Here is a 72,089-nt window from a genome sequence, read left to right on the forward strand (position 1 = left end):
CCCACTTCCTCACCTGAATGTCCTTTATGTTGTTGTTTTAGGTGTGCAGGTGTATGTAGGAGCTTACGTCACCTACACGCTCCCTTCACATTTTGGAAACACTGTCAGATAGGATGTCCCAGATATGCCTGGACTTCCTATACCATTCAGAACAGTCAACAGTGGTGAGGGGTCATGGTAGAAGGAGATAAAGCAGCGAGCGTGACTGGAAGTCTAGTGATGACTCAAATATTTTCAGGCAATGTGAATTTCCTTAGGGAGGGATTATGTCTTTGGTCATCTTTGTTACTCAGCCTCCCTGAGCCTCAGTTTACTCATCTGAAAATAGGGACAATACTAACTACCTACACAATGGGACCCCTGTGAGGATTACTGAAATACTATCTAGGAAGAAACATCCCCTTTTTTTTTTATATATTTTTTTAAATTTATTTATTTGACAGAGAGATAGCACAAGTAGGCAGGCGGCAGGCAGAGAGAAAGGGAGAAGCAGGCTCTCTGCTGAGCAGGGAGCCCGATGCGGGGCTCGATCCCAGGACCCTGGGATCATGACCTGAGCCGAAGGCAGCCGCTTAACCGACTGAGCCACCCAGGCGCCCCGAAACATCCTCTTAATGGTGATCAAAATAACAAGATGTGACTATGGAAATTCATCGGGGTATCATTCAGTAGATTTTTGTGCCAGGGAACTAGTCAGTAATTTAATAACCTTAAAAAGAAAGTAATTTTTCCTATGGGAGTAATTTAGTGCCTAGGAGAATCCAGATGAGCATAATTAACACATCATTGTTTAAAGTACCTGAGGGTAAATTTACCCGCGTTAAGATCCCATCCTGATAATAATGTGGTTTTGCGTTCAAAGAGTACAGACTGGGAGAAGAAACTCTGATTTGAACATTCCACTGTTTAGACCCAGGGTACAAACTTAATGCAACTTCCAAAATATTGTTATTAAAATCCTTGAGCCAATTGCATTTTCACCTCACTCAGAAACATGGAATTTAGAGGAAAAGAAATCTTGAACTTTCTATTGTTTGGAATAGGACCCAGACTCTGGAGTCACTCTGCTTCCATGAAAATAACAGCAAATGTAATTACTGGCTGTGTGATCTTAGGCAGGTTACTCAGGCAGGTTAACCTTCCTGAACCTCAGATTTCTCCGATGTAAAAAAAGGAAAGTAATAGTACCTATCAATTAGAGTAACTATGAGGAAATCTTTTTTCATGAATGGAAAACCCTTATCACTGAGCTTGGCACATAGTAAGCACTCAATAAAAGCTTGTTGCTATTATTATTTTTTAAAAGATTTATTTATTTATTTTAGAGAGAGAAAGAGAGCGCACAAGCAGGGGGAGCGGCAGAAGTAGGCTCCCTGTTGAGCAGGGAACCGGATGCAGGGCTTTATCCCAAGATCCTGGGATCATGACCTGAGCCGAAGGCAGTTGCTTAACCGACTGAGCCACGTAGGCACCCCTTTTGTTATTATTTTAGAAAGCTGAGATCCAAAGAAAATTTCATTTACCCAAAGTCTCACAAATATACTCTGCAAAGAATGAAATTTTTGTCTCTGACATTGAGTTAATGTCAATTCTTTGGGCTTTTTCCACCACACCAATAAGCCCTCCATACTTTTAATTTGTCTTTTTTTTTTTTTTAATAAGCAAATTCTACACCCAATATGGGGCTTGAACTCACAAACCTGAGATCAAGAGTTGCATGCTCTACCGACTGAGCAAGTCAGGCGTCCCCATATTTTCCATTTGTCCTCACCTTCTTCTGTTACCATTCTGTCACATTTGGTAATCTTTTATCATTATGTAAATTATTCATAGAAAATCCTTATTACTTTAGGCAGAAACTTTAGTCATGGGTAAAATGTATACAATTTAGACATATATATATATATATATATAGTTGACGGTCATGTGTTTTCTTACCTGTTAGTCAGCATTGTTCTCTTACCTTTCAGAGGGTAAGCTCACTGAAGTGCAGTACATGTCTTACTTAAAATATGTATAAACCCCTGAGCCTTGCCAACTTCTAATTGTTACCTGTGTCTTCAAAATATGCTAGAAAGAAAGAAACTTGGTAGTATTAGTTAATCATATATTCCAATTTTTACTAAAAACTTTTATTATATGTATTTCTCACTACAGCCTATTTTACAATAGATGACGCCAAGGCTCAAAAGAGGTAAACAGGTTGCCCAAGATCACACTACTCATAACGGCTTAGTAGGAAACAGAAACCCAGGATGACTGACACCAGATCTTCATTATCATAAGAAAAGGTGGGAGTGGGGAATTCACAGACTGGCTGCACCTATTCAGACACAAGTTAATCTGATTAAGATCCATCACTAGTAGAAAACACACATTTTACGCGAGAAAAAATTTCACATGGCTCAATTATCTGAAGCATAGGCGAGCCCATTTGTTGACACAAAATGGACTATTTCCTTACCAATACCATCGATGTTGTGCATTTCTTTTTTCAAAGTAGTGGATTCTGACTATTGCAGCACACAAGATCAGTTAAGCTTCAGCCTAGAGTTGGGCTATAAGGTAGTGTGTGTTTAATCCAACCCATACCACCATTTAATTGTAGAAGAATCAAAGTTATCTTTTATGTGACAGGCTTTGTCTCTTCAAACACTGTATCTGTTTTGATCCATCTTGACTTCATGTTGGGGTTAGGTTTAGAAACTGTCAAAAACACTTTTAACAAGCTTGTTATAAAACACTACTCCAAGAGAATCAGCTGAGTAAATTAATGTCTCAACACAAGAAAATATTCAGTGATTATTATAGTATTTGAAAACAAAGACCCACAGAACTATGGGAAAAAGAGACAGGATAGTGAAATCATACTGAATTCGTGGCAAATTTATTTACATCTGAAATGATTAACAATATGTATATTTTGTAAAACAACATTAACTTTTTCACCAGCCATATTTTATGACTTCATACAATTATATAAAGCATTTCTCAGAATCTTGAAATATATTCAGACACTGAGGCTAAGGGTTTATATGTCAGATAAATAATGAGAAGATCAATGGAAAAATGTCAACAAAAGTCCTTATCACTTAACATTGAATACGAAGAAAAAATCAATGGAAAAACTGTTATTTGCAATTTTTTTTTAAATGGTCAATTTTAATCTTAGTTTAGAGCTTCACCTTGATCTGACTAGTCAGCATTTGAGTTGTTTTGTTGAGCAAACTAGATATTAAATATTCTATATTCTTAATTTTTTCTATCAGCACAGAAAAGGCAATTTATAGCATAGTACCTTTATAAACAAGTATTTTTATATAAGTGATTTGCTACAGTTTTCCTTCAATTAAGGCCAATTTTATTCTTAAAGAGAGACATTATATTCCTGATTTAATATTTTTGTTCTCAAAGCAGGAGTTTATATTATCCTATTTTCACTATCTTAATATGACCTTGGGACAATAATGGATTAGGCAAATCCATCAGGATTTTATCTTTCAGGGATTGTGCTGTCTTTGGGGAATTGAACCCAAAGACACTGAAATGAAATACATCTCTGGCAGGGTAAAGGGGGCCCTAGGGCAGAATAATTAATGGAATCCCAGAATAAAGGAGATCTTAGACCTCACAGAAAGACTATAATCAGTCTCCACTAAAATCTAGTACTTCTGCTCTCCTGAGTCCTTAGGCCTCAGCAAAGTGGATGGAATGCAACATGTAGTCCTCAAACTAGATGAGGGAATGAAAGTAAACTCAGAAAAATGAAAGTAAACTGACACCAGAAAAGACAGAAAGGGTAACAAAGGACAGATGGGAAAAAAGGGCAGGGTAAATATGTAACCATATTATGTCACCAAGAAAAAGAATGAAAGAAAAAGTATATCATGCAAAAGAGAAAAAATATATACAGCATTTATGAGAAAGCACAACACAAGTATATGTTCTACAAGTACTTTTTGCCAGAAAAATATCAAATAAAGCTATGAATTTAAGAAAGGAGGAGCTCAAAAGCAATATGATACATAATAAGAAAAGGTAAATGGAGAGAATGCAAAGCAAACAGATTAAGAAACCAAATCATACCACTCTAGACCCAACAAGAGAAATAGTAAAAAATAAATAAATAAATAAATAAATAAATAAATAAATAAATAAAGTGATATTAAAAAGCTTTAGATAATCAACATGAATGTGAAAAAAAAAAGGCAAAGAGTATTAAAGTAACTAGATGATGATGATAGATAAGGAAGATATTGAAAATCCAGGCTAAGAATGATTGGGATCACCATGATAATATCAATCAAATAAAGCATGAAAAATATGGAGGGATATAATGCAAGAAATGTTTTCTGAAATAAAGGAAGAATTAAATTTACAGGTTGAATCCCAAGAAACTGATACAAACAAGTGATACAAAAAATATTTTCTGGTGAAATCATTAAATTCTAAAATTCTCTGGTACCCTAGATTTAAAAAAAAAAAAATCAGGTCTTCTACAAGTGAGGAAAAAATGAGGCTATTATCATTCTCATTTACTGTCAGAAATAATTGAATGCCAGCAGACAATGGAACTATGTCTCTAATGCTCCAAGGGAAAGAAAAATATTATACTTAGCGAAAATGATTCAAAGATAAAGGCAAGTGACAGACATTCTAAAACATGGAAATCTTAAGGGGCTATAGCACACAACAACCTGCCAAAATGAAGGAGCCCTGTGATCATTGCATTCATTTAAATACAGAACTACATTTAAACAGCCAAAAGGATTATGACTCAAAAATAAATAAATTTATAAACTCTGACCAAATCAAAGTAAGTCTAGAGGTGGGAAGGAGAGGTAGGAAGAATGATAAGAAAGCTCATTTCCTCATCTGTTTTAACAAGTAGTCAATCCATTTTGTCTAAAACTGTAACAGGCAGGTTTAAAAAATAAAAGACTCTTACTTCTTAGTGGTTATTTCTTTCTAGCTATCCAACCATTCATCCATCCATTGTTCCATCTGTCCATCCTCTACATATATGCATATAGATATATTTTATTTCTTTTTTTTTTTTAATTTTATTTATTTATTTATTCATGAAAGTCAGAGAGAGAGGCAGAGGCAGAGGGAGAGAAGCAGGCTCCCCGCCTAGCAGGGAACCCGATGCGGGACTCGATCCCAGGACCCTGGGATCATGACCTGAGCCGAAGGCAGATGCTTAACCGTCTGAGCCACCCAGGCGCCCGATATATTTTATTTCTTTTAAGTAAGGGCTATGTCCAATGTGGGGCCCAACATGGGGCTTGAACTCATGACCCTGAGATTAAGAGTTGCATGCTCTATTGACAGCCAGCCAGGTGCCCCCATATAGATATGTTTTAAATAATGGTGTACCAATATTAACATTTCTTACTTATGGATGATAAAATTTGGGTTGATTTATAGCTTTCTTCTTTTACTCCTCTGTATTGCTTGAATTTTCAAGAAGTGACCAATATCACTGTAGTGGATTAAAATTGACCACAAATTCTTTACAGGTATTCTTATCAAGAAATGAACTCTGTCTCCTACCCTTTGAATCTTACCTGGACTTGTGCTGGCATCGACCAATAGGGCTTAACAGAAGATATACATTGAGATTACCATGTTCACCCTCTTGGAACCCTGAGACACCCAGGCTGCACAGAGGTGCTAGTTGAAAGACCACATGAAGAGAGAATCCCGGCAATCCCAGCTGTTCTAACCATCCTAGATGAGACCCTAGACATATGAGTTAGACCAACTTGCCCCAGCTGAATTGCCAGATGACTACAGCTGCATGAGTGAGCCCAGGCAGAAGCAGTAGAACATCCTACTCCAATCACAGACTTATGAGACATGATAAATTGGGGTGGAGGGGGTGAGGGGGTGGTGTTAAGGTACTAAGTTTTAGAGTTATTTCTTACATATCAAGAGATAACTGATTTAATCTCTTTTACAAAAGTGTAAAAAAAGTAATTTCAGTACTCTTTTTTTTTTAAAAAGATTTTATTTATTTATTTATTTGAGAGAAAGAAAGAGCGTGCTTGTGAGAGAACATGAACAGGGGGAGGGGCAGAGGAGAGGGAGAAGCAGTCTCCCCACTGAGCAGGGAGCCTGATGCAGGATCGCAACCTGAGCCAAAGGCAGACACTTAAACAACTGAGCCATCCAGGCGCCCCCTAATTTCAGTACTCTTAAACATCTCAATAAGATGCTGAACTCCCCATCCTATATAATAGGGGAAATTCTCCTGAACTTGACTTTTTCCATGGGGTTCACGATTTCCTTCTCAATATGTGCTACAGCCTTCTTTCCCGCTATTAACTACTCCTGACATTCTCCATTGTTGCCTTTGCCTTTTCTCACCAGCCCACTTCATCCTACACTGTATATGACTCTAATTCCTCAGTTGCCCCAAAGTACCACAAATGCAAAGCTTGTATATGGCTCAGACTTTTACTAAAGGTAAAAAATAAGATAGTATGAAGGCTGTATTATTTATCTATCACTGTGCAATAAATTACTCCCAAACTTGGCAGCTTAAAACAAGCAAAAAACATATATTATTTTACACAGTTTCTGTGGGTCAGGCCTTTAGAAAATGGCTTAACTGGGTGGTTCTGGCTTGGGATCTTTCATGAGGTTGCAGTCAAGATGTCGTCCTGAAATCAGGGCCAAAATTCTTGACTGGGGCTGGAGAATCTGCTTCCAGATAGCTCACTCACATGGCTATTGGTAGGAGCTCTCTGGTGCTGCTTGAGAGGCCTCATGACATGAGAACTCACTTCCCCCAGAGTAAGCAAGTGATCCAGGAGAGCAAGAAAGAAGGGGCAATGGTCTTTTTCTTAGACTTAGAGGTCTGTTATTCCTGGGATAGTCTATTGGTCACAGGATAAGCCCTATTCAATGCAGGACTACACAAGGGCATAAATACCAGGAACTGGGGATCATTGAAGACTGTCTATTACAAGCCTCTTAGGATGAAATTGATTCACATCGTTAGGAATCTGTGTCTGAGCTCTTCATCTTATTAGTGCACCACAAAAAATACCAACAAAATTCCCCAACCAGAGTCACCATAGAGAATTGTACCGTTGTTGGCCACTCTCTGGTGTGGCCAACGGAGAGTTGAGAGATCTGAGCCCTGTGTCCTAATGCATGGCTATGTCTATCCAGAAAAGGGGAAGGGGGTGTTTTTACAGATTCCACACAAATCTGTTTGAAAGCTTGAAATGTACCTTTGGCACTAAAGAAAATAACAGAAGTAGAGCTTAAACATTCATAATATTTTAAACAAAATTATGCCAATTCTGTAACCCCCAAATAGGAAAAGACTTTTGAGACATCACTGGAGAACGATTAATATGGAGTTCATTTCTAGTATTTGCCACAAATCAGCAACTTACCAAACTTGCTTTGCAAAATTCAGTCTCTTCCAAACTTACAAACTCATCACAAGATCTAAATTATCCACCCCTTTTAGTTCTTACTTTCTATCACGCTGTAATTTTCCAGTGCTTTGAGATGTTTGTTTCTAGACTCCCCAGCATAGTTCTATGTTTCTGTGATATTGTGTTTTAGAAATCAATAGGAGACAAACTCACAGAAAAATTTCCTACATTGTTTTGAAATTATATATTCAAGTAGAAAAAACTTGAAATGTGAATTCAGGGTCACCAGTACCTTTCCAGGCTATTTCATCAATATTCTGAGTATTTGTCCTACCAAACACAAGGTATTTGTAGCATACCATGACCTAATCCAACCAAATCAGTTTCTCAAACCTTTGGAGGACTGCCCAATATATATTATGTTCTTGTTGCACCTGAAAGAGCTACTGCTGAGTCATTTAATTGGCTTTATAAAGAAGAACTCTGTGGAGTTGGAGACACCACTTTGCAGACAATTTCTCAGAATGTCAGATGGTTGTAGTCTTTTGAGTCTGTGCTAGATATTAGCGTAAACTTAAGCTCTATTTCTTTTTTTTTTAAGATTTATTGATTTGTTTGAGAGAGAGAGAGAGAAAGGGGAAGGGTAGAGGGAGAGGGAGAGAGAGAATCCTCAAGCAGACTCCCCACTGAGTGCAGACCCTGACACGAGACTTAATTCCAGGACCCTGAGATCATGACCTGAGCTAGAACTAAGAGTTGGATGCTCAACTGACTGAGCCCCGCAGGAGCCCCACTTCTATTTCTTATAACCAATACCTCCTCACATTATGGTCCTAGAGCTAGCCTTATCTGTAAGAACAATAAATATGAATGTCATGGGTCACAAACTTCCTTTATTTTTTATATCACTGTGTAATGTGTTATTCTGAGTCAAGCGATTACTTTCTCAGTCAAATTCAGTGTTCTTTTCTTCTGTTTTATCCCTCTTCTTTCTGCTTTATCTGGTTGCTCTGATGTGGTGAGGGACCTGGCCTGTCGTCATCCTCTATCTTCTGCTGGTGTCTGATGAGGTGGCTCCCCATGAGGGAAGGTGGTGAAGTGGAGACCCCAAGCTCTCTTCCCCCAGCAGTTTTTGGTCCTTGGCCTTTATGTTTCCCTGCATCTGTTAAAATTACCTTTGTCACCCCACAGCTTCCAGCTAGCAGGTCCTGTACTCCTTATCCCAATCTTCAAGGCTCCTTTGAGTCTACTAGCCTCTCTTAGACAAATCCATGCCACTTTGCTAGGCACAGAGCTGACTTCCTGCTCCACATTGTGTACTCAAGATTTTCTTGAACTGCCCTTAACTTCACCCCAGGGTTGCTTCACTCAGCCGCTGCTGCCCCAGTGCTTAGCTTCAGGCTGGAATACAAGTTGGTCTAAAAGGTTTGGTTCTTCCAAACTACATTCTAAGAGGTGAAGATTAGATTCCCTGTTGTTTGAGCTACTCCCAAATTCCTCTGGGGTTTCCACTGGCCCAGCACCGGATAGGAGCACATGATCCCTTCTCTAAGACAGTTTCTGATACCTAGCTCCTCAGTTTATTCTCTACTCCCTCCTCTATGTCTGTTTTAACTTTAAAATAATTATTATTGGGGTGCCTGGGTGGCTCAGTCATTAAGTGTCTGCCTTCGGCTCAGGTCATGATCCCAGCATCCTGGGATGGAGTCTTGTAGTGTGATCCCTGCTCAGCGGAGCCTGGTTCTCCCTCTTCAGCTCCCCCCTGCTTGTGTTCCTCCTCTTGTTGTCTCTCTCTGTCAAGTAAATAAATAAAATCTTTAAACATAAATAAATAAAATAAAATAATAGTTATTATCTTTTAAAATCATTATGCATTCTTTCCAATGCATGTATTTATGGTATTAAATTTCTGTACTAACCTTTATACATTTGCCTCTGGATTTTCAAAACCAAACCATAGGCTTTGAGCATGTGGAAAATCTTTTCTCTTTGGAGAATCCTGAGTCTTAAAACTCAAAAGCTCTTTGAGTTTCAAGACTATTGTCTCTGTTTAGGTTTCAAAATGTATTGTTTTTTCTAAGGCTGCCATAACAAAACTCCATGAACTGGGTGGCTTAAATAACAAAAATTTATTTTCTCACATCTCTGGTGGCCAGAAGTCCACGCTCAAAGTGTTGGTAGGGTTGGCTTCTCCTGAAGCCTCTCTCTGTGGCTTGCAGATGGCTGCTTTCTTGCCAGGTCTTCACATGGTCTCTCCTCACTCTGTGGGTTATCAGTGTCTTAATCTCCTCTCCTTGTAAAGAAACCAGTCATGTTGGTTTGGGCCCATCCATACGACGTCGTTTCACTTCAATTCTTTTTAAAGGTACGTCTCCAAATATGGTTACAGTCTGATTTACTGGGTGTTAGGACTTCAACATACGAATTTGGGGGAGGGGCACACAATTCAGCCCACAATGCAAAACAATATACTCAGAAACTCAATTGACTTCTAAGTTTTCTTTGGGTTCCTTTGTGTCCTCTTTCTCTGGGGCAAATGAATACAATTTGTGGCAACTGATTCCATGGATTGAGGGTCTCAGAAACCCAGAGACTTGTCATGGTTTACAAAGCCCTTCACAGTCTTTCACTAACGTCTCTGATCTCTTCTACCAGTTCTCCCCACATTTCACTTTCTCTCCTCTGCTCAGACAAAATTTCTTTCAGATTCTCAAAATCTACACTGTGTCTCTCACCTCTGGGTCTTCAAAATGTTGTTCCCACAACTGATATGCTATCTTGTCATTCTGCTTCTCTTTCCCTTGTTAACTCCTGCGAATCATTCATGTCTCATGCTAAGTTTTCCTTGGTACCTAAAACCAGTTTAAGCTTCCCTATTTGTTAGGCTTCCCATAGCATACAACCGTACTTAGCATTTTCTAGAAATCAGGCAATACACTTTTTGTTATTTATGTAGTATCTGTATTTTCTACTAAGCTGTAAGCTGCATAGTGGCAGGGATAGTATATAGTATCTGTGCTGGTCACACATCCAGAGGGTCTGACACAATGTATGACATAAAATAGAAGCCTGATAAGTATTTGTTAAATGAATGAACAGTTAACTCTCAGACATTATTGGCTTGGTTCATAAGAACAGTATCTTGTGGAATTATACCCACATGTTTTTTCAAAAGCAAAGACTTTGCTCCAGGTATTGGTCAGGATTGTTAGGTGTAAGCAACAGAAACTTACTTAGGTTAATTTAAGCAGAAAAAGTATATTGAGGCGCTGGCAGTGTCTTCCGGAGAACCAGAGAACCAGGTTTGGAGGCTACAATGCCAGGTACAACGACCAAAATCACAATGCACACCCGCTGCTCCCCCTGTCGGCGTCACTGGACACGGGGCAGTAGCGCTGCGACGAGCGCCACTGTCCCTGTGGTCTCGAGGAAGCTGCATCTCCTGCAAGGCAGCCTCCAGCCCCGTCCCACCACTGCCACCAAAGCCTCCACTGCCCAGTTACCGCCCTTGCACCCTGTCCTCACTGCCACTGCTGCCACCTCAACACAATATAGGCAGACCCCGCTTCTTCCCGTCACCAGCTTCCAATTCAGTCCTTGGCTGGGCAGAACCTAGCTCATCTGACCAATACTACAACGGAGGCTGGAGAAGACAATGTCTGCTATTTTAACATCTCTGAGGAATAAGGGCTGCTCCTCATAATGTGAGAAAGTCCCAAACATAGGAAGGAGGTTCAGACATGAGGAGACCAAAAAAAAAAAAAAATGACAAATGATCTCGCTTTGTTACTGCAGAAGCCAGAAGTTCCATGACCCCACAAGTGCTGCGTCTTAAGAGTATGTGTGTAGGTGTGTGTGTTTAAAGCATCTTTATAATCTTTGACATTAAACTTACAAAGCGTAACTAAAAAAGAAAGTCCATTGAGATGCTAACATCAGTGTTCAACCTTGCAGGCTTACCGCTGACCAATTCCACACTCCACGCACACTCAGTGGTCACGTCCATCCCAATGACACGTTCCCCTAATTCTTCTACCTCCACCTCCCTTTCTATAACCACCCCTTTCTTCAGAACCTTTTATTCAACCTTTCATGTACTTGAATTTTCTCACCCCAAGAGAGCAAGGGCTATGTCAAATGATCGTGGGTATGTAGTGCTTAGTGGGGGTTGTACACATAATAAGCTGTCTTTCAGCAAACAAGTACTCTTATGGAACCATGAGAAAGAAACCTGCCTATCGCATGCCATCTCCTTGCAGCACTGGGTTCTTCTCAGTGCTTAGAGCTTCTTTCATGGCAGCTCTTTGGGGCATTGACTTGACTCTTTCACTAGCTTGAGTTAATCTCTCACCACTTTCTCATGCAGTATCAATATTAGGAAACATCTTTGTCTCATGTCTTTGAACAGCTTGATCACACCTATGTGTTCTTAGCACCACAGCCAACAGAGAGCCTTCTCCCCGCATCCTTTCCCTCCTTCCATCCCTTAGAACTTCTATAGTTTTTCAGTTCTTTTAATTCCTGCTCCTTTCCACAAAAGTCCTGCCTCCTCTGGTGTCCTGCCTCTGAATCATCTTCTCCACTGCCAGGTGCTACTGATGAAGGTGGGGACCTGAGGAATCTGGAAGAAATGATGAGAAAGAATTCCTCATAATGATATGGACTTTATTATTTTCTTTAACTTAAAGACCTCTTATACTGAGGTCTTTTACTCTTGATAGCTTATCTCCCCCCTTTTTTCTCTTTATTTGCCTTCCATGAGTTTGAAGGTTATATTTTCCATATTCTTTCAGTAGTTACCCGAAATACTTTAACATGGATACTTTAAAAAGTCCAATGTTAAAATCTTTCTATTTCCTTTCAAGTACAAAGATACTAGTGCTTCAGATCTAATCAATCTTCTCCCAAATTATATACCGTTGTTATCCAGTATTTGGTTTTATATGTTTTTTTAATTTGACAAAGTAGATATTATTTTATGTGGTCACTATTTGTTTAGATTGACCTACATATTTATAGAAATCTTGGCTGGTCATTTCTTTCTGCATCTGAGGTTTTCTGTTTGGTATTACTTCTACCCGAAACTCATCCTTGAGAATTATCCTTAAGAATCTATTGGTAAATTCTGTTATCTTGTTTTCTTTTAGCCTGGATATCTTAATCTTTCCCTCCCCTTCTTGAAAGATTATTTCACCACATATTCCATTGTAGGTTGACAATTATTTTCACTCAGTGCTTTAAAAATATCATTCATTGTCTTGTGGTTTTCATTATTGTTGCTGAAAAGTCACTCAATCAGGCTACTTGCAATATCTTTGTAGAAAGTCTTGACTCTCTAGTTGCTTTTCAGGTCTTCTCTTTACCTTTGATATTTTGTAGTTTCACTATTATTTATATCTCAATGATAATTTCTTTCTCCTTAACTTTGCCTGAAAATTTTGGACTTCCCAAATCTGAGGATTAGTTGTGTGTGTGTGTGTTTAATTTCTAGGAAATTTTGGTTATTATTTTCTGAACTATTCCTTCTTCTGCATTCTCTTTATTATTCTTCTGAAACTCCACTTAAAAATATGTTAAAACTTGTCTGTCATCAATGTCTCTTAATCTATCTCTTCCCTTATTTTTATGCTAACAGCGTGTATCCTTTATAACTTTTAATAGCATTGAAAAAAATCCACCTCTAGCTAAATATAATTGGAAGTACAAGGCTCCAGAAAGGGAGCTGGAAGTAACCAAACATTGTTCGTCACAGTGCAAAAGCTTAATCTTCAGTTAGACCTAATCCATTTGCTGGCCCTGGCCCATCTCTGGAAAAGACACAACTACCCCCAGTCCAAAAGGCTTTAAAAACTACTGGTTCCATACCCAACTCTGTCACAATAATCACAACTCTGAACTAGTTGTTTGCAAGACAAAGTTGGCCAGACACCAAAAGTATGATCTCTATTTTTTTAAAATAAGCTCTACGCCCAGTGCAGGCCTTGAACTCATGACACCAAGATCAAGAGTCTCAAGAGTCACATACTCTACTAACTGAGCCAGCCAGGTGCCCTGATCTCCATTTTTATGTGCTGAGTTTGATGGATTTGCAGTTAGATATGCTATCTACCTTTGCATAAGCAGCCACCATGTTGCCTCTTTACTCTACATCTAATGACCAGACTTGCAAAATAATGTGCTCATCCTCAAAGTACTCAGTACCTACTGCCTGGTTTATCATGACTGCTACTGTCATTCCTGCTAGGAAATCAAAAGTAGATATAATTAAATGATTGTCCTGGTCATCGCTCACCAGACCAGGTGACAACTCACAGCACACACATACCATTTCAAATCCTTTTTGGAAATAGATATTTAAAATAAATAAATAACAAGGCCTTTCTCTGAATAATAGTGTGTCCACACCTGGTGTTAATTTATTTATACTATGAAAGCAAGTGTTTTCTGTGATCTCCATGTAGTTGGATCAAGGTGGGTTTTGTCTTTATATTGAGTACAAGGTTGAATATAACAAATGTCCTAAAAAGAAAGCTCTAGGAAATTAAGTATTATGTAAAAGTGTTCCACAGTCAAGCAAGTATGAGAAACATTGCATTAAATATGGTTAACAAAGTTAAATAGGCTTCTTCACGGCAGGACTTTTCAGAACCTTTAATATACTAATGCACATTGTAAATCACAAAGAAGAAGATTATGTGTAGCATTTTTTAAATGTATTTGACCACAGAGTAGTTTGAGCATTTTACAAGATGTGTACCATGTTTGTGTTTGAGTTTCTTATAAGATGTGTTCCACAAAAGAGACTTGCAGATCTTGTTGGAGAATAGGCATCGCCTTATCACTCAACTTTCTTGAGGAAATAAAAAACAGCAATCCCATGAGAAGCCTCTCTTTTGGAGCCATCTGGTATTGATTTTTCATCTGTCAGCTGAAATATCTCTGTCGCAGCCATCTGAAAGAGATGTTCATTGTCACACAGTGTTTTGTCTGACTACTCTGAGTAAGCGCAGACCTCCCTGCTTCCCCATTTGGTTTCCCAAGACAGCTCCAACCCTGCCCTGTTCCTGGAATCTTCTCCTCATGTCTTCACCTCACCCACTTTGGCTTCCAACCTTCATGACTTGCTATGTCCACTGAGCTCTGTGCCTTGGCTTTTTGGTTGCTGTTGTTATTTTCAAGAACCCATTCTCTTTCTGGCTGTAAGACTTGGCTCCTGCACTGTGTTTTGTATCTCCACTTCTTGCACTAAATAGTATGTTCCCGTCCACCTAATCTTAGCTACTAGCAACCTCTTGCTTCTATCTTCTTACACTTCGCTGTAGATGCTTATTCTAGCCACGTCCTTGACCTTCACCTGTGGCATGGACCACAGCCATGATGTAACATTGACTACTGATGCTTGCCAGGACCACAAAATATTGGAAGGAATTCTCTTGCCACATAAAAGATAAATGCAGCTATCAGAGTGCACCTTGAGTACTCAGGCTCAATATTAGTACTTGGATCCTTTTGAGTTCCCCATGGTTTGCAGGTTATACTGCATTAGTCAGTGGGTGTCTTAGAGTCATTTTGCACCAATAAACAATCGCATTATGAAAACGTGTTTCTTCTCTATTTTTAATATATTTTATTCTGTTACACAACACTCCATAAATCTTGCTCATTCACATGTTATTAGGAGTCATGGCAGCTCTTTGCTTGTAGCCTAGAGATTATGATTGGCCTGTCATTTTATTTGATCTTCTTTTGTTTTTAGTTATTTTTTCTGTTTAAGTGCCCAAAGCCCTACTGGCAAAAATGCTTTCAACTCAGAATGTATTGTTAATATTCCAGACCACACACTTGGTTCTTCATGTGGCTTTGAGTTTTGCTGCTGAGATGATTGTGCATGATATTCTCATGGTGAGAAAATGTGACCAATTCAGCCTATTTTGCAGAACTCCTTTGTTCCCTCAGGCAAACTTGGCATGATTTTGTTAAAGGTTCAGTTGGGATAATCCATATTCTTTCCCCAAGGTCACTTTTCAAATTCCTTGTCAATCAGCTTAATGAAAGGTAAGTAAGTACCTGACTTTAGAGCAGCCAAATAGCATGAGTTTCTTAGGATGTGTGTGTGTGTGTGAGAGAGAGAGAGACAGAGAGAGAGAGGGACAGAGAGAGAGAGAAAGAAAGAGACCGAGAGAATATGAGTATGTGCAGTAGGGAGAATTGAAGGGAGATAACAAGTCTTTCATTCAGTGACATCATGAAGCATGAAACTTTAAATGTTATGTAAAATTGACAAGGTTATTTATCAATTGAGAGACAGATACTATCACAAAAAGATACTTCAGTGCTTATTTTCATTAACCAGGATGAGTACATTTACAAAGCATTTAGAGGATGCTGTAAATCATATTTTTAAGGAATATGACTTCCCCATGCTGAGGTAAGCCAGGTTTCAGAGCCACCCTCAGAGACAACTGTTGTTTGCCCAAGCCTACCTGTGTCTGTTCCGTAGAATCACTTCATCCTCCACAGCAAAACTGAGCAAGCCTGGGCTGTGCTTGTTTCAGGCTCTTCTGTTACTGCTTGGCTCACCTACATTCTCTCTCTGGACACATCCACACATTCTCACCTCTGAGTCAAGAGTATTTGGCACTTATTTTCCTGCAGGGATTGGTTCTTCTTCTTCCTGTCCACCTAGCCAACACTTACTCATCTCTCATGTCAAACTCATACCGATTCAATTCTAAACTCCAAAAACGTAGAGGCTATGTCTATGTTATTCTCAGTCACTTACCCAGTACCTGGCACATAATAAATTCTCAAAAAATATCTGTTGAGTAAATAGGAAATGAATGAGTGTGTTTTAAACATGGTTAGAAAATCAGGAAACCTTTGGGGATACCAAAAGTTCAGGTGTAACCCTGCTCAAAGTGTCAGTCCTGCAGGGGGCAGCTCAATTATTTACCTGTTCCTTTGCTTGATATGCATTAAGCTCCAACTCTGTACCAGTGCTCCACTAGCTTTTATGGGGGATACAAAGTTAAATCAAATTTGAACCCTATTCTCCAAAAATCTATAGTTTAATAGGGGAAGTTTGATATGCACATCAATAACTAAAACACAAGATTGAAAGTGACAAAAGCCAAGAGAGGAAACCTATGATAGATGAGAAGAGGAAAGAGATTAATTATGTAAGAAGATGTTAAAATGAGACTTTGCTATCTCACTTTGAGAACAACCCAAGAGATACCAAGAACCAGACTGGGTCTCCACTGCACTAGAGCAAGATGCTAAGAGACTCACCTTGAGAGCATAGAGGCAATGATGTCCCACAGGCCAGGTCAGAGGGGATTTCTTGGGAGAGAATAGTCAGTGTACTATGCATTGCCTACTCACTGACTCTGCAGGTACAAGAAAAGGAGTCGATTTCCTTCACCTCATGCCAAGTCAGGGAGCTCTAAGGGCACCTCGGAAGTTTGGGGAACGTGAAGACCTGTGCATTAACCTAATCCAGCCATCTGAAGGTGAGTGACTAGCCCGAGCAGAGTACAGAGAGAGGAATGTATGGGCACCAATCTACAGTTCCACAAAGAGCAGGTTTTTCCAGGAAGGAAAGATATAGATTCCATGAGATGGAGCTGATCTGAAAGCTTCACAAAATGAATCATGCTCAAGAAGCCTCCCCAGCAAGGAGAAAGGACCCTAAGGGAGAGGGTCTGTGTAGGGTATGTTTGGAAGTCCAGGCCTGGGAGCAGCTCATAAAGCAGCTGCTGGAGGACAAGCATTGTGTATGTGGGGCTGGGCAGCCCGGGGCAGGGAGCCTCTGAGGTCTCAGCAGGACACTCTCCAAAAAACCCACAAAGCACTTCATAGGAGCCAGCATCCGGGGGAGCAAAGTACACTGCAGCTGCTCTGGCCATATAAAACAGTGCCATTCCCCTAGTGCCCTGTGCCTTGGCCTGAATCTAAGGGCTTACACAAGCCCCAGCCAGTGAGCATAAGGAGTAGCTGGGAACTGATGAAGAAGCTGACCAGGAACATCACTGCCTCCTCTGTGGGCTTCCCCGCCTAGGGCAGGCCCCCACTGGGATGGGAAGCTGTATATTGGACAAGAGTTTGAGGTTGGGATGGTTACCTTGGACCAGGCTTAAGTTATGTGATTATTAGGCTAGAGTGGATTTTTTTAATGCCCAAAAAAGGGACTAATTATTATCTAAGCGTGACTGGAAAAGCCATGGGATCTGCCAGTATTTTACCTGTGAAGGGAAGGAAAGAGAAGGGAAGGGAAAGATTTTTTTTTTAATTTTTTATTAAAATGCAATACACATACAGAAAGTACATTTATCGTAAGTATACAGCTTGACAAATTTTTGCAAATTGAACACATCCATGTAACCAGCACCCAGATTAAGCTATAACCCCCCAGAAAACCCCTTTGGGCTCCCTCTGAGTCACTACTTCTCCCTCAGATAACTACTATCCTTACTTCTAAGAGCACAGATGAGTTTTGGCTTTTTGTATCTTATATAAATAGAATCATACACTATGAGCACACTATGATTCCTTTGTGTCTTTTTTTGCTCAACATTCTGTTTATAAGATTCATCCATATTGTCATAGATTTTATTTATTTATTTGAGATAGAGAGTGAGAGAGAGAGCATGAGCAGGGGACAGAGGGAGGGAGAGAGAGAAGCAGGCTCCCAACTAAGCAGGGAGCCCGACGTGGGGCTTAGTCTCGGACCTGGAGATCATGACCTGAGTCAAAGGCAGACGCTTAACCGACTGAGCCACCCAGGTGCCCCTTCATAGATCTTTTTTTTTTTCATTGCTGTATAGTATCCCTTTGTATGACTACACCATATTTTATTTATCTATACTTCCACAGATGGGCATTTGAATAGTGCTGTTATATATGTTCTAGTAAATGTCTTTATTTCTGAATATATACCCAGAAGAGGGAATTGCTGGTTTATAGACTATGCACACATTCAGCTTGAGTAGATATTGCAGAAATGGTTGTATCAATTTTCACTCCCACCAGCAGTGTATGTGAGTTCTGTTGCTTCACCACCTCACCTGATACTTTCCTACTTTTTCATTTTATTCATTCAGATGGGAGCAATGGTATCTCACATTGGTTTTAATTTGCTTTCTCTTGAAGACCAATAAAGTCAAACATTTTTTAATGTTTATTAGCCATTTCTCTACCTTTCTTTGTGAGATGACCAAGTTTTTGCCCTTTTTTTGTAAATGGATTATCTCTCTTTTTCTTATTACTTTGTAGGAGTTCATTATATATGTTTGATATGAAATCTTTGTCAGATATAGGTATTGAGAATATCTTCTTTCAATCTAGGTTGCCATCTTACTGTCTGAAAATATTTTGATGAACAGGTGTCATTAATTTTAACATAGTCCAATGTATAATTTTGAGTATGGATTCAAATAAAAAATTTTTCTCATGGATATATCCAATTCACCAACACTATTTATGGAAATAACTATCTTTCCTCTATATTGTGTTGTATTTGTTATAAACTAGATTCCACATATGTATGGGTGTGTTTCTGGACTTTATTCTGTTGTACTGGTCATTTACCCATCTTTGCACCAATATCATACTGTCTTAATTATTTACTATGGTTTTCTAAAACATAGTGATATCTAGTAATGGAATTATCTTTTAAGAGTTCCTTAGGGGGCCCTTGGGTGGCTCAGTTGGTTAAGCGTCTGCCTTCGGCTCAGGTCCCAGGGTCTGGGGTAGAGCCCTATGTCAGGGTCTCTGCTCAGTGGGGAGTCTGCTTCTCCCTCTGCCTGCCACTCCCCCTGCTTGTGCACTCTCTCTCTGTCAAATAAATAAATAAAATCTTAAAAAAAAAAAAAAGAATTCCTTAGAAGTTTTGAATTCTTGGCGCACCTGGGTGGCTCAGTTGGTTAAGCATCTGCCTTTGGCTCAGGTCATGATCCTGGGGTCCTGGGATCAAGCCCTGCATTGGGCTCCCTGCTCAGTGGGGAGACTGCTTCTCCCTCTGCCCTTCACCCCGCTCATGCTCTCTCACCCCGCTCATGCTCTCTGGCTCTCGTTCTCTCAAATAAATAAAACCTTTTAAAAAAAAAGTTCTGAATTCTTTGTATTTCCATATGAAATTTAAATCATTGGGTGTCTGGGTGGCTCAGTCGATTAAGCATCTGCCTTTGGCTCAGGTCATGATCCCAGAATCCCGGGATCAGTCCCTGTGTCAGGCTCCCTGATCAGTGGGCAGTCTGCTTCTCCCTCTGCCCCTCACCCTGCTAATGCTCTCTCGCTCTCTCTCTCTCTCTCAAATATATAAAGAAAATCTTAAAAAAAAAGGAAATTTAAATTACCTTCATAATTTTATGTCAATTACACCTCAATAAAGCTGAAATTAAAACAAACAAACAAGTAAAATCAGTTCATAATTTCTGACCAAAAAACTGGCTGGAATTTTGATTGAAACTGTTTTGGATTTATATATAAGCTTTTGGGGAATTTTATGTCTTTAAAATATTTAGTTTTCTAATTCATAACCATGGTATATTACTTTATTTAGTTCTTATTTACTCTGAGTTATGTTTTCTAGCTTTCAGTATAGGGCTCTTCACAATTTTTGCTATATATATACTCTTATGTAGTTCATGTTTTTATTCTACTGTGATATTGGTTTTATTTTTTTTAAAAAGATTTTATTTATTTATTTGACACAGAGAGAGATAGTGAGAGCAGGAACACAAGCAGGGGGAGTAGGAGAGGGAGAAGCAAGCTCCCCGCTGAGCAGGGAGCCTGATGCGGGGCTTGATCCCAGGACCCTGGGATCATGACATGAGCCGAAGGCAGATCCTCAACGACTGAGCCACCCAGGCACCCCTGTGATATTGTTTTTTAACTTTTCATTTTTCTCTTTTTTGTTGTATATGAAAATATAATTTATTGTATATAGCTTTTGTGAAGAAAAATTTTTTGAAGAACTTTAATGTGCTAGGTACTCAATAGGATATTTTTATTTATATTGTCTCTTTAATCTTCACCACAATCTTGCAGGTATATTTCATCTTCATTTGTTAGAGAACATTGAGGTTCAGAATAAGGTAGAAATTTTCCCAAAGTCACACAAAAAGTATTCGAATTGTTTTTGAAGAATAGATCGATTTTCCTATTTGAAGACATGTCATGGAAAAGGCCACCCAGGCATAGAAACTGTCGTTAACAAAGCAAAAAAGGCAGGAAAGTAAAGGGAAGGGAAGAAGGAATGGGAAAAAGGAAAGGGAAGGAAAGGTGAGATGTTCCTTCTGATTAGCATCTATAGGTTATGGTACATTGAAAAATAAAGTCAGAAAGGTAAATTGAAGACCAGAGTGTAGAGTTTCCTAAGTAAATATGAAGTTTTCACCTTCACTTGTTAGCCTCTAGCCTTGTGGGATCTGGAAAATCTGGAACAGAAAACTTGCAGTAGGATTGAGACTCATCAAGTCTACAATTTTATCTCTCTAACCATGTGAAACCCCCCAAACCTCTTCTGTTTTTCTGACCCTAGCAGTCACTTCTCACTGGGCAAAGTCTGGTTTGTTACCCTCTTGCCTGCCAAAAATTTGGCAAAAACTCCTAAAGAGAAAGCATCTGCAAACCCTCAGCTCAGATCTCATGGTTTTCTGTCTTTGGCATCTTAATCCATCTAGTCTTCATGGTTTCTACAGTTCTCTGAGCCTTGACATAGATGGCTTTTGTAGTTTACTGGTTTTCCTAGTTGTCCTTGACAGGAGATTTGACCTACCCTATATCTCTCCATTCTACCCAGGAGTGGAAGTCAAACTTTGCTCTTTGTGTTTCTATTGAGAGGTTTTTGGGTTTTTGGTGTTTTTTTTTTTAATAATTACTCATAGAGATATAATTTATGTTCAATAAATACAAAGATCTTAAGTGTAGAGTTAGGTAAGTTGTTTTGTTGTTGTGTTTGCTTCCAACTGTGTTAATCTCTTTTTATTCTTTTGGTAATTTCTTCCAGAGTTAACTACTTCCCCTTGTGATTGTCAGTGATGAAATGTGTAAGGAATCCACTTCAAATGTTGGCACAGCTATGAGCATGGCCTTTCCCTTTACTTGAACTCAGAATGAAGATATTTGGATCTTGTATTTTAGGTTCCAGTCCCAGAAATAGTTTTCACCATAGAAGTTATCTGCAGTCTTCTGCTTTCTAGCAGTATTCCACAACCAAGTTCTTGCTTCTCCAGGACTCAACACAGGATGGATTTAAATATGTATTAAACGAAGAGCATTCTCTCAAATGAGTTGAAATGCATTTTATTTTTAGACAACCTATACGACATGATTTTTTTTTCTTAAAAACAATGCCTCCACTCCAAGTAAATCAAGGTCAAAATTAATGAAGAGCTCAAGATGACAGGAGTCGTGTGGTCTTGGTCCTGGTATTGCATGGGTGAAGAGCAGCAGCCGGTTATGGCAACAGGTAATACATCCAAAGTCATAGCCAAGTTCGTTAACAGTTTTCCATTTCTAAACCATCCTTAAAGAAAATCATATATGGGGTCCCACCACCCTCATGGTAGTCCGGCAGAGCAACCATCTGGAATCCAATTCCATCTGGATTCATGTTTTCACCAATAAAGAACACGTAGTTTTTGAAATTAGCAAAGATGTGCTTGATTTGTTCTGCAGTCCCTATCATAAAAGGTATTCTTCTTTCTGGCCTCAGTGCTTCAAGTTTGCCTTTGATTGGTTTCATGTCATCTTTGATGCACTTCTTGTAGGCTTCTTTTGTGAAGCTGGTTTCCTGCAAGTGATGGTTTGTGACAATATCAACATCGGTGATGACTGTGCTTTCAGGCCCTTCACCCTTGGGTCCTTCGGTGGAGGCATTTCCATCACTTAGTGAGTCATCAGCATTACCCTCTGTCCTACTGACCATCTTCTCCATCTCTGGGCATAACCCATTCGCCATCCTGTATCTTGGAGAACATCTCATCATTGTTAATGAGGTTCAGGTCGATATCATGATGGTGGCTGGAGAGAGGCAACGGAGGCTCTAGCTTAGCAGGACCTGGAGCTCTGAGTGAGCGCCCTGCTGCCAGAGCGGCACTCGGGGTGAGGGAGGGAGCAGGTGGAAAAGAGAGTTAGTAAGTTTTGATAAATGTATACATCTGCATAATCAACACCCCAGTCATGATATAGACTATTTCCATTACATCAGAACATTCTTTGTGACCCTTTAGATGTAAACCTGCAGAAGGAAACATTATTCCAATTTCTATCATAACTTAGTTTTGCTTTTTCTGATTTTCAGATAAATGGAATTATACAATATGTTCAATACTGTGTCTGGCCTCTTTTACTCAGCATAATGTTTTTGAGACTCATCCATATTATTGCATTTATGAGTTCATTCATTTTTATTTCTGAGTAGAGTTTAGTATCATGAATATACCATATTGTCTATCCAATCTCCTGTTGATGGACATTCTATTTATGTTGGCTTGTGATTACTATAACTAAAGTTGCTATGGACATTCATATACAAGTTTTCTTGTGGACATACAGTCTCATTTTCCTTGGATATATACTTAAGAGCAGAATTACTGAGTCATATAGTGAGTGTTTGTTTAACTTAATAAGAAATATATGGAATCTATGGAAGTTCCATTTGCTTTATACCTGTATACATTTCCTAGGGTGGCCACAACAAATTATCACAAACTGGGTGGCTTAAAACAACTGAATTCTATTGTCTCACAGTTCTGGGGGCTAGAAGTCCAAAATAAAGATATTAGGAACGCCAAGATCCCTCCAAAGGCTTCAGGAGAGGATCCTTTTTTCTTTTACAGCTACTGATAACCCTGGATGTTCCTTGGCTTCTATCACTCTAATCTCTGCCTCCATCTTTACATGACTTTCTCCTTGTATCTCTGTCTTCAATTGCCATCTTCTTATAAGGACACTGTTGTATTGGATTAGGGGTCCATACTGTGATTCACCACATTACCTAATTATATCTGCAATGATCCTGTTTCCAAATAAGGTCACATTCTGAGGTAGTGAGGGTTGTCTTGAAATTGACTGTTCTTTTTTTCTACAATGTCTAATCTTTTAAAATCTATCCAGTATATTTTTCTTTTTTGATATTGTATGTTTCAGCTCTAGAATCTCAAGTTGATTATTTTAGAGTTCCCGTTTCTCTTCTGGGATTCCCTGTTTACCCATTTTGTTCATCTCTTATTTTTAGTCCTTTAACATATTTATAATAGCTGTTTTAAAGGATGATACATTATAGAGATAACATTTATTTTTATATCCTCTCTCTAAAGAAAGTTGAGTTTGTACTAACAGACAGCTAAGCTATTGGCACATCAATCTTATTGAGAAATAATTGGTATACTATGTAAGTTTAAGATGTATAGCATGATAGTGTTACTTACATAAATTGTAAAATGATTATCACAATAGGTTCAGCTAACCTCCATCATCTCATATAGAAACAATATTCAAAAAAGAAAGAAGAAAAGAAAACATTTCTCCTTGTGATGAGAACTTTTAGGCTTTATTCCCTTGACAACTTTCCTACATATCATATAGCAGTGTTACCTGTAGTCATCATGTTGTACATTACATCCCTAGTACTTATTTACATTATAACTAGAAATTTGTACCTTTTGACCATCCAATTTTCCTCCACTTTTTTTTCTCCTCTCACCCCGTTTCTTTCTTTCTTTTTTTTTTAAAGATTTTATTTATTTATTTGAGAGAGAGAATGAGAGAGAGAGAGGATGAGAGGGGGGAGGGTCAGAGGGAGAAGCAGACTCCCTGCCGAGCAGGGAGCCCGATGCAGGACTCGATCCTGGGACTCCAGGATCATGACCTGAGCCGAAGGCAGTTGCTTAACCAACTGAGCCACCCAGGCGCCTTCACCCCGTTTCTGATAACCACAGTTCGTATGCTATTAATGTTAAATGGCAGCTTGTTTTAGGTTCTGTTATAGTGGATTTATTTCCATTTTGCTTTTAATTCTAGATTGGAGCCCTTAGTCCTAAGCTTACTCATAAGGTGCAGCTTTTCTGAGGTTTTAGTGAAAAGTCTAAGATATTTATCAAACTCTTCTTACTTGGCAGAATTTGAATTTCAAACTCTTTCTCCCCAGGTCCTTGCAGCTACTGAAACCTTTGCCTCCTAGCTGCTGCTTTTTGCTAGGCTTCTTGGATTCTCACTCTACATTTACAGTTTTGGAGACAACTACAAGATTTGAAAGGAATTTCAATGAAGAATTTGAAGGGTAGTAGATAACTATTAATATAAAAGGTATGTTCCGCATCACTCAGGATAGGCTAAGTTGATCTGCAATGAACAACTAAAAAAATCTCAGGTTTCAGTAGCTTTAAAAGGAGTGAGGGTTGTAGCTTGCCTCAAACTAACACTCCAGCTGATAACAATTACGGACAGTAGACTCTGGGCTTTATTTTAATGTTTATTTGAAAAACATACAGCTATCACACCAATCCCTTGATTTTAATCATATTATTGCTTAAGTCAAGTTAATTAAAATAAAATTTGTCAATTTAAAGAAAAATATGAAAAAAATAATAGGACAATTGATGCCTGGAAATGGACAAAATTTCTGAGGGTGATATCCAAATTACTGATGTATGACAAATAGTATAAATTATTCTCATAAGTCCAAAGCACACTTAGGTTAGGCAAAAGAATGTGTTTGAGATGGTTACTTGAATGATAACAGTTAATTAAGAAAATATGATTCTTTTCACTAAAAATTGACTATAGTGGTGTATTACTAAGGAGATACAGTTTTAGAAAAATATTGAGTACATTCATAGGTTTTGAGGAATAATACTAAGAGTTAAAAACAGTAATAGTAATATTGTAATTTGATGCTTTAACTAATACTGCCATTAACTTTTCCACGTCTTTAGTAAAGTTGTAATATTAGACTAGATAATGACCTCTCTACTTTGAATTTCCTGTTGTCTAAAGTTTGTAGAATAAGCCAATATTATAATGTATTTTTAGATTTGCCAATGATGAGTAAAAATAATTATAATTCTTCAACAAGTTTATATAGTTTTGGCCTTGGCCATGCATATTTTACTCCTTTTCAGCTCCTTTTTTCTGCTATTTCTTAAATGGCATCCCCACACTACATTGATGAAAAATGGCATAGATCCACATGCCACTATTGTTTAAATCCAAGTCCATGACAACCTGAATCTAAAATGAATGCTTGAGTCAGTGTTAATGAATCAGTACATTCATAATTGGAAAATAAGCCTCTTTCTCTCCCCCCTGACTTGCTGATACCTCTCATTAGCTGGTGGTTCTGAGAATGCCTGTGATAAGCATCTGAAGGCAAAGTTGGATGGAGAAATATTCTAATCCTATTGATAGCAGAAGAAAAGGGAGAGGAATTGGGATTCTTCCCCCTATTTATAGTATTTTAATTAAGCTAAGACTTTGTTGTGTTGTTTACAACTAGGAGAAATACTACAGGCAGCTGCATTTTATATATTGAGTGGCTATAAATAGAAGAATTAATACAGAAGAGATTAAAAGGCTTTGTGGATAATAGGTGTCTGTTACCTCCCAGCACACTATTATGCTTTTATTAAAGAAAGCCAGTCTGTATACCCACTTTTTTGAAATTGAATTTTCTAAGCTAGAAAAATTGGATCCAGAATTCTGAACCCAAGGATACATAAGAGAATGTCCCTTTTAATTCTCACTTTAAAACTCTTTAAGCACAATTCATACTTACATATTAGTTGTATGACTTTTTATTTGAAATCTTTCTTTTCCTAGATAGCTATCTCTTTTTCACTGCTATAAGCCTCTGGCATAGGACCTGACACAATAAACATCCTCAACAAATATTTGTCAAATAATCAAAAGAATAATTTTTAAAGAGATTGACTATATAGAAGTATTGTAAATACTTGTGTGATATAGCAAATAATATGTAAGGAACTAATATAAACTCAATATTATTTTTTTAATTTATTTTTTTTAAAATATTTTATTTATTTATTTGACGGAGAGAGAGACAGCTAGAGAGGGAACACAAGCAGGCGGAGTGGGAGAGGGAGAAGCAGGCTTCCATCTGAGCAGGGTGCCCTACGCGGGGCTCAATCCCAGGACCCTGGGATCATGACCTGAGCCGAAGGCAGACGCTTAACAACTGAGCCACCCAGGCACCCCATCAATATTATTTTTTTAAAAAGAGAGAAAAATGAGCAAAGAAGGTGAGGTAATTAACATGCTCAGTTTTTCTAATGAAAATGCTAATATGAAAACAGATTAAATAAATTTCACAGGGAATGTATAAACAAATTTTACAGAATTGTACAAGGAATTAGTGTAATACTGATTTTCCTGAATGTTCTCTTACTACAGTCTATGTGCCCAATACTGTGTCAAGTTTTGTGTGGGATGCATATATGCGGAAAACCTGAGCTCAAAGGAGCTCAAAGGAACTAATGTTCTAGAAGGAATAACTGGAAAAGCCCTCAAACCCCATTGGGTTGTGAATTTAGAAGATAGAGAGGTGTTTTTAGTAAGAACTGGATTAGAAGATGTCAGCCCCAACTTTCTAAACCAGCCTTTTTGTTGTTGTTGTTTTTATTTAAATTCAATGAGCCAAGGTATAGTACATCATTAGTTTTTGATGTAGTGTGCAATGATTCATTAGTAGCGTATAACACCCAGTGCTCATCACATCACGTGCCAGCTTCTTATATCATTCTGCTCGTGTCACTTTAAAATCCTGTCATATGGGTGATCTTTAAACCACAATACCACCCAATCTCGATTCACCTTAAAATAATCAAATCACATTAAATTTTTTCAATCCCTAGCTTCTGGGAACTCTCTTAAATTTCCCCTACCATTTATTCCCTTTCTTTCTGAATTTCAATAGTTCAAGAACTTGTAACATTGCCATTTATGCTTAGGACAAAAACATATAGCTGATTAAAAAAAAAAAAATACCTTCTCATCTGTGAGTGGATAGGCACTGCAACTCTCTCTCTTTTTTTCTTTCTTTTTTCTTTTTTTATTTTCTCATTATCTTTCCTTCCTTCCTTCCTTCCTTCTTTCTTTCTTTCTTTCTTTCTTCTCTTTTTTGGAATTAAAGTAATTCAAGTACTAGTTTAAAAAGTCAAGTAATACTATAACTATTTTAGAACAGTTGTCCGTCCTGCCAGACTCCATTCCTAATTTCCCTCTGCATAAGGAAGCATTTCCAACTCTTTTAGCCATTTTTTCTGGCATTTACCTCTATATTTCTAAATTACATGTTAAGTTGTATTTCTTGATCTTTTTTTTTTTTTCCATTTTAAATATTGCCTGCCAACTTCCTGTGATGGAAGACTCTCAGATCTCTAATCCCCACAGAAGTACACATTTCCTTTTTCTTCATCTTTTCAAAGTAGTTATGTCACCATTTGTGGTTAAATTCTTACTCAGTGCTTTCATTATTAAGACTAGAAAATATTATTTTCAGCTAAGCCATAAAGATTCTCTTAATAAAATCACCCAAACCTGTACTAGTTATCCCTAAATTTTCTTTTCTTTCTTTTTTTTTTTAGATTTTATTTATTTATTTGACAGAGAGAGACACAGTGAGAGAGGGAACACAAGCAGGGGGAGTGAGAGAGGGAGAAGCAGGCTTCCCGCTGAGCAGGGAGCCCGATGTGGGACCCGATCCCAGGACCCTGAGATCATGACCGGAGCCGAAGGCAGACACTTAACGACTGAGCCACCCAGACACCCCTATCCCTAAATTTTCTGACAGAACTAAGAAGTCTTCTCTCCATATTTTCAAACACAGTAGATAATCTCTCAAGTCATTTTTCTCATAGCAGGACATCCTTCTTGTACCTCTCTGTCCTCCTACTCTTACCTACACTGGATGCTCTCTTGGCATTGTCCTAATACTTCATTTGACAATTTTTCTACGAAATGTCAATATCTATAGGTATTTTCCTCTTAGGTTGCTTAGTTGTCTAGAGGAAGAGAATAGAGAACAGTTATTTCTTTATTGAATGTTTGATGTGTGTCAGGCACTGAGGTTTATGTCTCAACTAATTATTTCACTTGATGCTCCTATAAACTCCACTGGTGGATGAAGAAATGGAAGCTCAGAGAACTGAAATTATTTGTTATGGTCACTCATCTGGCAAATGTCATTGATAGATTTTAAATCCAGGTCTATCTGACTCCAGTACACATGCAGTATTATTTTAGTACCCTTGATTAGTCCTAGAAGACTGGAGAGAAATCACAGGAAAGATAGAGTCTTTTATGTCATGTCAAGAAATTAGATCATATTTGGTAAGAAGGGAAGACCTGGAAGTCCCTTTTCTTTATTCTTGCTTTTTTATCTTCTGTCCTCCCCTTAGATTCCAAGCTCCATTACACTTGCTGCCACCTCCTGTCATCACGGCAAGGACCTTATATTCTTGACTCTGTCATGGAGGATGATGACAAATCTTGACATTTGGGAATACCCAAAAGACAATAGACCTCTCTGGATAATACTGATTGCTTCTTCTGTTGTTACTTTTAGGTATATTTTGCTGAAAACCTCTCTCCCAAAGACTTTTTTTTCCCCTCCAGGGATGAGAAGGTATTGGCACGAATGTAATCAAGAATTCCTTTTGGCGGGACGCCTGGGTGGTTCAGTAGGTTGAGAGTCTGCCTTTGGCTTGGGTGTGGTCCCAGGGTCCTAGGATCAAGTCCCGCATCCGGCTTCTTGCCCCCGGGGAGGGGGGGAGGTGTCGGGGGGGGGGTGGCGGGGAGCAGCTTCTCCCTCTCCCTCTGCTGCTCCCCCTGCTTGTGCTCTCTCGTGCTCTCTCTCTCTCCCTCTCACACACAAATAAATAGATAAAACATCTTAAAAAAAATTCTTTTTTGCTACATATAAAACACGAATATTGACAAGCAAATAGGCATTTGTTGAGTCCATTTTATCTATTAATTAAGAAAATTAATTTATGGGGTGCCTGGGTGGCTCAGTCATTAAGCATCTGCCTTCCGCTCAGGTCATGATCCCAGGGTCCTGAGATCGAGCCCCACATCGGGCTCCCTGCTCAGCGGGAAGCCTGCTTCTCCCTCTCCCACCCCCCCCCCACTTGTGTTCCCTCTCTTGCTGTCTCTCTCTGTCAAATAAATAAATAAAATCTTTAAAAAATTAATTTATATCAAGACATCTCAATGAACATGTCTAGGAGGCTGTTTGGGATCCAAATTGGAATCCCAAAAAGAGATCACAGCTGCAGAGAAAGATTTGTGAATATCTTTACTGAATTTATAGTCAAAGCGGCAAAATTGGTAGGAGATGGCCTGGGGAGAGATGTTCCTGGTTGTGTAAACTTTTCTATAAAAATGTTTCTCATAGATAAAAATAAATGCCTTATCTCTGCATTTTTGAGATGTAAAAGGTAATTTTCAATTAAATGTACAATTCATTAAGTTTTCAAAAAGAATCAATACTTATATATGGCTAAAATATTGATTTAAAACAAACATGAAAAATCTTCATAAAGGTAAATATACATTTGACATAATAGTAAATAGAAAAAGCAGGACACAAAATCAAATGCATTCACTGATTAGTGTTATAAAATGTGTAAAAGCCTTTTTATGAGTATTAGGAAAAAATGCAGAGATGTTAATGATTGGGTTTTTAAAAAACTAATGCATTTTGCTGACAAGTTAATATAAACATTTATAGAAAAAAATACTTTAACTTGAGATAATCTTTAAAGCAGTTATGAACAAAAATTTATTTACAACTTTTTTTTGGCTCATAATAGAAAATGTTAACTCAGCTCTGCTCTCAAGGCATGTTAATGTGTTTTATTTGTTTTCAAATGGAAATTGCCATAGAGCACATTTTCTGAATTTACAGAATAAACATATCTAGGGACGCCTGGGTGGCTCAGTTGGTTAAGCATCTGCCTTTGGCTCAGGTCATGGTCCCAGGGTCCTGGGATTGAGTCCCGAGTCAGGCTCCCTGCTCAGCAGGGAGCCTGCTTCTCCCTCTGCCCCTCCCCCATTCGTGCGCGCGCACGTGTGCGCTAGCTCTCTCTCTCTCTGTCAAATAAATAAATAAAACCTTAAAAAAAAGGAATAAACACATCTAGAGTATGATGCATTTAGGGGAAAAAATTATCTAAGTCTCTGCTACAGACCACCACATCCAGAACCAATTTGCTGAGGCCCTGTGGTAGCCCAGATCTCATAATAAAACCCACTATAATGGGTTTTTTTAAATACTAAAATCTAGTAAAGAGAATTCCAGTGGTTATTCCACAACTTTGTGAAGATCTAAGTCATGTTACAGGAAATTCTGAGAATTCTGAAAATGCCTCCAAGACTGGAAAGCAAAAGCAGATTTTTCATTTCTTTCAAGTATCCTTACTTATCTAATAGCTATAAACTGCTCAACAGTAGGACAGACCCAGTAATCTCTCAGTGCACTTTTATTTAGAATGGCTTCAATAAATGTTCCTTTGTTGATACATTTAAAAATTATTAGTATACATGTAGACGCTTTCACAGGTTGCAAGGGACATAAGGAACCCACTTAATATTAAAACTTTGTTTTCATCTCTTGTAAATTATTAATTAGCCTTAATCTGGATATAGATTGGTTTGTATCTGCAATCACTGTCTACATATTTTTCTTTTCTTTTTTCTTTTCTTTTTTTCAATGAATGTTATATGTGCATATCCATGTGTCATTTTTTATGGCTATTATCAGATATTGTCTTGGAAAACAGGAGACTTTTGTACGATTTATAAAAAGCAAAACTGTTACCATCCAGAGACTAAACGCCAACTAGATTGCTTCCAAATATGTTTTTAAATATTTTTTTAAATATTTAGCTCACTTCCAATTTTTCATGCATTTAGGGGTGTGCTGAATACATTTTTATATAAATTGCCCCTATTTGGATTATATCCTTATGAGAGATTTCTTAAAAGTCAGATTACAAATCAAAATTCAACTAACACTAATTGACCACCTACAAACTGGCCAACTTGTGGAGCTTTTTTGGACATTATGTTAAAAGCTAAAATTATTTACACATTGGTATATTTCTTTTTCATGACTTTTCTTATGAATATAGATTTGTTGTCCATATAATTTACATCCTGCTTTTTAAAAATATATCTATAAATATATAGATATCTGAAACATTTTTCCTGTTAATAGAACCTTTCCGTGTGAGAAAGAATGACCTGAACTTTTTCACATACTCCAGAACTGAAAATAGCCAACCTAGTGTGTAGCACAAAGCCTGAAATCTTGACTTGTGGCTCAGCTGGTTTATAGGTTGCCTTATAGCAGGGATATCAAAAGGATGATAACAAGATTAAGAAAATAAAATGAAGAAAATAAGGAAATTTATCCAAATGATTTTCATTTTTATATTTAGCATTCTCTCTCCCTTTTTATTTTCATAGGTGTCTTATATATTTATTATGGAAAAATTATAAAATGCAAATTTATAATTTTTTAATAAGTTTTTATTATGTTATGTTAGTCACCTTACAGCACATCATTAGTTTTTGATGTAGTGTTCCATGATTCATTGTTTGCGTATAACACCCAGTGCTCCATGCAGTACATGTCCCCTTAATACCCATCACTGGGCTCACCCATCCCCCCAACCCCCTCCCCTCTAAAACCTTCGGTTTGATTCCCAGAGTCCATAGTTTCTCATGGTTTGTCTTCTCCTCTGACTCCCACCCCCACCCCACCCCCGCTTCATTTTTCCCTTCTTTCTCCTAATGTCCTCCCTGCTATTCCTTATGTTCCACAAGTAAGTGAAACCATACGATAATTGTCTTTCTCTGTTTTAAAATGCAAATTTAAAAAAGGAAAAGAAAGTCACCCTATATCATACTACATAGAAACCATTAATACATGGATACATAGCTTCCAGGGAAGTAAAATCTGAAGTACAGGAAAATCAGGAATTCTCTGTACTTTATTTTGTTAGTCTCTGTATCAATTTTTCTACTTTTCAGCAGCTTTGAGTAAAGGCTGCTGGCACTGGTTTAGGAAAGTACAAGGATGTCTCTATCAGGTTATGTACAAAATATTCAGTCTCATCATCACCCTGAAAAATAACTCAACCTCCCCCACTTACCACCCATGTGTATCCCAAAAAAAGGAAGGAATTCTGACCAAGGTAATTCTTTATCTTTTCTACCAGCTCCCAATTCCATTTTTTAATGCATTATTTTCTTTTCAAGTCTGCATTTTATGTTGATCAAGGTGGAGCTGGCAAGAGAAACAAACGAAGAGAAGGTAAATAATAGTGCTGCCTCAGGGAAATTCTGGACCCCAGAATCTCACAAAGTCCACATTGGTGTTCACAAATATTTAGAGACTTCAAAACCTCTTAATGAAAATGGTAATCTCAAATTGAGAGTTGCTGTAAGGTTAGCAAAATTACTTTGAAGTCCTCTCTTTTTATCAGTGAATTTATATATAAAGAAAAATCATTATCTTAATCTTTCTGGAAACAGCTCCTGAATAGAAGGAAACTATCTAAAGCTACTGAAATATCTTCAAATTCTAAGACAGCAAGCAAATTAAAAGCTGAAAGTGTCTAATTCATATATTTTTAAAGCTTATATAGGTCTACCTTCTAGCTAGTATAGACAGTCCCCAACTTATGATGGTTCCACTTATTATTTTTTTACTTTATGATAGTGCAAAACCAATACACATTCGATAAAAACTGTACTTTGAATTTTGATCTTTTCCCGGGCTAGTAATATGTGGTCTGATACTCTCTTATGTTGAGCAGCAGCACTAAGCCACAGCTCTCAGTCAGCCACTTGACCAGAAGAATAAACAACCAATACACATTGTATTGTTAACATTACACGTTGTAATGTTAACAGTTATTCTGCTTTACAGTTACAACTGATCCATATCTTGTCTGAAGGCTGACTGTAAATGTTAAAAACCAATATGTATAGTTTTCATATTTATACCTATGTAAACATTTTTTCTCACATTGGTTCAAGAAGTATGCTAGGATTACATTTTTCTTTACATGGTCCCCATCTGAGCCCCTGGACATTTAAAAGTATATATACTTTATTAAAAATATTCAGTGAACTCTATTTTCTTACACCATTATTTTATTTTATATTTCAACATAATTTTATTGCACAACTTTTATTTTTCCTGGAGTTTGTAGTTACTATTATTTTCTCATTCAGTCTCTCAAAAAAACAAACAAAAAAGTCCTTACAGATTCTCAAGTTGTCCTGCCGTCTCAATCATATCATCTAAAGCATGGAACCCCCATTTCCCCCCAAAGGGCTATGTCCTCTTTCAGTGTGGCCTAGCTTTTCCTAGAGTTGCTGGCAATGGCCATCTTAGAACTTCCCTTCACCATTCTGTAGGATGGGCCCTATGGGAGATCTGCCAGTTGCCTATCATCTTCATCATTTCCCTTTGGTCCAAGTTTTAACTGGATATTTTGTCACCTGCTATAAAACACATTTCCTCATATTTTGGTGTGACTATGCAGTGATTCTAACCAATGAAATGGAGCCAGAAGTATAGTTTGCTACTCTTCATAAAGCTTTTTTTTTTTTTTAAAGATTTTATTTATTTATTTGACAGAGAAAGACACAGCGAGAGAGGGAACACAAACGGGGAGTGGGAGAGGGAGAAGCAGACTCCCTGCCGAGCAGGGAGCCCGATGCGGGACTCGATGCGGGACTCGATCCAGGGACTACAGGATCATGACCTGAGCCGAAGGCAGTCGCTTAACCAACTGAGCCACCCAGGCGCCCTCTTCATAAAGCTTTTTAAGGAAACTGACTCAGCAAGCTTTTTCTCTCTGCATTTCTCCTTCCTCAAGCCTGTAGCTATGGCAGCTAGCATTCCATGATCCATCTTGAATCATTATGTGACCTTGAGTAAGGGAATAAAATGCTAGGATTGTGGAACAGAAAGATAAGTGCCTACTTTTTTTTTTTTTTTAAGATTTTATTTATTTACTCATGAGAGACAGAGAGAGAGAGAGAGGCAGAGGGAGAAGCAGGCTCCCAAGGAGCAGGGAGCCTGATGGGGGACTTGATCCCAGGACCCTGGGATCATGACCTGAGCTGAAGGCAGACGCTTAACCATCTGAGCCACCCGGGCGCCCCAAGTGCCTAGGTCTTAAATGATAATGTGTAGACATCATATTAGTACTACACTGCCTGTCTTTGGATTTCTTTTATGTGAGAAAGCAGCAAATATCCTGTTTAAAGCACCATTACTTTTTTTGTCTGCCACATAGAGAAACCTAACTCTGAAATGGATTCACAATTTCCAATATCACATGTCTTCTTCCTTGCTTTTCTGAGTATAGTCTTAATGCTCTCTTAAAACTTAATACTCACATAGTAACATTACTTGTTTTATACCCACTTTCTGAACCCTCCTCTGTTTAGAGAATTCCCTATTTTATAAATCTTGTTAGAGAAAAGAGACCACCTTACATTATAAGAGCTGAAAATACCAAATAATTTCAGCTAAGTCAAAATCCAGAAGGTGGAAGAGGAATAGAGAATGTGAAAAAGGCTCAATCCAATACTTAAAAGCTTTCCTCTAAAAGAGACACACATCTCTTTTCACTAACATTCCATTGACAGACACCAGTCATACGGTCCTGCATATGGTCCTGCAAGAGTGACTAAGAAATGTAGTTCCTAACTAAAAAGCTGCTGTGGAAAAGGAGCATAAATCCTCATGGTCTATTAGCCATCTCTGCCATAATTCATAACATTAAATATGTTTATTTACTGTTAAGCATTTGTCTTTTCTTTTTTATTTTTTTGTGTGTATGTATATATGTCTGTGAACTGACTGTTGGTGTTTTGGTCCCATCTTTTAATTGGGAGTTCATGCATTTTTTTCATCAACATCCATGAGTTCTGTATATCTATGGACACTGATCTTTTAGCTGCCATGTTTTTAGAAACTGTGTTCCCAGGCACCTGGGTGGCTCAGTCGTTAAGCATCTGCCTTTGGCTCAGGTCATGATCCCAGGGTCCTGGGATCGAGCCCTGCATCAGGCTCCCTGCTCCGCGGGAAGCCTGCTTCTTCCTTACCCACTCCCCCTGCTTGTGTTCCCTCTCTCGCTGTGTCTCTCTCTGTCAAATAAATAAATAAAATTAAAAAAAAAAAGAAAAGAAACTGTGTTCCCCAGTTTGTTATTAGTTTTTAAATTATATTTATGATTGCTTGTGATTTATAAGCATCATATCAAATCTTTCAACTTATGTTTTTTTAATTCTCCATTGTTTTTTAGTTGAGTATGTTCAATTTTTTTCTTAGAGACTAAAACTCTGTACATTAAAATAATTCTGTGTTTGTTTAAGATAGTTAAATGTAATATAACTTTAATTTATTTTGATAAATAGCATGAAGTAAGAATGTTAGTTTTCTTTTTCAGAGAAGCCAATTTCTATAACACTCTTTACTTCCTTACTTTTCTTTATGTATTAAGTTTTTATAGATTCCAGTTTCAGCTTCTTGGATTTTTTAATCTATTTAATTGACTTTCTTTTTTTTTTTTAATTTAAGTGTAGTTGACACCCAGTGTTACATTAGTTTCAAACGTACAATATAGTGATTCAACAACTCTATTCATTATGCTATGTTCATCACAACTATAACTATGATCTGTCACCATTAAACACTATTATAACACTATAACTATTTTCCCTATGCTGTGTCTTTTATCCCTCTGACTTATTCATTACATAACTGGAAACCTGTATCTCCCACTCCCCTTTATGCATTTTGCTCATCCCTTACCTCCTTGCCCTCTGGTAACCACAAATTTCTTCTCTGTATTTGAGTCTATGCCTGCTTTTTGTACATTTATTTTCTTTTTAGATTCCACATATAAGTGAAATTATATAGTATTTGTATTTCTTTGTCTGACTTATTTCACTTAGTGTAATAACCTCTAGGTTTATCAATGTTGTGGCAAATCACAAGATCTCATCCTTTTTTATAGCTGAGTAATATCTCAGTGTGTGTGTGTGTGTGTGTGTGTGTGTACACCACATCTTTATCTATTCATCTATCAATGTATAGTTGGGTTACTTCCATATCTTGTCTATTATAAATAATGCTGCAATAAACATAAGGATGCGTATATCTTCTCAATTTAGTGTTTTTGTTTTCATTGGGTAAATATCCAGTAATGGAATTACTGGATCATATGGTATTTCTATTTTTAAGTTTTTGAGGAGCCTCCATACTGTTTCCACAGTGGCTGCACTAATTTGCATTCCCAGCAACAGTGTACAGGGTTTCTTTTCTCCACATTCTCACCCACACTTATTATTTCTTGTCTATCTGTTTCTAGTCACTCTGACAGGTGTGAAGTCATATCTCATTGTGGTTTTGATTTGCATTTCCCTGATGATTAGTGATATTGAGCTTTTTTTCATGTGTCTGTTGGTCACTTGTATGTCGTCTTTGGAAAAGATGTCTATTCAGATCCTCTACCCATATTTTAATCAGATTATTTGCATTTTTTTGGTATTAAATTGTATACATTCTTTATATTTTTTGGATATTAACCACTTATCAAATATATAATTTGTGAATATCTCCTCCCATTCAGCAGTTGCCTTTTTTGTTTTATTAATAGTTTCCTTCATTGTGCAAGAGATTTTTATTTTGGTATGATCCCAATAGTTTGTTTTTGTTTCCCTTGCCTAAGGAGACATATCTAGAGAAATGTTGCTAAGGCAGATATGAGAGAAATTACTACCTGTATTTTCTTCCAGGAGTTTTAAGGTTTCAGGTCTTACATTTAGATCTTTAAGCCATTTTGAGTTTATTTTTGTATATGGCATAAGAATATGGTTGAGTTTCATTCTTTTGCATATAGTTGTCCAGTTTTCCCAGCACCATTATTGAAGAGCCTATCTTTTCCCCCATTCTATATTCTTACCTCCTTTGTCATAGATTAATTGATCATATTAGTGTTGGTTTATTTCTGGGCTCTCTATTCTGTTCTATTGTTCTATGTATATATTTATTCTTTTCTTTCTTTCTTTCTTTCTTTCTTTCTTTCTTTCTTTCTTTCTTTCTTTTCTTTCTTCTTCTTTCCTTTCTGTAAAGCATCCAACGTGGGGCTTGAATTCATTACCCTGAGATCAAGGGTTGCATGCTCTTCTGACTGAGCCAGCCAGGCACCCCTGTGTATCTATTTTTGTGCCAATGCCATACTGTTTTGATTACTACAAGTTTGCAGTATATCTTGAAATTTGGGATTGTCATAGCTCTAGCTTTGTTCTTCTTTCTCAAGATTTCTTTGGCTATTAGGGGTCTTTTGTGGTTCCATACAAGTTTTAGGATTATTTATTTTAGTTCTGTGAAAAAATGCTGTTGGTATTAGGATTGGGATTGCATTGAATCTGTTGATTGTTTTGGGTGGTGTGGACATTTTAACATTAATTCCTCCAATCCATGAACATGGAACATTTTGCCATTTATTTGTGTCATCTTCAATTTCTTTCATCAATGTTTTATCGTTTTCACGTCTTTCACCTCCTTGGTTAAGTTTACTCCCACCTATCTTTTTGTTGTTGTTGTTGCAATTGTAAATGAAACTGTTCTCTTAATTTCTCTTTCTGCTACTTCATTATTAGTGTATAGAAAGGCAGTGGTTTTCTATGTATTATTTTTTATCCTGCAACTTTACTGAATTCATTTATTAGTTCAAATAGTTTTTTGGTGGAGTCTTTAGGGTTTTCTATATATAGTCATCATGTCACAAATAGTGATAGTTTAATCTCTTCCTTACCATATTAGATACTTTTTATTTCTTTTTCTTATCTGATTGCTGTGGCTAGAACTTCTAGTACTGTGTTGAATAGAAGTGGTAAGAGTGGATGTCTAGCTGTGGGTTTTTCATATATGGCCTTTATTATGTTGAGATATGTTCCCTCTCAACCCACTTTGTTGAGGGTTTTTATCATGAACAGATATTGGATTTTGTCAAATGTTTTTTCTGTGTCTATGAGATGATCATATGGTTTTTATCCTTTCTCTTGTTGATGTGATATATCACATTGATTGATTGCAAAAATTGAACTACCCTTGCATCACAGGAATAAATCCTACTCAATCGTGGTGAATAACTATTTTAATGTATTGTTGGTTTGGTTCCCTAATATTTTGTTAAGGGTTTTTGCGTCTGTGTTCATCAGAGTAATTGGCCTATAGTTTTCTTTTTTGGGGGTGTCTTTTCTGATTTTGGTATCAGGGTAATGCTGGCCTCTTAGAATGGACTTGGAAGCTTTGCTTCCTCTTCTATTTTTTGGAATAGTTTGAGGAGAAGAGGTGTTAACTCTTCTTTAAAGGTTAGGTAGAATTCACCTGTGAATCCATTTAATCCTGAGCTTTTGTTTGTTGCGAGTTTTTTTTTTTTTATTACTGTTTCAATTTTGTTACTATTCATTCATCTTTCAGATTTTTTATTTCTTCCTGATTCAGTTTTGGAAGATTGTTTGTTTCCAGGAATTTATCCATTTCTTCTGTGTTATCCAATTTGTTGGTATATAATTTTTCATAGTATTCTCCTATAACCCTTTGCATTTCTGAGATGTCAGTTTTTAATTATCCTCTTTCATTTCTGATTTTACTTATTTGTGTCTTCTCTCTTTTTTTCTTGATCACTCTGGCTAAAGCTTTATCAATTTTGTTTATCTTTTCAAAGAACCAACTCTTGGTTTCATTGATATTTTCTATTGATTTTTTTTTTAGTCTCTATTTCATTTATTTCTGCTCTGATTTTTATTATTTCCTTCCTTCCATTAGCCTTGGGCTGTGTGTGTTTTCCTTTTTCTGGTTCCTTTAGTTATAAGGTTAGATTGTTTATTGGAGATTATTATTGTTTCTTGAGGTTATAAATTTCCCTCATAGAACTGCTTTTGCTGTGTCCAGCTGTAACTAGTCTCTATGAATTTGCATTTTTTCCAGTTTTTCTTATTGTGATTGATTTCTAGCTTCATATTGTTGTAGATGAAATGGTTGCATTATAATGATTTTAATCTTCTTAAATTTATTGAGACTTGTTTTGTGGCCTAGAATGTGATCTATCCTGGAGAAGGTCCCATGTGTGCTTGAAAAGAATGCTGTTTGGGGATGGAATGTTCTGTACAGATCTGTTAAGTCCATCTGGTCTAATGTGCTGCTCAAAGACACTGCTTCCTTATTGATTTTCTGCCCAGATAATCCACCCATTGATATCAGTGGGGTGTTAAATTCCCCTACTATTATTGTATTCCTGTCAATTTCTCCCTTTATGTCTGTTAATATTTGCTTTATGTATTTAGGTGCTGCAATGTTGGATACATAGATATTTACAGTTGTTGGGGCGCCTGGGTGGCTCAGTCAATTGAGCATCTGCCTTCAGCTCAGGTCATGATCCCGGGGTCCTGGGATCGAGCCCCGCATTGGGCTTCCTGCTCGGCGGGAAGCCTACTTCTCCCTCTCCCAGTCCCCCTGCTTGTGTTCCCTCTCTCGCTGTCTCTCTCTCTGTCAAATAAATAAATAAAATCTTAAAAAAAAAAAAAGATATTTACAATTGTTATATCCTTTTGTTGCATTTACCTCTTTATCATTGTGGAATACCCTTCTTTCTCTCTTTTTACAGTCTTTGCTTTAAATTCTATTTTGTCTGATGTAAGTATTGCTACCCTGCCTTTATTTATTTATTTATTTTGCTTCCATTTGCGTGGAATATCTTTTTTCATCCTTTCACTTCCAGTCTTTATGTGTATTTAGATATGAGGTGAGTCTCTTGTAGCCAGCATATAGATGGGTTTTATTTTTTTATACGTTCTGCCAAACTGTGTTTTTTATTTTATTTTTTTTAAGTAGGCTCTATGCTCAGTATGGAGCCCAACACAGGGCTTGAACTCATGACCCTGAGATCAAGAGTCAGATGCTCAACCAACTGAGCCACCCAGATGCCCAAAAACTGTGTCTTTTAATTGGAGCATTTAGACCATTTACATTTAAAGCAGTTATTGACAGGTAGTACTTACTGCCATTTTGTTAATTGTTTTCTTGTTTTTGTAATTCTTCTCTGTTTCTTTCTTCTTCACTTGTTTTCTTTCCTTGTGATTGATGACTTTCTGTAGTGTTATACTTGGCTTTCTTTCTCTTTATGTTTTGTGTATCTATTATAGGTTTTGGGTTTGTCGTTACCATGAGCTTCATATATAGCATTCTAAGTATATAGCAGTCTATATGAAGTTGATGGTCACTTAAATTTGAACACATTTTAAAAGAACTTTTTTTACTCCCCTCCACCATATTTCATGTGTATGTTGTCATATTTCACATTTTTTAAGTCATAATTTTCTTACTTCTAATTATGGCCTTTCTTTTCCACCTAAAGAAGTACTTTTAGAATTTCTTGTAAGGCCAGTTTAGTGGCGATGAACTCCTTTGACTTTTGTTTGTGCGGGAAATTCTTTTTCTCTCCTTCGATTCTGAATGATAACCTAGCCAGGTAGAGTATTCTTGGTTGTAAGTTTTTTTACTTTCAGCTCTGGATATATCATGTCACTCCCTTCTGAGTTACAAAGTTTCTGCTGAAAAATCAACTGATAAACTTATGGGGTTTTCCCTTGTATATCACTTTTTGCTTCTGTCTAGCAGTAAGAGAGAAGAAAGAAGAAAAGATAAAGAAAAGATAACTGTCTTTTTATTTTTAAATTTTGACATTTTAATTATTATGTGTTGTGGTGTGAACTTCCTTGGTTTCATCTTGTTTGGAACTCTCTTTGCTTCCTAAACCTGGATGCCTATTTCCTTCCCCAGGTTAGGGAAGTTTTTAGCTACTATTTCTTCAAATAAATTACCTGCCCCCTTCTCTCTCTCTTCTCCTTCAGGGACCCCTGTAATGCAAATATTTGTTTGCTTGACGTTGTCCAAGAGATCCTTAACCTCCTCTTTTTTTTTTTTTTAAAGATTTTATTTATTTATTTGACAGAGAGAGACACAGCGAGAGAGGGAACACAAGCAGGGGGAGTGGCAGAGGGAGAAGCAGGCTTCCTGCTGAGCAGGGAGCCCAATGCGGGGCTCGATCCCAGGACCCTGGGATCATGATCTGAGCCGAAGGCAGACACTTAACGACTGAGCCACCCAGGTGCCCCATCCTCATTTTTTAAAACTTTTTTTTCTTTTTGCTGTTCAGCTAGGGTGCTTTCCATTACCCTATCTTCCAGATCACTGATCCATTCTTCTGCATCCATTAATCTACTGTTGATTCCCTCTAGTGTATTTTTTATTTCAGTTATTGTATTCTTCAACTCTGATTGGTTCTTTTTAAAATACTTTCTCTTTGCTGAAGTTTTCACTGAGTTCTTCCACTCTTCTCTCCTGTCCAGTGAGCATCTTTATGATTGTTAGTTTAAACTCCTACAGGCATATTGCTTATCTCAGTTTCATTTAGTTCCTTTTCTGAGGTTTTGTCTGTTCTTTCATGTGGAGCATATTCTTCTGTCTCCTAACTTTCTATTTGTTTCTGAATTAATACTATACCACTTTAATTATTTCACTGTAACTGTTAGTGAGCAATGTTCCACTAAATAGTCATCTTTTTCAATAACTGCCTTGTTATTTAGATCTCTTCCATTTTATAGACAGTTTCTAGAATTATTTGGATAAGTTCTTAAAAAGTAAAATTAAGATTTTGGTTAGAATTTTATAAAATCCGCAAAATCATTTTTAAAAAATGACAGCTTTAAAACACAGATTTCTTACCTGGATGAATAGACTAACTAAATAAGTAAGATTTCCCAAAACCTGAAATATTTGACAGGATCTTTCTTCCCCTCACATTCTATATTAAGCATTTATTTCGAAACTTTCTCTCTAAACCGTCCTCAAGATGAAACTGACTACCAGACAGAGGTTCACTGATATACATCTCAGGAGATAAGAAATGTGTGCTACTTTAGCCCTGTGAGCCAGCTCTCATTGTCCTTATTGACTCATGTCATTAAATATTCAAGACAATTATGTTCCCTAACATTTTCTCTTCAGCTAGCTTCTGTTTATGTGTTGGAGTAAGAAGATTTATATCGTGCATGTTTAGCTTTTTAGTTTAAAAGAAGAGAAATCTTAAAACCATTAGTTCATAAACAAATACCAAACATAAGTAACACACTAAAACAATATCAAAAACAAGTGAAGAGAAATTAATGTGGCTTCAAAATCCAGGATCTAAGTAAAAAATAAAATGAGTGAATGATTATAGAGAAGCCAAAAATATGTAATCGACTTTCAGCCCAGTGACAAAGGGTTAGTTTTTTTTCTTTTAATGTGTCACTACCTTTTGCAACTCTCCAAGAGATTCATATCACTTTGGTTTTTTACTTTGTTATAGAGGAAGATCTCTAACATTTTCTACTTGGCTGTTCTTCTCATGATTGCTATTTCATAGGTCAGGGATCCAATGTGGGGTTCAATGGCCAGGGATATTTGTTTGAGATCCGGGCCTAGGAAAATTATCTTATAAATGGATTTAAGTTGCACTGGACCATCTTTGAGGAGAACTCAGTTTCAGGCCATCTGATCCCATAATACCCATGGTGGTATTTGTAGGTAGCCACAAAGCAGTGAGTGTCTGGAGCCCAAATCCAATAGTATTCCATCCTGCAATCCCAAATGTGGATATCTCTCTCTCCTAAATGCATAGTCACATAGGTTACATATCATTTTGGGGAAAGGAGATTCATAGCAGGCACAGAGGAGGTTATAGTGGGGTCCTGGAAATTCTGAGGGTCTGGAAGTTTATTTGGGTCTGGAAATGGATGAGAGGTTATGACTCTATAGTGCAGTGGCTTACATTAAGGCTCTGTTTACCAGAGCTTGTGTGTTTGGGGTTATGCAGATCAAAACTTTAGTGGGCCTTCTGTTAAATTCGTTTCTGTGAACCTATGACTAATTCACCTTATCTGAGATCTTCTGTTAGCAATTTCTCTAACAGGGACTATTAAGCATACCTTATTCCCATTTTAATGACCATGCTTACTTTGTCACATAAACCTGGTGAATCAGGGTTCCAATTTCTCTAACAGTCAAAACCCTTTAGGTTGCAAGTGGACAGAAACACAGCTTGAAAAGGCATAAGCAGAAAAGTGAATTGATGCATTTCATGTACTATTGAAACTAAGAAAAGGGGACCTACCAAGCAATTCTGCTTATCTCTAATTCTTTTTTTTTTTTAAGATTTTATTTATCTACTTGTCAGTGAAAAAGAGAGAGAGTGTGAGCACAAGCAGGGGGAGCAGCAGGCAGAGGGAGAAGCAGGCTCCCCACTGAGCAAGGAGTTCGATGCGGGACTTGAGCCCAGGACCCTGGGCTCATGACCTGAGCTGAAGGCAGATGCCTAACCGACTGAGCCACCCAGGCTTCCCTGCTTGTCTCCGATTCTTACCTTCACTGTCTTCCATGGCAGACACATGATGGGGAACATGGCTACAGATGGCTTTAGATTCACATCACAAGGTCTTGAGGCTATAACAGTATTTTCTACCTCAGTGCAAGTTGGAAAAATCCCAGGAAAGAACTCTGAATGGTCCAGCTTGAGTCACTGAAACCAGGAGGAACTGAGAACCAAGCTACCTGGTTTTAGACCCCATAGCATTCATTCACTTATTAGTTGTGTCACATAGGGGAAGATACTTAATCTCTATACCTCTCTCATAAGGTTATTTTGAAGATTAAATGAGTTAATTTGTTAAAACACCTAGAACAGTACCCAGTGCATATTATTGTTCAAGCATGAGTCATGTGCCCACCCCAGTTGGTCAGGGGGAAGGTCTGTGGCCAGAGTGGGTGGGTAGAACAGATGTGGCTGTGGAGGTAGTCTCCACACATAGAACTCATCTTCTTATTCTCTTCCTACATCCATTTCTGAATAAGTATCTGCAGAGCCACATAACTTTGAGTCAGAGCAGAGCTTTAGTTTCCACCTGGGAGAAGAGATGGCAGAAGAGATGAAGCCAAGACTCCTCAAAAAGAAAAAAAAAAAAAAGGAAGGAAGAAAGAAAAAAAAAAGAAAAGTTCCTATACTTTATATAATCTTGGAAGCAGGAAGTGGTGGAAGGAAATAGCTAGGTCTGCCACTTAGGGCCAGGATTTGCCACAGTGTGCCTAAAACAAGAAGGCAGTATGAGACTGAAAGCTTAGCATATGGATGCAGCAAGTTAGAGAAGAACCTGATGGGTCCAGCAAAGGCAAACCCTCCTGTTACATAAAGGACGTAGAAAGGAAAATGAGGGAAAGCAGGCTGGAAGCAAGTATTAGCTGTATGACTGCAGGTGTGCACAGTACCATCACTCACTGGTAAGCACGGCCCAGTGCCTGTCCTGGACTCTAACCAATCAGATTAGCCACTCCTCTGCCATTGGAGAGAATTTAGTAAGGGGGAGATAGACTGAAAGCCAAAGACATTTTGTTGTGCAAATGTTTAAAATGCACATACATTCAAATCCACCTTGTCTCTGATCACCTCCATGAATCCCCCTTCCACATTTGGGATTGATGTATAACTTCCTTTCCTTCCTAATTTTTTAAATTTTTAAAATTATTTTTTAATCTTATTTTTTGTTTCAGAGTAATTTTGGGTTCACAGCAAAATTCAGCAGAAGATACACGGATTTCCCATATACCCCCTGCCTCCATAGCCATAACCTCTCCCTTTATCGATATCCCCCACAAGAGTGACACATTTGTTATAATTGATGAACCTCCACTGACACATCATTATCACCCAAAGTCCGCAGTTTACATTAAGATTCACTCTTGGTGTTGCCCATTCTACAGGTTTGGACAAATTTATAATAACATGTATTCATCATAATAGTATCTTACAGAGTAGTTTTGCTCCCCTAAAAGGCCTCCTTCTATCCATGAATATGGAATATGTCTTTATTTATTTAGTTCTTCCTTGATATGTTTTATCAGAATTTTGTAGTTTTCTTTGTATATGTCTCATATGTATTGTGTTATATTTATACCTAAGTGTTGCATTTTGGGGGTCCTAATGAAAATGAGATTGTGTTTTTAATTTCAAATTTTACTTGTCCCACTTACTGATATATAAGAACGTGAATGCCTTTTGTATCTTAACCTTGCCTCCTTCAGCCTTACCATAGTTGCTTATTAGTTCCAGGGAGGGTTTTGTTTGTTTCATTTTTGTTTTGGGGGGGTTTTCTGATTCTTTGGAATTTTCTACATAGACAATTATGTTATCTGTGAACAAAGACAGTTTTATTCTTCCTTCCCAACCAGTGTATTTTTTATCTCCTTTCTTTTCTTATTGCATTAGCTAGGATTTCCAACACAACATTGAAAAGGTGTGGTGAGGAAGGACATCCTTGCCTTGTTCCTGATCTTAATAGGAAAGCTTCAAATTTCTCACAAGTATGATGTTAGCTGTAGGTTTTTTTCAGATATTCTTTATCAAGTTGAGTAAATTACCCTCTATTCTTAATTTACTGAGAATTTTTTTTTATCATGAATGGGTGTTGGATTTTGTTAAATGCTTTTTCTCCATCCACTGATATGATCATATGTTTTTTCTTTATTAGCCTGTTGATATGATGGATTACATTCATTGATTTTTGAATGTTGAACCAGCTTTGCATACATGGAATAAAGCCCACTTGGTCAAGGAGTACAATCCTTTTTATAAATTGTTGGATTTAGAGTTCACCTATGAACCCCTCAGGAACTCTAGTTATTTTTTACATGTTTATTCAATTAATAAATATTTCTTAAGAGCCTACTATGAAGCAAGCTAATATTTTAACTTTCCTGGAAATTTTGTTTGCAATATTGAGTGTGAAATATGGGTGATTGAGTTAATTTTCAGTACTATACTATGGTTGAGTATTCCAACAAAATGTGTCTAAGTATCCTCCCCCTAAGTATTACATTGTTTCAAGTTTGAAATATATTCTTTACTTCATTCATTCATTCATTTTTCATTCTTTGTTTATATCTTTCCCACTTCCTAAAATAATTTGAGGTAATTTTACAAGATATGAACACATAGGACCTTGAAAATAATGCTAAATTATGCTAAATTCTTTTTTTTTTTTATGCTAAATTCTTATAAGAATGGATATTTGTTTCTGGAATCTGTTCCATCCATCCATAGAAATGTTGTGCTTTTAAAATAAATCCACATATTTTGATTCATCGTCATATTTTAACAGAAGACTGTCAAGTATAGTGGGAAAAAACATGGGCTCTGGAGTCAAAATGCTTGAGTGGGAGTTCCAGTATCCCCTTACTAGTCTTTTAATTGAGAGCTGTCCAACCTTCAAACCTCTCAACTGTGAGATGAAACATCTCAAGTTTTTTCTGGAACAAGGCCACCTATAACTAAATCCAAAAAGTAAATAAAAATCTCTAAAGTACAGATAACACTAATCCTTTTCTAATTTTCTAATAGTGTTATTGTGAAGAATAAATGAGAAAACATATGTGAAAGTACTTTATGAATAGTAAAGAACCAAAAATTATTTTATCATCATACTGATAAGGTGGTGGTTTTTTTAGATGGTAATATTTTTTAAAGTTTTTTAAAAAATTTATTTTTAGTAATCTCTATACCCAACATGGGGTTCAAACTCACAACTCTGGGATCAAGAGTCACATGCTCTTCTGACTGAGCCATATAGGCACCCCGATAAGGTGGTTTTTAATCTAATAGAGTTTATATCATTTACATAAATATATATTTCTGACTTTTCATTTTTTTCCAGTGGAATTTTCACACTCAATTTATCTTGTTACATAAAGTATTTCATGGGAGTTGAAGTGATGTCCCATTAAATATATATTACCTTAGAAAGAATTCTTTCCAAAATTCTTTCCATTTTCCCAAGGTCCTGAATAAGGACCATAGCTTATATACTATTTATTATTTCTTCATTTATTTCTCCCAGAGTGTTTTCATAATTCCTTTTAAATAAATCTATCTGATCCAAAGCAATATTTAATTATTATTTTGAAAGATACTGTTTTTTCATCTTATTTTCTAGATAGGTCACTAGCATATAGTAATGTGATTTATTTGCGAGTGAACGTAGCTGTCCAACCTTCAAACCTCTCAACTGTGGTCCTCTAGGAAACAGAGCCTTAGATAAGGATAAAATGCTGAAATTTTGGAAGGCACAGACCCAGAAAATAAAGAAAAAAAGGATAAATGAAGTAAAGAAAGAGGCAATGCAATACAGTGAGTTACCTCACAATGGACTGCAAAAGGTGTTGCTTAGTACAGAGGATCTTTCCAGAAATGCAAGGAGGAACTATACAGATAGTTCACACAGGGGCAGAAAAGGAGAAAGTTACTTGTGCAGATCTCTTTAGTCTCCCATTCCCTATTGGTCAAGGTTTATCCCACAGGAAAATAACTCTCTTGCACTTCTGAGTTGCGTCATCCAAACTTGTGGTGGGAGCTTATTTGGAAGTTAAAATGCACGCTACCAACCAGTCTGGAAGTGGTGACTAAAGGCAGTAATGCATTGTGTGGAGTGTGGCACAGGCAAGTCAGGGCTACGATTTGATTCTAGGATACTTAGGGAGCTTAGCAAAGGTGGCAGAGTCAGGAAGCAAGGGCATCATCATCAGAAAGAGGCCATCCAGGACATCTGAAAAGGTGCAATAGATTTGATCTGGTACAGATGTGTAGTTTATACTCTAAATATACGATGAGATTATTTGTGAATTATTTGTAATTTACTGTAATTTTGTTTGAATTCCATGGATAAAAAAATATGTCATCTGTAGGTATGTTTATTTCCTTTTTCCTGTATTTTCATTTCTTTTTTTCTTTTCTTCTTTTCTTCTTAACCAACTACTATCAGTGCCTCATGGTATGTTGAGTAGGACTAGAAATAGAATTCATTCTCCTTTTTTTTTTAGATTTTATTTATTTATTCATGAGAGATAGAGAGAGAGAGAGAGGCAGAGGCAGAGGGAGAAGCAGGCTCCCCGCGGAGCAGGGAGCCTGATGCGGGACTCGATCCCAGGACCCTGGGATCATGACCTGAGCTGAAGGCAGACGCTTAACCGACTGAGTCACCCAGGCGGCCCGAAATAGAATTCATTCTTATATTCATGCCTGAGGAAATAACTCTGTCAGGTCCACAATAACTATAAATGTTGATCTTAGTATTTATTTATTTATTTATCTATTTATTTATTTTTAAGATTTTATTTATTTGACAGAGAGACACAGCGAGAGAGGGAACACAAGCAGGGGGAGTGGGAGAGGGAGAAGCAGGCCTCCCACTGAGCAGGGAGCCCGATGCCGGGCTCGATCCCGGGACCCTAGGATCATGACCTGAACCGAAGGCAGACTCTTAACGACTGAGCTACCCAGGTGCCCTGATCTTAGTTTTAAATATGTATCATGTAAAGGGTATAATGAGAAGCTCAACTGCACAAACCTTCTAGATCAGTTTCCTTTTTCTCGGCACACAACTGAACTATATTTCCCAGTTCTCTTGCATCTGGCTTGAACCATGTGACTCACTCCAGCCAATGGAATGTGAGCAGGGCTATTGTGATCCCCTCTTGTCCTCTCCCCTGGCTTGCCAGCTGGCTCAACACAAAAGATCCAGCAGAGGAAGCTGAGGTCCTAGGGAAGGTAGACCACTGGATAGAAGTAGTCCCTTGAATGACTAAGTGGAACAGAGCCCTGCCCATCCCCCTTCCCACCACACTACACACATGCTATGCCAAGTGTGATGTCAACGAGAAGTAAACCTTTGTCAAGCCGCTGCATTTGGGAGTTGTCGTAGTGATTGCACAGCCTCTTTAATGAACTGTCCAAACCCAGTTTTTAAAAAGTTTTCATCAAGAATAAAGGGTAAAGTTTACTGGCTGACTTCTCAATATACATTAGGTTCTTATATGATTCTGATGGTATTTTCAGTTAACATTTCCTTGGCGCATGTTTTCTTTTGGCATTTTAAACTTGTTTTCATTACAGGGTTCTATTAGATAATGCCTAAGATAAGTTGTTTTCTTTTCCTTGCATTTTAGCTGGGAGTTTTTGTTATTTTGAGTTGTTTGTTTGCTTGTTTGTTTGTTTTTAATCTATGTCCCTGAGTAGTGTGGCATATTGAGGCAAGCATGGATTTGGAGCCAAAAAGATCTTATGTTGAATCCCATTTCAGCCAGTGACCCCATTGAGTTTGCCATTTAATTGACCTAAATCTCAATTTTCTCTTCTGAGGTAATAATTCCCACTTCAGGAGATCTTTGTGAGTATTAAAATATTGTATATAAAATACCTGATATATATCAGAATCTTAATAAGTGGTAGTTATTATTATTACTCTTATTTTAATTTGACCATAATTCATTCTCTCTCCCTCTCTCTCCCCACCCCTCACATGTGCCCTTTTTTGACTTGGGTATATGCGTATGTAGAGGAGTTAGGCACTATGTTTAATACCAGTATTTCTTCAAATCAATCAATTCATATTCTGTTCCCTCTCATGTGAATAAAACTGTTTAGATCAGGTGCACAAAATCTGAAATCTATTTCTTGCTCAATTGTAGCCCATTGACTTTATAAACAGCCTGAAATTATGTGTGACTTGATAAACCTCCTGAAATTGAATGTGAAGTATTTTTTTAAGATTTTATTTATTTATTTGATAGAGCACACAAGCAGGGGGAGCAGCAGGGAGAGGGAGAGGGAGAAGCAGGCTCCCCGCTGAGCAAGTAGCCCGATGCGGGGCTTGATCCCAGAACCCCGGGGGTCATGACCTGATCCTAAGGCAGACACTTAACTGACTGAGCCACCCACGTGCCCCAGAATGTGAAGTATTTTATGGAAATAGATTTCCTTGGGGGGAAGGATACATAGCTTTAATCAGATTCCCAAAAGGATCCCAACCCCCAAAATATTAAGAATTTCTGTCTTAGATCCAATCACCAGTCACTTATCTACCCCACCACTCCTCCAACTCGGATCATCATAATATAAACCACCTGCCACAGAAACATAATCAGATTTTGGTAGCATTTGTATACAGATCACCTCTTCCACCTTGACATTCTGTCTTTCCTTGACCTCTTGAAATTCTCTCACCTTTGCCTTTGTCCTCCATCTACTTCTTTGACCATTCTTCTATCTCTATATTTGGTCTTGTTTTCTCTGGATAGCCTCTGAAGTTAGATAATATTAGAATCTTTTTAGTCCAGCTACCTTTTCTCTTGGCCACCTCTCCCTATGGCAAACTCATCTGCTGTTACAGCTCCTACCTACCCCACCTCGTGGCAGGTAACTTCCAAACCTGCCTTGCAGAAATAGTCTCTCACCTCTCCTCTGCCAGGTGTGGCTCTTCTACTGATACTTGAACTGAGCAAGTCCCAAACCAGACTCCTCATTAATCCCCAATCCAATCCTTTCTCCTGATCTTCTTTAACTCTGTTAACAGCATCACTTTTTTCCCCTGACGCTTACGATTGTAACTTTGAGGCGCCTCTTTCCCTTCACTCTCATTCCTCTGTCGTATCAGTCAATTGCCAGATCCTATAAATCTTAACTCCAGAATGTCTCTTGAACTCATTCCTTCTTTTTTGAGAGGAGACACATTTATTTTCAGCTTTACCATTTGAGTAGCAGCCCCCCTAGTTCTGACATCTATTTTCTCCTCACTTTGACCATTATATGAGTTCCTCTGCTAGCATCTCCCTAACTTTTCCTTCAGCAATCTCTCCATTGCCAGGGAAATCTTCCTAAAGCATAATCATTTTGTTTACTTTCCTACTCAAAACCCATCAGTGGCAGTTTACTATCTTTCTGAACTCCATGAAAACGCCTCACCTCGTCAGTCACATTAGATTCTACATACCTTTTCAGCTTGGGCTTTACGCTATGACAAGCTTGGACTCAATTCCCGGCTTTGACATGCAACCTTAGGAAAACTGTTTAATCTCTCCAAGCATCCTTTTTAAAAAATCTATAAAAATGGGGATAAGAATATTCATCTGAGGCAGATTGTAGATAACAACAATCCTTTATGGTTCTTTATTTTGCGACCCCTTGAACTTGGTCTGGCCTTGTGACTTGTTTGGTCAATTGAATATGTGTTACAGACCTTGTGCAGTTGATGAGCTATGGCTTCCACAAGCCTTGAGGATTCCACACTTCATGCTTGCAGACCTAGGATTACCCTGTGAATGAACTCAAGCAAGCCTTCCGGACTGGCCATGGGGAGGAGAACCACAGCTCCCCAGCTTGCTCTCCAACTGACTGTCGATCCCTAAACATATACCTGAGGCCATCTTAGACTGCCAAGCTCCAGCTAATCCACGAGCTAACTACAAACTGCGTGAGTGAGCCCAGGAGAGACTAGCCAGAGAACCCTCCCAGTGGAGCACAGCCCAGACTGCTGACCCACAGAACTGTGAACTCATTGAAGCCACATTGTTTTGGGGGTGGTATGTAAAGCACTAAAAGTTACCTAATACAGCATCTCGCAGTGTGTAAAATGGTGTCTGACAGGATAAAAGACAGTTGTTACTATATTATTAACCCATTTCACAAGTTCTATGAGCCAGTCTAACTTGGCTATTCACTATTACCCAAATCCATCCTGTTCTTTCTTGGCTTTGCACTTTGCTTATGAATTTTAAGCATTGGGGAATGTACTTCCCTTTCTCTCATTTATCTAAGTTTGCTTATGATTCAAGCCTCATCTCAAATGCCTCCTTCTTCATGAAATCTCCCTTAAATTTATAACCAGATAAGAGGTAGTGGAAGGAATGGGACTTAGAAGCCAAACAGACCTGGATTTGAATTCTGGTGGGTTTTTTTTTTTTTTTTGAAGATTTGACTTATTTATTTATTTATTTATTTGAGAAAGAAAGCTCACAAGCAGGGGGAGCGGCAGGCAGAGGGAGAAGCAGGCTCCTTGCTGAGCAAGGAGCCTGATGCGGGGCTTGATCCCAGGCCCCTGGGACCATGACCTGAGCCCAAGGCAGACGCTTAACCGACTGAGCCACCCAGGTGTCCCTTGGATTTGACTTCTGACTCTACACTACCACTTAATCAAGTATGCAATCTTTGTTATTTTTTTTAACTTTTCTGAACCCTATCTTCCACCTTTATAAAATGAGTATATTATAAATGACAGCACAAAGCATCCAGCATTATTGGTCTAACCTGTAATATCCATTCAACAAATGTTAGCTCCTTTCTTGCCTCCTTCCTCCAAACCCCTACAGCTCTGTCTATGATGCCTCATAGTACATAGCATGTTCTGCATTTGGTTATGAGTTTGAGTACTTGTTTTAAACTCTATTTACAGAAAAAGGGTTTTATTTATCTTGGAGTCCCATATGGTACCTTATATGGTAATTTGCACATGGTAAACACTCAATAAATATTTATTGCATTGAAAAATTTTAATTGCCAAGTTATACAAGCAATGTTGGAGGGTGAAGAGCTCATTTTCTCTGGGTGGTCAGGGCAGGATTTGCAGAAAACTTGGATTCAAACAAGTTTTTAAAAATGGAAAGGATTTGGAGAGATGGAAAAGAGGGGAAAGGGAATCCCAGGAAAATGCGAATAAAAACAGAGTTGGAACATGCATGACTATTCAGGAGACAGTTAAATCTAATGGTCTGGCTGCCTCAGAGGACTGATGGCAAGATAGAAGTATTTTTCATGCCATTATAAAAAGTGAGGTAAAGAGCTTGAGAGTCTGTCTACCCATGAGATTGACCCGAGGATGGATGGGGTGACAGATAAATGGGATTGCTAACGATTAAAGTGGGCCTATAATATTCAAAGATGAATGGCATCTACCTGCTCTGGCTGTCTTTCAAGGTTTATTTCCTTTCCAATTATTTTTCTTTTTAACTTTCTCAAACTGATGATCAGATACATGTGATGGAAATGAATCTTTAAGTCGGTCTGTCCACATTTTAAGAGTAAAAGTAGACTTCCCCTTCACACTGCATAGCCCTTAAACTCACACCCCACCCAGATGAGTCCTGGCCAGAAACAAGAACTGGCAACACACATGGAAGCCATCATATATATAAATTCCTTTCAGGAGTCCAGTTTAGGAAAAGCAGGAGTGAAGCAGGGAAGGAAGAAGAGATTCGTGAAGAGAGTCAGCATACGGCATGTTGTAGAAGTAGGAGCTTAAGATCCAACATATACTGTCAGGGGTAGAGGAGATGAGCTCAAGGGAGTGGAGAAGGCAGGAGAACAGGAAAGAGAGATAGGCATGGAGAGGCATAAAAGTGTACCACATGCTACCATATGGACTAGAGGGGTACATTTATACAAGTAAGGTAGCAAGTATCCACAACCCACAGATGCTAAAAGCAGGGTCTGGTTAATCATATCTGGGCCAGAAAACTTAGTTCTAGTCCCCTCTAACTTTTGCTCTTTTTTCTAAAATTTTCTTTCCCCAGAAAGTTAGAATCTGTCCAGCTCAATCCAGTTCTCCATTAGAACTGATTTGAGCATTCTGATCGTCTTAGGACTAGGATAAATTAGAAGATGCTTGATTAGGGGTGCCTGGGTGGCTCAGTTGGTTAAGTGTCCAATGTCCAACTCTTGGTTTTGACTCAAGTCATGATCTCAGGGTCATGAGATGGAGCCCTGTGTCAGGCTCCTTGCTCAGTGTGGAGTTTGCTTGAGATTCTCTCTCTCCCTCTCCCTCTGCCTCTCCTCCTGTTCCCGCTCGCTCTCTCTGTCTCTTTCTATATAAAATCTTAAAAAAAAAAAACTAGAAAAAGAAGATACTTGATTAAAATGTTGATGAATGCAAAAATGTTTTTCAGCACATTTTTTATTATTTCTGTATTGTAAGTCAGTTTTGCCATTAGAAAGATTTTGTTCCCCAGATTTCTGAAAAGCTTGCTGTGTATTATAGCTCCCTCAGTAGCAGATTGTGTCGAAAACCCACCTTTGATGCTGCATCTCCAGTCCCAAGGCACTCCTAGGAAATACAGAAATCTATTTTTAAGACAACATTTGTTGACAACTGTGCATGCCAATCAGAAATAAATGAATCTGGGAGGAAATCTGTGAAGGCAGAAGGCTAAGAGTCTGAAGGAAACAATATAGGCAGAGAGTATGCTTATGAGGACATTTGCTTCCTTCTTGGCAGGATGTGGCTGAAATATGTCTTTAGTGGATACCAGAATAATGGTAATTTCTTAGAAAAACATTGTGTTCTGGACAAGAAGATAAATATAACTAAACACTGGCCCAAAAAGCACCTTAACAGCTCACAAATAAAAATTAATGAAAAAAAAATGCTGGATTCTAAAAACCAGAAACTGGAATCACTGAAATAGCTGGAGAAGAGAGGGTCTCTATGGAATACTAAGTAGACCTGCCTCCTACAGTATGTCATTGGCCACATCTCTAGGGACGAGGGGATGTATCTCCAGACTCATATGCTGCTTTCTGCACCTCAGCCAGAACTGTGGCGACTTAGTGTCTTGACCAACTCGCCTGCCATATCCAAATCAAGTTGTCCTGCTCTGATCTGCCCCTGCAGACCTTTGTTGGCATTCAAGACTAAAGTCCAGTGTCACAACTCTGATTGTGCCAGCCAGAATGAGCTCTGCCCTGTAGAAATCTCTGGCACAGGATTTAGGTGGGGATTATTTGGAGTCACTTTAGGGTCTGTTCACCACAGATGAATCTCACAGATATAATGATTAGCTATCAAAACCAAACACAAAGACTATAGACAGTATGATTCCATTTATGTGAAGTTCAAAAGCAGACAAAACTAACTCATGGTGAGAGAAGTCAGAATTGCTGCTGGTGGGGAGGAGCAGAAATGGGAAAGAGCATGAGGGAGCCTCCTGAGGTGTTAGAAATGTTCTAGATCTTGACATGGATGGTGGTTACACGAGAGTTAGTGTTTGTAAAAATTCATTGAGTTATACACTTAAGATCTGGGCACTTTAGGGGCACCTGGGTAGCTCAGTCAGTTAAGCTTCTGCCTTCAGCTCAGGTCATGATCCCAGGGTCCTGGGATGGAGCTGCGGGTCGGGCTCCCTGCTTAGTGCGGAGTCTGCTTCTCCTCTCCCTCTGCCCCTCCCCACTGCTCATTCTCTCTCTCTCTCAAATAAATAAAATCTTTAAAAAAAGATTTGGGCACTTTATATGGCATTTCCTCAAAAAATTAAAAATAGAGCTAACATATATTATCCAGCAATTCCACCTCTAATTCCTTCCTTCCTGAAGGAAACAAAAACATTGTATTGAAGAGATACCTGCACCCCCATGTTCATTGCAGCATTATTTACAATATCTAAGACATGGAAACTACCTAAATGTCTATTAATGGATGAAATGGATAAAGAAGTTGTATTATATATATATAAGATATATATATACTGTATATATATAATACAATATTATTCAACCATTGAAAGGGAGAAAATCCTGCCATTTATGACAACAAGGATAAACCTTGAAGGCATCATGCTAAGTGAAATAAGTCAAAGAGAGGCAAATGCTGTATGATCTCACTTTTATGGGGAATCTAAACAAACAAACTCATAAAAAAAGAGATCAGATCAACGGTTGCCTGAGGTGAATTGGAGGAAGGTGGTCAAAAGTTACAAAATTCCAATTATACAATAAATAAGCACTAGGGATGTAATGTTAACACTGCTGTATGGTAAATATGAAAGTTAAGAGAGTAAATCCTAAGGGTTCTCAGCACAAGGAAAAAAATTTTTCTTTTTCTGTATCCAAAATGAGATGATGGATATTAACTACACTTATTGTGGTGATCATTTCACAATATATGTAAATCAAGTCATTACACCGTACAACTTAAATTTGGACAATGTCAATTATAAATAAGATTTGGGCACTTCAAGTATGTTGCACATGAAATTCTTTAAAAAATTAAAGAAATGTTATATTGACAATATAGCAAAGTCTTTAAGAACATGGCTTTGGAGGCAGACAAACGTTGGTTCAAATAATTCTACAATTTACTAGCGAAGAGTACTTATACCCATTATTTTGTTTCTCTAAGTCTCAGTTTCCTTATGTGTAAAAGGAGATAATAGTAATGCTTAAGGGGTAATTGTAAGGATTAAATGAGTTAGTTGAGCCGAATTCTTGGTATGTTGTTGGGCAAAGGGTGAATTATCCTAGAAATGGTATTTAATAGCAGTGCTAATGCTACTACTATATGAATCAGTTGTCAATGAACTATTATTAATTATTAATAGTATGATTGCTAATTATTAATGAATTATTAGTTATATTAATGAATTATTTCTATTAGTATATGAATAGAAAGAGTTTGAGAAAGAGAATAATATCTTAGGAGGTTGTACACAGATGGCAAGTTTCCCTCCTGCAGTGAAGATGGTAAGCATTACCCTTTGATCATAGCATTCTTTTCTGTTGAATTTACTGACTTCAAAATCCTTCCCAAACACACACCAGGTAGCTCATATCAATCAACTGGAAATGGTAATGCAGATGAACCTCTCAGCCAATCCTGGTTATAATCACCTAAAAGACAAGAACAAGGTAATATGCAATTGAATACTTAATACATTTTCTCTGATGATGCTCTGATGATGTGTACTCAAACCTTAATAAACTTTCTCTGATGATGCATACTCTATAGACCATGCTACTAACAGTCCTTGTTCTTGTTAAAGGAAAAAGTATAAAGAAACCAGGATTTACTGGTTATTAAATAGCATTAGGTTTTCATTAAAAGTAAGCTGTCAAAAAAAAAAAAAAAAGTAAGCTGTCAGGTAGATAGTAACACCAGAATTACTGACAACCAGAACCTTGGATGTAGGGCAAAGAGCTGGTGTGGTGAAGCTACTTACAGGAACAAATAAGGGGCAGAACCTGGAAGCCCATAGGCAAAGAAAGACTACAGGTCTGGAACAGCTTGAAGCAGGACAAGATCATAGGTCAATTTAAGGTTAGAGTCAGACCTGTGGTTAAGCCAAAATCAGGGCCCATAAAAGAAGTAGAGTCAAGATAGTCATTTAGCAAAAAACTAGAAAGACAGGAAGGAAACTGAAAAATACACATTTGGGAGGGCTGGCTAAGGTGGTCATATTAAGTCTGTGATGCCTTTTGAACATCCAAGCAGAAATGTCAAGTAGGCTTGGATATTCAAGACTGAAGAGGATAGAACTGGAGAAATGAATGTGGGACTTGTCAGCATGGTACCAAAAGACATAGCACTGAATAAGCTCCTCGAGAAAGTGAAAATAGAAGCCAAGGACTGAAATGTGGAATCTTTCAACCCTTCTTTTGTAAAAGTAAAGGATACTGATAGGAGAAGCCACTAAATTAGGAAGATATAGATGACCCAAAACAAAGTGAAGAAAATGCTTTCAGAAAGTGTTGTGAGTAGTGTCGAGAGGTCAGTAAGATAAGGACGGAGCACTCATCACTGGATTTTGTAAGATGGAGGTGACTGACCACCTTGACAAGAACATTATCAGTGGAGTAATAGCTACTAAGGCTTGATTAGAATGGTTATAGAGATATTTGGAGTTGTTAAAATTAGAAGAGATGAAATGTTAGAAGAGTTCCGTGAACTGTGAAGTGCCTTCTGTATGATAATTTTGTTGCAACTGATCATTACGGTAAAAAGTACTTAACCTTAATACTTCAGGCTGGTTGGTGTGGATAAGTAAGTGGTTGGCAGATAATGATGGTCCATTGATGACAGGCAGATCATGACAGAGACACTTCTTGAGGATACTTTAAGGTTGCAAAAACAAGTTGTTTTTTCCCCTTCTGGTCCAAGTCTCTCTAACTTATTAGGAAGTGGCTGGGAGTGGTTGACAAGTGCAGGAAACACAAGTAAAGTAGATCTTTGAGATGGAATTGATGCATAAGAAAATGTAGAATTTGTTCATTTGTAGGTTCAAGTTCAGACATAAGCAATAATTCATTATCTTCAGACATTAAAACTTGGTTAATTAAGAAGCTATGGAAACTTCCATTCGCTATGGATAGTAAATGTGATAATACTGACAATGACTTGGGCAAAATGAATTACGGATTCCTATTTATCCACTCAAGTTAATTACTAAAATATTATTGCATGCCTACTGTGTGTAAGGTCGTCTGAGCAATCGCCACTAGTAAATATAGCCAATTCAAATATTTCACAGCACAAAAGTCAGAATATGCAAGAAACCTGTAACTTTTTGACTGTCTCTGATGAATTTAAAATTCCCCAGTAGCCTCCACACCATTGGGCAAAAGGAAAAATATGCTTAAATGCATCAATTAACAATATCTCTTTCAGTTAAATTTGCTCTGTTGAGGGTAACTGCTTACCTCTCTGGGGTGTCCACCTTGCCCCCTTTTCTCAAGCTTAGTCTTAGTTGGAAGACTTGCCTTTTCCCCTGGTGTTAGGGGGGCCCCTGGACCTAGCCTGTCGTCTGGGTCTCTGTCATCCTCTGAGACAGTGTGGTTGCTCTGCTGTTATCCCTGTCATCCAACTGACACCCACTGCCACCGTTTGCAGCTAAAGAAACTTCTACGCTGTCCTCAGCGGCAGTTGTCCTCACATGTTCCTGTCCCTGGTGCTGCTAACATCTTGCTGTCAGCTCTATCAGGTGTCCCAGTTTCACCTTCTTGGGACTTCCCTCCCCAGTCTAGGCATTAGCAATTCTACCCAGGCAGAACCATGGGCTTTATGACTCCTAGAGGCAGGTCCATCCTACAACCTCTTTGGGGAGCTGGTAGACATGGCTCATGCCCCTACTGTCCTCCACAGCCTTCTCTGTGTCTACAGCAAACCTAGGAACTCTCTCCGTTGCAAACTGGGCTTCTTATGAAACTAGGGAGATCTGTCTTTTTGCACCTGGCTATCCCTCTATGCTCCCTCCAACGTGCAGCTCGCTGGTCCTCTGACCGATGCAGGGCTGCTCGGGACAAACCTATCTGCTTATTCTCTAGTTACTTCTCCAACCTCCCCCACCAGGGTTTTAGGCCAGAGATGACAGATAGACACACGTCTTCCCTCCCCTCCTTACTCTTCTCTCCTCTCCTCCAAGGCCCTACTTCTTGGTGTCAAAAGCACTATTTCTCTTTTCCTCCTCTCTAAAAGGGCCTTCACATACATCATTTTCTCCTCCCCCCTCAAGGTGATTTGTATGCTCCTTTTTCCTGAGACCAAAATGGCAAAAGAAAACTGAGAAACCAAGACGGGAAACCCACTGGGAGATATTTCTTTGGAAAACAATATAATTGTTCCTAACTAACTGAGTTTACGAGAGATTGCTTGTCCTCGGGGAACTTAGAAGCTAATCAGAGGTAAGACAATATGTAAACAATAATAGAGTGCCAAAGCTACCCCAGTGTTGCCAGTATCATAGTCTCTCCAGAGGCTGGCTCAGCTGATGGGAGGGCAGCACGCAAAGCACCCCACCCACCCCCGCCCTGAAACACTGCCATAACGGAGGCCCAGGTAAGCATCAGGTGGGAATTCAGTAGATTGGCAAAAGGTTCTCTGAGAATTCTGGGCAGCGTTGTATTAAGTTAATTCCTTTTTTTTTTTTTCCCGCTCCCGGAGGCATACTGCCCTGAGCAAAAAAGAATTTTGGACAGTCATTTTGCAAACTGATAAATGTGAACTAACTCTAACCCAGTCAAAAATACCTTTTATTACTCACATCTTACTTTCGGCTGAAACATTACAAGTAAAGGACATGTTCTTCAATAGTATTCCAGAAATGAACTTGAGCCTACAAGATCCATTTAAGCTTTTCCCTATGAAGGAATGTCCTTGTACAAAGCTATGTGTCTGTGGTTTATATTTCAATCGTTTTTCCTTGGGTATTTGTTAGTGCAGTGAAGACAGTTAGAGATATAATCCAGGCAATTAGATTTCCCTATTTTTAAATTTTTTTTTTAAAGATTTTATTTATTTGACAGAGAGACAGCGAGAGAGGGAACGCAAGCAGGGGGAGGGGGAGAGGGAGAAGCAGGCTTCCCGCGGAGCAGGGAGCCCGATGCGGGGCTCGATCCCAGGACCCTGGGATCATGACCTGAGCAGAAGGCAGACACTTAATGACTGAGCCACCCAGGTGCCCCTGGATTTCCTTATTTTAATAATACATTAGTTCTTCTATTTGCTGTTATTCTTTTATGCAGTGGTAGGTTAATATAACGGCAAAAGAAAAAAAGATATATATGTCTATATTTACATACATAGTACAAATATTAAATGTATATATGTATGTGTATATTTTATGCAAATACATAACATATAATGTCTATATAAAATAATAGGTGTATAGCGTGTATATGTAGAGCATATATAAATATAAATTACACACACACATATACATACATGCATATATTTAGGCAAATATAAAATACCTAGGTTCATATTGAAGTATAAGCTACATATACACATTTGATGCAGATGAAATGGTTCATGCCTTTGAACCTCTACCTATGTTGGTTCCTTCAGCCTGAAATGCTCCTTCAATCCCTTTCACCTCTCAAACTCCTATTTATTCTTCAAGAACCAGCTCAAGATCCACACCTCCACTATGCTGCTGTTGTACTGGATTTCACTAAAAAATTTCTTATATGTCTGCTTTCATTATTTTATATACCTGTCTCTCCTCCTAGACAATGAGCTCTTTAAGTCAGGAACTGAGTCTCATTCAGTCTCATTCATGTTTGCTCTGCCCCAGACCCTAGCCCTTAGGCACATTCTAAGCACTCAATAAACATTTTATGAATGAGTAAATGCAGCCCTTGAATAGTAATTAAGACTTTGATGTGAAGGTGACAGAGAGCACTCCCCTAACCCAGGCTGGGAAGCGACTTTGAGGAAGGCTGGAAACTTTTTCTAAGACAGAAGTTAAAGGACGTTGGCCTGCTTTGGGGAGGTGCTTGGAGAATGGAGACCACCTGCTTGAGTACCATGGAGTGATGTCATACAAAGAGCTTTTGTGTCTAGACCTTCGATTACTTTTTGAAAGTCAGAAAAATCCAAAAGAACATCAAGCTCAATAAGTGTTGGATATGTAGGTAGTGCTTTGGACTTGGACACCCCTCCACTTACCATGTGATCTTGGCAGGTCACATAATGTTTCTGGGCCTTAGTTTCATCGTTTACAAATGGACAGTGGGGGTGGAGGTGTGTGGGAGGGGTGAATAGTGCCTATCTTACAGGGTGAGGGGGAAATGGGAAATTTTACCTAAAGTACTTTGTATGATATGTTAGTGTGCGAGTCAGGGGGCTGGTCAGGGAAACTGCAACTAATTTCAGGTCCTTAGAACCGAGGAGATTTAGTGCAGAGACTTAGTTAAATGGGGGAATGGAAGAACTGTAAGCCAAAGAGGGAAGGTGAGGAAATCCAGAGATCAACCACTGCAGGGAGCGGCCATAGAAATAATGGGAGAAGAAAGTGTGACCGGAGACCAAGAGCTGAGGTCACCCAGCAGAAGACGGAACCGTGTCCGGCAGGCACTGGGACTACGGAGGGGGCACAGTGTTGCTGGAGAACACGCCATCTAAGGCAGAGAGCCCGAGCAGAAATACTTTCGCGTGTTTTCCCTCTGCCCTCTTGTCTCTCACCAGCACACCCCACTGTCAGAATCCAGGCCCTTTGTAATGAGAAGCAAAGCGGGGAGACAGAGAGAAAGGAGGCTGAAAGCCAACACTCAATTCCTTACCACAATCAGTTAGGATTCGTTTTGGCCGTGAGGGATAAAAGATTCAAAGTAACGGTGGCTTAAATAGGATAGGAGCTCGTGTCTCTCTCATGTAAAAGCCCACATAAGTAATTTAGGGCTCTTATAACATTTTATAACATCAGAGACCCCGTAGCCTTTCATCTTGATACTCTTTTGTGTGTGGCCTTGATCTCATGGTCCAAAGTGGAGGCATCCGTGTTTCAGGCCTCAGGATGGTAGAATGGGCAAATAAAAAGGGAAAGAGAGGCAGAGATACATTGTCTGGTAGAGCAATGTTTTTTGAACTGTGGGTTCATGACTCACTAATGGGTCATCAAAATCAACGTAATGGATAACTTTAAAAACAGAATAGATGATATCAGAATGTTTACTACACAGTAGAGGTTAAGTATTTCTTACTTAAAACTTTTGTTTCAGAAATACATATGAGTGTCTAGGTGATATATATAACACAGCAAAACAAAACACAACATAATATAATATAAAGTGTATTTCTTATGTAGGATACCATCAACAAAGTTCAAATCATTTTTATAAAGTTCCTGCTCCACTTCGGTTTCATCTCATTGGCCAGAACTAGTCCCATGGCTGTAGAGCATCGCAAGAAGCACTGGAAAATGTACTTTTTCTTATCGGCAGCCATTCACCTGGCTAACACTAAGGATTTTATTATTACAAAAGAAAGGGAGTTTCAATAGTCAGGGACAACCAGATGTCTACCACATAGACTCATTATTATTATTGTCTGCTCTTACTGTTACTATTGACTGTTATTATTGGCTGAAAGTCCCATCTCACTCAGAGGGGGACTTTTGGAAGTTTAGTGATGACATGTTTAGTGCCTGGACCCTGACAGTCTTTGTGTGAGTCCTGCTTTGTCATGTAGTTTTCTCATCTATAAAATGAGGATAATAATAGTGTATCTCTCATTACATTTTTGGAAAGACCGAATGAGGATGAGCATCAAGAGTCTGGCAGAGCATATGACACCTACAAAGAGCTCAGGGCTTTCGGGTGTAGATATCATCACCGGAGCCCATAGGCAGAATATGTGGGAGGGCCCCCGTGTGGTAGTGCACTGTTTTCAGCCAATTCTGATGTTGAAGCAGTTGCTAAATTCATGGCAAATCTCCTCTGGTTCATAGCAGCAGATGGGACCCGGCCCAGGAATGGGATATCAGCCAGCAATGAGGAACGGTAGAGAACAGCAGAACTATCTGGAACTCTCTGGAACTTGTCCTTGGGCTCTTCACTGACCAGCAGCAGGTTGTCACCCACAAAAAGAGGCAGCAGGTTTTAGTACTTGGAATCCTCCAAGTAGGGCTTTGGGACCTGGTGAGGGAAGACCTTCATCAAGATCCTGTGTTTCCAAAGCCAGTGCCATACAACAAGCTTGTTCTCCACACTCAGAGCCTCAGTCGGGCAAACAGCTACCATTTGGATGTCTCGGAAGGAAATCGAGTTAAAGCAATTCTCAGGATTCAAGTAGAACTGGAGTAATACTCACAGTGCCTGGCACCTAGTGGGCCTAGATTATTTGATGGATGAATGAATGAGTGAATGACCAGAATAGAGAAGATGTGAGCTAAATAGCTTTTTGACTATCACATAAACTTTCTTTTTTCCGTTGCTGATGTGGCACGGAAAAGACAAGGTTATATAAATAAGAAATCACATTTAGGTTGAATGTATTTTCAAAAGAAAAATAATTGTCACAATCTTTCATTAAAAATACATAACTTTTTCTTTCACCTTCTGTATATGATGATTACTCTTTTAACACTAATTAAACACCCACCATGTGCTAAGTGGTAAACAGAACATGTGAGTGATAGTGTTTCTGCTCTCAGGGTGATGGGCATACAAACTTGGCAGAGAACACAATAGGAAGGATGAAGGTAAATTTGATGTTTGATATATTTTTTTTAATATTAATCTTACTGACACAGTATTTTCAGAGAAAGTTGTGAAACCTATTTATTTAGAAATATGAAAAAAAGATAAACTTTCATCTATTGGCAGAAGGAGAAAGTAGATGATCTGCCAAGGTTTCTTCTTCATCTCCAAGGAACATCATGTGCCTAAACCAGAGGTCACTGTAGACAGGACACATGTCCCACAGGGCCAGTTAGTGCATTTATAGTACCTGCCTGGTCCCTATAAGAATGTGACATTTCTGCAAATGCCTCATAGTCTCCAAATCAGTAAGAAGGCTAAGTAGGAAAGTAGTAGATCCAAGTGTTCATGAATTCAATAAATGTTTGTTAACTCCCCACTATGTGCCATTGGCTGCTGAGAAGTAAGAAATTAAAAGGCTAAAAGCAAGTTGCTTTCCCCCACAAGGGAGCAACTGCCCTCTGAGAAAGACCGTCAAGAGCTAACAATTGTGATGTCGGGTGACAAAAGTGATCACTGCAACAGGCTGAGGGAACATCAAGAAGAGGCATCTCCCTCAACCTAGGGTAGGGGGCAGAGTGATCAGAAAGGTTTCCTGGGGGGGGCAGTGATTCCAACTGAATCTCTAAAAATAAGAATGCCTTAGCCAGGTGGAAAGGTAAGGAAAGATATTCCAAGCAGATGAAATCAAAAGAGCAAAGTCAGGGAAAGGTAGAACAGTGAGGGATTGTAGTTGGAGATTCAAGTGGCTTGTTTTGGCTGGAGGTGTAGGTGTGTGCAGGGAGTAGGGGAAGCAGGGAGTGGGGGAAGCAGGGAGATACGTTCAGGTCCAGATCATGCAAGTCCTTGTGTGCTAAGAATTTCCATTTCATTTCATCCTGTAGCTCATGTGGGATCACTGATAAACAAAAGTTGGAGAAAGGAAATGATTTAACTAGATTAAAAGAAGACGTCAAGGATGACTTTTTCATTTCAACCTTGACACCCGTGGTTGCACATGTGTGATCCCCTCCCCTGAGGTCAGGCAGGAGGCAGGTTTGCCCAGTCAGTGCTGTGAGCTAAGGGCAAGGATACCCAACTTTAAGATACCCTAGTGCCGGAGAGTGAATAATCCAAATGTGACACACTGAAGTAGTGGGTCCACCATAGCTTAGCAAACTGGGATGCTGAAGGTGAGAGTCTGGGGTCAAGAATGGACTTACATGGACCAGGGGAAACTAGAGTGACTGGTAGCAGGTGAAATGAGAGGTCTTCAAGCTTGTTTTCGAGGCTTCCATTGCAAATTTTGAGTACAGGGCTAGCAAGGGCTCTTTTTGGCATTTGAGAGGGGGATAAAATACAAATAGGTATGTTCTTTTCTTTACCCTATTCCTGAACCTTGGAGCTATAGGGTGAAATTACAATGCTCAGTACACACATCCACTCTGGTAGGAATCCTAAAATTCTCTAGAATTTGCGAGGACATGGGTACCAAAGGAGCACTGATCTGAAAGTGTCTGCCCTTTGTTAAATTCCTCACTTGCAGTCACTTGTTCTTGCAGTTGCTAGTTCACTATCTGTCTTTGCCAGGAGGCTGTTAACTCGTAAGAGTATGGGGCGTGCCTGTCACATGCTTGCTCTCTAGCGTGTACCAAAGTGCCTGGCGTGAGTGAATGATAAAGGTTTTAAAAATCTGAATCCTGTTTGCCCCATTTACCACTAGGTTACTCATATAGTAATTCAAGTGCAAGTCAGCTGGAAGATATTGATAAAATATGGAATCTCTGCCATTCATGCTTCCGATCATTCAAGATGTGTTATCGTTAAGTTCCTGTGTTTTGGCTTTTGTTTAGACATGTGTTTGTGGCTCCGCTTTTCTGAACATTAGTTTCCTCCATTGCAAAGTAGTGATAATAATATGTACCTGGTATGATGAAGCAGGAGAGCACTGTAATTATGAGTGATGGCCTGGATTTAAACAATGACACCATCATATAACACCAGTGGAAACTTTGGCAGAGAATTCAATCTTGCTAAACCTCAGTTTCCTAATCTGTAATATGGGGATGATTATACCTCCTAAATAGGGTCTTTGCAAGAATAAAATAAAATAATCCATTGAAAACACAATAGTGCCTGGAACCTGGCGAGAGCTCAAATGTTAGCTATTTTTTTTTTTAAAGATTTTATCTATTTATCTGACAGAAAGAGAGAGAGATAGCGAGAGCAGGAACACAAGCAGGCAGAGGGAGAGGGAGAAGCAGACTCTCCGCTGAGCAGGGAGCCCGGCGTGGGACTCTATCCCAGGACCCTGGGATCACGACCCAAGCCGAAGGCAGACGCTTAACGACTGAGCCACCCAGGCACCCCAAATGTTAGCTGTTATTATTGTGTCTCATGGCTTTAGGGATTAGATGAGAAAACTCCATTTAAAACACAGAGCATCATGCTTAGAACTTTGTAAGCACACAAAAAGTATTAACTAATAATATCATTTCCATATATAGTCATCGCTTCACTAGGCAAACTACAGTGTTTGTGTAACTCATTTCTTCTACTATAGCCTTGATCTGTGGTTTATATCTCTCATTGCTATTTCACTTTGTATATTTCCAAGTCTTGCCTCCCTAGCCAGAGTATAAACTCAGAGCAGTAGTGCAGTCCCTTGCATCTAGTAGATGCTCGCCCTACAGTTATTTTGATTTGCTTTATACATAATTCTATTACTCTTAAATAGTTTCTAGACAAATTTTAAACTTTTGGTAAGATGAAAAGAACTATACTGCTTATTATGTCCAATCAAAGCTTTGCCAAGCCCATGGAAAGAAAGTCATCTGATTTCAGTATACAGAAATGACTAGCTGAAAGTCACTTCTTGCTCTGTTTCCTAAGGTACCATACGTTTAAATTATTACTCTTATGTTTATAAAAAGCCATGAGGGATCTTGATAAAGTTCTGGATATTCTTTGTGTCTTGTTTTTTAAACTAAAAACCTGTATCACACTTTTCCTTAAGAAATTTCAACATCCTAATTAAAAATATTTAGATACTTTTGAGTTACTATTGAGTTCAGTCAATCAATGTGAGTAAAGTGTCCCTGCCTTAAAGCCATCCTCCACACAACTACAGTGTAACTTTTCTAAAATGTGACTTCTCTACCTAAAACCCTTTTGTAGCTCCCCATCCCTCACAGAATATCCAAATCCTTGGCCAAGGACCAAGGCTTCTGTCTTCACCAACAGCCTTGTCCACTGCCCCTTCCCACCTACTGCTATAGAAATCCCCAACTTCTAGTTCCTTTCCTTATATTTTGTTTCGGTCTTGGTACATTTTTAAATGCTTTTCTCTCTTCCAGAGATGTTTTCTTTCAGCCCGGTAACTATCCTTGGTGATACTCCTCAGGCAACATCTCCTCCAGGGAGCCTTCTCTGACTTCCCTCCTAGGTTTTGTGCCCCTTCCATTGTACCTGATATATAACCTCTTTCTCTAGATATTCCATATTATATTCATTAATTCAATAACTATTTCTTGAGTACTTACTGTGTGCTGGTATTATTTCAGACACGAAGAATATGTTGACCAAAAAAAAGTCATCATCAGCGTGCCTGGGTGGCTCAGTCGGTTAAGCAGCTGCCTTCATCTCAGGTCATGATTTCGGGGTCCTGGGATCGAGCCCCGCATTGGGCTCCCTGCTCAGTGGGGAGTCTGCTTCTCCTTTGCCCCTCCCCCCTGCTCCTGTGCTCTCTCTCTCTGCTCTCTCTCTCAAATAAATTCTTTAAAAAAAATCATCACCTTCATGGAGCTGGCAATAAACAAAGCAAGTAAGCAAACATACATGATGTTAGATGGTGTAAATACAATAGAGACCTAAGTTACAGGGAGTTCCTGGAGGGAGGGATATAGGGGTTACAGTCTTCAAGGGAATGGTGAGGGAAGGTCTCCCCTCATATTTGAATCCAGACTAGAACCAGGTGATGCGGGGAGACAAGTCTCCATGGATTTCTTGCATCTTTGCATTGTGAGCAAGGTACGAAGTGCCCTATTATTCTGCATTATATTTTCAATGATGTTTGTTTAGTGAACAGCTTTATCAGGTAGCAATAGTGTCTCTCTTTGAAGCAAAAGGAAAATTTTCCTTCTGTCCAGTACATTAAAGATATCTCCCTCTGGGACAAAGAGCAGTTCTGTTTGCATTTCATTATAAATAAGATTTGGGTTACCTAAGCTTGGGGTTCCTCTTCTTCAGTGCAACCCCAAGTGTGCAGATGTCACTTGGCCCTTTCCATGTTGCCGGGGGAATTGGGGCTTATGCTCCCCCTCTGGCTACTGCTCTTGCTGAGTAATAAAGCCCTTTGTCTTTAACCCTGGAGCCTTGTGTCTTCTGCCAGCATCCTTGAGATTGGAGTAGGCTGATTTGTTGGCTTGCAAATGGGGTAAAGTCTCAGACTCTTCACAGTTCTTGACAGTGATATGCAGATACCTGGAAAAAGAGCATTTAGGATGCAGGGAACAGCAAGTGGAAAGGCCAGGAGTCACTTGTCGGATATGATATTTTCTGATTTAAGGTTCTCTAACTTCCCCAATAACTATGAAGTTCTTTTTTTTTTTTTTTAAAGATTTTATTTATTATTTGACAGAGAGAGACATAGTGAGAGAGGGAACACAAGCAGGGGAGTAGGAGAGGGAGAAGCAGGCTTCCCCATGGTGCAGGGAGCCCGATGTGGGGCTCGATCCCAGGACCCTGGGATCACGACCTGAGCTGAAGGCAGACGCTTAACGACTGAGCCACCCAGGCGCCCAACTATGAAGTTCTTAAGGACAACCCATCTTACTCATCTTTGTATCCCTAGTAAAACTACTCGTACACAGCAAATCTCAATAAATCTTTGTTGAAATTAACAGGAAAAAATAGTTGTCCCTCAGAAATTAGAATGTTTCTTTGGCAGGGATCTATTGGTGCCAGGTATTCTTTCTTTCTTTCTTCTTTTTTTTTTTTCTCACTTAGAGAAAGGTACATGATAGGCAAAAGAATTGAATTTGGAATCAAGATGGGTTTTCATTTCAGCTCTGCTGCTTACTAGCCTATAACCTTGGGCCACTTACTTAACCTTTCTGAGTTTCAGCTTCCCTGTGTATGAAATCATAATAATAATCTTGTCTTCTCTGTTCTGATACTGAAGTTGAAAAAAACGTAAGAAACATACTAAGCGCTCAAGAAATGCATCGTGCCATACATAGTGCCCAACCCATGGTAGGGTTCCGAAACTTCTATCACTGTTATTCTGTCTTTGCTAGCTCCCCATTTGAAGGGGAATGGGAAATCTGACAATTTTTAAAATCACTTGGAAGAATACGAAAGCCAGAGATGCTCTGCATTCTAGGATTCTGTCTAGACCATTAGCCGTTTCCATTCATTTAGCAATAAAGTATACTTGCTGAGATCTGAAGTCCTGTGGAAGTTAATGAGCAAGTGCTAGAATCTGCCCTTGGGTTACCTATCCTATTCTCCTGAGCTCCCTGAGTTCACAGGTTCAGTGTAGTTTGCAGCCAATTATTGTTTTGAGTGGGAGGCCAGCCAGCAGCATTAGGTTGAGAATTCATTGCGAAGTTGGGCTTTGTTTCCACTTTAGAGCATGCAAAGGGGAATTGTAGTGGCTTAGAAACTCCATACCACAGTTTCGGAAATCTGAACAAGAGTCCCTCAAAGCAGTTTGACATGGAGTTTTTCTGTGGTGGGAATCTTAGCCAATGAGTACCATGAACTAGTCCATCACTGAAGTGGCTTGGTACCTCCCCAGATATGGAAGAGCAACCAGTTTGATGAGGAATCTTGGTCTGCTCATTTTTAGCCATCAAGGAACAAAATGGTTTGTGCCCCTCTTTGCACAGAGTGAATGATTCATGGATTTTCTTAAAAATCTTTCCCCTAGGGGCACCTGGGTGGCTCAGTCGTTGAGCGTCTGCCTTCGGCTCGGGTCATGATCCCAGGGTCCTGGGATCGAGTCCCGCATCGGGCTCCCTACTCTGCGGGAAGCCTGCTTCTCCCTCTCCCACTCCCCCTGCTTGTGTTCCCTCTCTCGCTGTCTCTCTCTGTCAAATAAAATCTTTAAAAAAAAAAAAAATTTCCCCTAGGGGTGCCTGGGTGGCTCCAGCCCTCTCTTGGTTTCGCCTGGGGTCATGGTCTCAGGGTGGTGGGATGGAGCCTGAGTCTGGCTCTGGGCTCAGTGGGGAGTCTGCTTGAGATTCTCTCCCTCCCTCTCCCCTTGCCCCTTCCCCTTGCGTGTGCGTGCACTCTCTCTGTCTCAAATAAATAAATAAATCTTTGGGGAAAAAATCTTTCCCCAATTCTTTGTTCCTACATCATTTGGGTTTCTACTGTGTCTGGAATCATGCTAGACTCTGTGGCAGTGAAGGAAGCTGACACAGTCCCTGATAGGTGATTCTGCTGTAGGTGGTTGTAGACCACACTTTGAGAAACATTAAGAGCTTGCTTTGGCAGCACATAGACTACAATTGGAATGGTATAGAGAAGATTAGCATGGCCCCTATGCAAGGGGAAACATTAAGATGGAGAAAACAGACTTGCAAATGGACAATTACAAGGTCACATGTTAACTGCTGGAACTTCTGGGGTGGAAACAAGTAGTGAACAGGTGTCCAACTTGGTCACAAGCAAGGAGCACAGGAACACTCTAATGAGAAGGTAAAGCCATCAGGCAAGTTTCATGGTAGTCTACAGTCTCCTAGGGACACCTGTGGCCCACCTGCCAGTCTTTTCATCATTTTTTAAGTTCAAATAACTATATAGAATAATGATTGAACTTGATCTTTAGAGTTACATGAAAACAAAGGGGAGGAAAAAGGAGTCTCTTATTAATAGAACATGTGGACTGGAATTGGAGCCAGAAAGTTAGTTCTAGGTCTTGGTGATGTCTCTTATAAGGCATGTGTTCTAGGTATTCCACTATCTTTTCTCTCCAGTTGTCTTTCTTCATTCATTTGTGATGTTTGCTCCTTCCTAGCTTCAGTGTGCAGAATCATACCCACTGTTTATTAGGTGATTCTATGTAGTAGGTGCTATGTATATACGGCTGTATATTTCCTGCAATATGTATTATGGGACTCAAGGCTCCTATGACTCCTTATGTCCTTTTCGTTTCAACTACTACTTCTACCTACTATTCCTCTTAGTATTTCCTAAAATTTTTGAGAATAAAAATTTGTTTGACCCAGCTAATCTTTTTGTCATACCTTGGTATGTGATAGATTGGCTGCCTTCATGTCACATGCCCACCCTGGTCCAATCAGTTGCCCCCCTGGCAGACAATCAACTAATGTTGAGCAGGGGTCAATGGTGGGGCAATTTCACTTATATGGGCTGGGGATGTTAAGGAGCCGTAGTTCATCAACCAAAAAGCTTTTCCTGGTCTGTCACGTACCAAGGTACACGTGTGAACATTCTGACACCAGACTAATAGCTCAGAGCTTGCTCTTTGGTGTTTAAAGACCCAGGTTTGCATACTGGTACCCCCATCTAAAGTTGTACTATCTTGGACAAATGACTTTCTCTGAGACTTTTCTCCATTAGCAACATAGGAGATATTGCATGGCTCTTCCTGGGTAGTGAGAATCTCTTGGTTGTAGATACTGGGCTAAATGAATGAGTTACCATCCTGGGGAGCTTTGTTTGCAGCAAGCAGTTCAAAAGATTCCTTTGGTGGGAGGAGGGGGGAGGCCTGTAAAATGCATACTGCAGGACTCAGCCCTCCTCTGCCAATTCCACTTCAGTAAACTTGGGATGGAGCACTAGATCTGCTGTTTAAGAGTGCTTCAAGGCTATAGGTGGTGGTGGACCTGAGAAACATTAGGATGGAGAAAACAAGACTTTCAAATGGATAATCACAATGCTGCTTATTAAATGCTGCAGAGTGGCTTCAATAAGCCTAGAAAGAGCAGAGCACAGAGAGCTTGTTTATTTTTTTATTTTT

General features: G+C 38.7%; 1 protein-coding gene and 1 non-coding gene across 2 annotated transcripts; one reads left to right on the top strand and one right to left on the bottom strand.

Moving 5' to 3' along the window:
- Positions 1–21,843: 21,843 nt before the first annotated feature.
- LOC102726722 (translationally-controlled tumor protein-like) lies at positions 21,844–22,690 on the bottom strand. The gene has a single exon (XM_081817186.1). It carries the CDS (start codon positions 22,387–22,389, stop codon positions 21,901–21,903), a length of 489 nt encoding a protein of 162 aa, XP_081673312.1. The 5' UTR covers positions 22,390–22,690; the 3' UTR covers positions 21,844–21,900.
- A 47,898-nt stretch (positions 22,691–70,588) lies between these two features.
- Positions 70,589–70,691, top strand: LOC115939007 (U6 spliceosomal RNA). The gene has a single exon (XR_004073977.1). It is a non-coding gene; the product is annotated as a U6 spliceosomal RNA (small nuclear RNA).
- The last annotated feature ends 1,398 nt before the right edge of the window (positions 70,692–72,089 follow it).

Source organism: Leptonychotes weddellii, chromosome 4 (assembly GCF_054177405.1).
Source record: "Leptonychotes weddellii isolate Sample4059 chromosome 4, ASM5417740v2, whole genome shotgun sequence".
Taxonomy (NCBI): domain Eukaryota; kingdom Metazoa; phylum Chordata; class Mammalia; order Carnivora; family Phocidae; genus Leptonychotes; species Leptonychotes weddellii.

Coding starts and splice junctions, on each gene's coding strand:
- LOC102726722 (XM_081817186.1), bottom strand. CDS start 22,389: ATGATGAGATGTTCTCCAAGATACAGGATGGCGAATGGGTTATGCCCA.